The sequence below is a fragment of the Zea mays genome, chromosome 3 (assembly GCF_902167145.1).
Source record: "Zea mays cultivar B73 chromosome 3, Zm-B73-REFERENCE-NAM-5.0, whole genome shotgun sequence".
In the NCBI taxonomy this organism is placed as follows: domain Eukaryota; kingdom Viridiplantae; phylum Streptophyta; class Magnoliopsida; order Poales; family Poaceae; genus Zea; species Zea mays.
The window spans coordinates 159652312-159723627 of record NC_050098.1 but is presented as its reverse complement, the minus strand read 5'-3'; the positions used below and the strand labels follow the sequence as shown (position 1 = coordinate 159723627).

At 45.8% G+C, this 71316-nt stretch overlaps 3 protein-coding genes across 3 annotated transcripts; 1 reads left to right on the top strand and 2 right to left on the bottom strand.

Annotated features, from left to right (window-relative positions):
* Positions 1-20898: 20898 nt before the first annotated feature.
* Positions 20899-24015, bottom strand: LOC118476814 (zinc finger BED domain-containing protein RICESLEEPER 2). Its single transcript, XM_035966587.1, has 2 exons — positions 21105-24015; positions 20899-21017 (listed from the first exon to the last, which is right to left on the bottom strand). Exons 1-2 carry the CDS (start codon positions 23272-23274, stop codon positions 20899-20901), a joined length of 2289 nt encoding a protein of 762 aa, XP_035822480.1. The 5' UTR covers positions 23275-24015.
* A 40550-nt stretch (positions 24016-64565) lies between these two features.
* On the top strand, positions 64566-65636 carry LOC103650821 (uncharacterized). Its single transcript, NM_001346756.1, has 3 exons — positions 64566-64905; positions 65032-65096; positions 65250-65636. Exons 1-3 carry the CDS (start codon positions 64575-64577, stop codon positions 65400-65402), a joined length of 549 nt encoding a protein of 182 aa, NP_001333685.1. The 5' UTR covers positions 64566-64574; the 3' UTR covers positions 65403-65636.
* Positions 65637-65859: 223 nt separating this feature from the next.
* Positions 65860-70509, bottom strand: LOC103650822 (probable serine/threonine-protein kinase). The gene is made up of 7 exons (NM_001346757.1): positions 70156-70509; positions 68930-69235; positions 67507-67824; positions 67200-67415; positions 66841-66941; positions 66642-66759; positions 65860-66444 (listed from the first exon to the last, which is right to left on the bottom strand). The coding sequence occupies exons 1-7, from the start codon at positions 70390-70392 to the stop codon at positions 66079-66081; spliced, it is 1662 nt and encodes a 553-aa protein (NP_001333686.1). The 5' UTR covers positions 70393-70509; the 3' UTR covers positions 65860-66078.
* Between the last annotated feature and the right edge of the window lie 807 nt (positions 70510-71316).

Genomic DNA, 71316 nt, shown 5'->3' with positions numbered 1-71316 from the left:
ACTTCCTCCTATGCTTAGGTAGGCGATGGGTCCAAAGAGGTCCATATGAAGTAACTCCAGAGGTCTTGATGTGGTCATTACATTCTTGCTGTGATGAGCACTTCCCACCTGTTTACCTGCTTGACAAGCTGCACAAGGTCTATCTTTTTCGAAAGTTACATTTGTTAGTCCTAACACATGTTCTCCCTTTAGAAGTTTGTGAAGGTTCTTCATCCCCACATGTGCTAGACAGCGATGCCACAGCCAGCCCATGCTAGTCTTAACAATTAAACATGCATCTAGACCGACCTCCTCCTTTGCAAAATCAACTAAATAGAGTTTGTTGTCTAGTACACCCTTAAAAGCTAATGAACCATCACTCCTTCTAAAGACAGACACATCTACATTTGTAAATAAGCAATTATACCCCATATTACATAATTGACTAATGGACAACAAGTTATATCCGAGCGATTCTACTAAAAACACATTAGAAATAGAATGCTCGGATGAAATTGCTATTTTTCCTAGTCCTTTAACCTTGCCTTGGTTCCCATCACCGAATATGATTGAATCTTGGGAGTCCTTATTCTTGACGTAGGAGGTGACCATCTTCTTCTCCCCCGTCATGTGGTTTGTGCATCCGCTGTCGATAATCTAGCTTGAGCCCCCGGATGCATAAACCTGCAAGGCAAATTTAGGCTTGGGTCTTAGGTACCCAACTCTTGTTGGGTCCTACAAGGTTAGTGACAATAGCCTTAGGGACCCAAATGCAAGTTTTATCTCCCTTGCATTTTGCCCCTAATTTCCTAGCAATCACTTTCTTATCCTTTCTACAAATTGCAAAGGAAGCATTGCAAGCATGATAAATTGTAGAAGGTTCATTACTTGCTTTCCTAGGTACATGAACAACATTTCTCCTAGGCATATGATGAATAACATTTTTCCTAGGCATATCATGCACAATAGAAGAACTAGAAGCAGACATAGCATATGAATCATAAGAATAATTCCTATAAGCATTTCTAGAGAATTTTCTATCACTATAAATGAAAGCATGATTCTTTTGAACACTATTAGCCATAGGGGCCTTCCCTTTCTCCTTGGCGGAGATGGGAGCCTTATGACTTGTTAAGTTCTTGGCTTCCCTCTTAAAGCCAAGCCCATCCTTAATTGAGGGGTGTCTACCAACAGTGTAGGCATCCCTTGCAAATTTTAGTTTATCAAATTCATTTTTGCTAGTCTTAAGTTGGGCATTAAGACTAGCCACTTCACCATTTAGTTTTGCAATAGAGGTAAGGTGCTCAACACATGTATCAACATTAAAGTCCTTACACCTGTTGCAAATCGCTACATGTTCTACACAAGAACTAGATCTATTTGCTACTTCTAGCTTAGCATTTAAATCATCATTAACACTTTTTAAACTAGAAATAGTCTCATGGCAAGTAGATAATTCACAAGAAAGCATTTCATTCCTTTTAACTTCTAAAGCAAGAGATTTTTGGACATCTACAAATTTATCATGCTCTTCATACAAAATATCATCTTGCTTTTCTAACAATCTATTATTGTCATTCAAAGCATCAATCAATTCATTGATTTTATCAGTTTTAGTTCTATCTAAACCTTTGAATAAACTTGCATAGTCTATTTCATCATCGCTAGATTCATCATCACTTGAAGAAGCATATGTAATAGCATTCCTAGTGCATACCTTCTTTTCCTTTGCCATGAGGCAGGTGTGATGCTCGTTGGAGAAGAGGGATGATTTGTTGAAGGCCGAGGCAGCAAGTCCTTCATCGTCGGATGAAGAGCAATTCGAGTCCCACTCTTTGCCAAGGTGTGCCTCGCCCTTCGCTTTCTTGTAAGTCTTCTTCTTTTCCCTCTTCTTTTCTTGATCCTGGTCACTATCATTATCAGGACAGTTAGCAATAAAGTGACCAATCTTACCACACTTGAAGCAGGAGCGCTTTCCCTTCGTCTTGCTCTTGTTGGGATGCTCCTTGCGACCTTTGAGCGCCGTCTTGAAGCGCTTGATGATGAGGGCCATTTCATCTTCATTTAGCCCGGCCGCCTCAACTTGCGCCACCTTGCTAGGTAGCGCCTCCCTGCTACTTGTTGCTTTTAGAGCAATGGTTTGAGGCTCGTGGATTGGGCCATTTAACGCCTCATCAACATATCTCGCCTCCTTGATCATCATTCGCCCGCTTATGAACTTTCCAAGTATCTCCTCGGGCGTCATCTTGTTGTACCTAGGATTTTCACGAATAGAGTTTACAAGATGCGGATCAAGGATGGTGAAGGACCTTAGCATAAGCCTGATGACGTCGTGGTCCGTCCATCTCGTGCTTCCATAGCTCCTTATTTTGTTGACCAGGGTCTTGAGCATGTTGTAAGTTTGAGTTGGCTCCTCCCCCCTGATCATCGCGAACCTTCCTAGTTCGCCTTCCACCAACTCCATCTTGGTGAGCATGGTGACGTCGTTCCCCTCATGCGAGATCTTGAGGGTGTCCCAAATCTGCTTGGCGTTATCTAAGCCGCTCACCTTATGATATTCTTCCCTGCACAATGATGCTAACAAAACAGTAGTAATTTGTGCATTTTTGTGAATTTGTTCATTGATAAATATGGGACTATCTGTACTATCAAATTGCATTCCATTTTCTACTATCTCCTATATACTTGGATGGAGAGAGAACAAGTGACTACGCATTTTGTGACTCCAAAATCCGTAGTCCTCTCCATCAAAGTGAGGAGGTTTACCAAGTGGAATGGAAAGCAAATGAGCATTGGAACTTTGCAGAATACGAGAATAATCGAAAGAAAAGTTCGAGTTAACCGTTTTCTTTTTCTCCTTGTATTCGTCGTCCTTTTGGGAAGAGGAAGACTCGTCGCTGTCGTAGTAGACTATCTTCTTGATCCGCCTCTTCTTCTTCCCGTCCTTCTTCTTTTGACTCGAGCCAGAGTCAGTGGCTTTGTCGTCCCTCGGCTCGTTGAAGATGGACTCCTTCTCCTTATCGTTGACCACCATCCCCTTTCCCTTAGGATCCATCTCTTTGGGCGATTAGTCCCTTTCGTGAAGAGAACAGCTCCGATACCAATTGAGATCACCTAGAGGGGGGGGGGGTGAATAGGTGATCCTGTAAAAACTTGAAACTTAAAGCCACAAACTTGATTAAGTGTTAGCACAATGAAATCAAGTGGCTAAAGAGAGCTCTTGTGAACCACAATTGACACAATGAGAACAAGCACAAGAGACACAAGGATTTATCACGTGGTTCGGCCAAGTACAATACTTGCCTAGTCCACGTTGTGGCGTCCCAATGGACGAGAGTTGAACTCAACTCCTTTCAAGTGATCCAATGATCAACTTGAATACCACAGTGTTCTTCTTTCTTTACTCTTTCCTGTTTGCGAGGAATCTCCACAACTTGGAGCCTCTCGCCCTTACAATGAGATGATCACAAAGAAGCACAAATGTAAGAGTGGGAAGAGCAACACACACAAGCCTCAAAGCACGAGCACAAACACACACACAAGTCACAACTTGAGCTCTAAGATCACACACGGAGTTCTCAACTCAAGAGGAGCTCAAATTGCTATCACAACGAATCAAATGCTCTAGAGAGATGTCTTGGTGCTAAGAGATGATCAAAGAATGCTTGGTGTGCTCCTTCATGCGCCTAGGGGTCCCTTTTATAGCCCCAAGGCAGCTAGGAGCCGTTGAGAGCAATCCAGGAAGGCAATTCTTGCCTTCTGTCGACTGGTGCACCGGACAGTCCGGTGCACCACCGGACACTGTCCGGTGCAGATTTCTTTCCTATTCTGGCGCAGCCGACCATTGAAGATTTGGAGCCGTTGGCGCACCGAACACTGTCCGGTGCACACCGGACAGTCCGGTGCCCCCTTCTGACCGTTGGCTTGGCCACGCGTCACGCACAGATTGCGCAGTCGACTGTTGGCCCAGCCGACCGTTGGCTCACCGGACAGTCCGGTGCACCACCGGACAGTCCGGTGATTTATAGCCGTACGCCGCCGTCGAGACCCGAGAGCAGGCAGTTCACCAGACGCCAGCCTGGCGCACCGGATACTGTCTGGTGCACCACCGAACAGTCCGGTGCACCCAGATTGAGCAGAGTCTTGGCCGCTCGAGCCAAGTCTTTTCCATTTGTCTTTTCTCTCATTCTAGCACTTAGACAAATATGTTAGTACACAAAAACCAATGTACTAAGTCTAGAATCATACCTTTGTATTGATTTGCACTTTGTCCACCATTTGGCATAGTTTAACACATAACCATTTGTGTTGGACACTTAATCACCAAAATACTTAGAAATGGCCCAAGGGCACATTTCACTTTCACCTACCGGCGGATTGGACAGAACACATTAAATGTTGAGAGGGCGTGTCGCCTGTCAGCGTGGTGGCAGGCGGCGCGTCCTCTCCGCAATAAATGCAAAGACTGCACAGCCGCATGGGCCTTTCGTCAGGCTCGGCCCGTTGGCTTATGTTACGGGCCATAAGCCACGCGGCCGCGGCTGGTTTCTGCCTGAGCGGGGAGCGTAGGGCAAGGCCTGAACACGTGTCGGCACCGGACCCTTGCTTGTGCCGGGGTCCTCTCCGTCCCGGGACCCTGTCAAGGCTCGGACCTCACTCAGGGGGACCTGACATGTCTCCACGGGAGCTCCGGGCTCGTACTCATAGGGGTCCGGTGTTTCTCTGCGGAGGTTCGGACCCAACGGTGCTTTCTGGGACGTATTATCCTTCCTCTCCACGTGGTGCCCTTAGGCCTCCCCATGTGGTGGGGTCGGATGCCGCTCTCCGTGTGACCTGGAGGTGTCGTACGGGTGCAGCGCCTTCATACTGTGGAAGAGGGTACCCCTGATTCAGGGTATCGACAGTGGCCCCCGGGCCCGCCTCAGAGGAGGATGTGAGTCTGTAGGTGGGGCCAGAGTCCGATTGGTGGTTGGCTTGCTGCACCTATGCGCCTATTGATGTAATTACTGTCGGCCTGCCTATGGTCATGCCGTCTGCCACGCCTATTCCCACGGCTGACTGGCCCGTGACCTTCGTACTTAATGTCACTGTTGGGCCATGCGCGGGGTGCCTCGAGTCGCTGCACTAGTTCTGAAAAACTTATCTTTTTAGACTTCCGCGACGGCCCCGAGAAGACGTGGCATTGGCGCAAGCGGCGGTGCGATCTTTCCGCACCCGGTAAACGGCGCGTCGGCTGCATGACATGTGGGCCTGGGCCCCCGTATTGGACCACCGGTTGCAGCGAAGCTGAGGGGGCGCACAACCGCGGGGCGGTTGTACGCTTTTTGATGTGGCGGAACTGCCCGAATTATTCCAACTTAAGTGCCTAAGTCCCGCCTTAGAGGCTAGACCACACTTAAATGGGAATAACCCGTCAATCCCTCGGATCTAGTCCGACACGGCCACTGACAGGATCAAGTACCACAATCTCACTCGATGGTGAGTCACAGAGCAAATACAATAAAGCATAAAACCATGCATTAAAGAGTATTAAATTATTACATCATCATCGAAGTTTCGCAAAAGTAGTCATCATTATTCGAAGTGCATCGGAATAAAACTAACGGTAAATAAACAGAGAGATGGGGAAGCCTGTCCCATCACTCCTCATGCTCCTCCTCAGCCGAGGCAGGGTCCCACTCGACAGTCCAACCCGGTGGCAAGATGGACGACCAAGTCACTCCAGCAACCATGTCCTCCAGAGAACCTGTAAAAATTATGCCACAAACAAGGCTGAGTATACTAATACTCAGCTAGACTTACCCGGTGTGAGGAGTCTACTCCTCTACCTCTAGACATGCAGCTGTTTGGCTGTGGGGTTTGGTTGCCAAAAGCACTAGCTGAGTTTCTAAGTTAGTTTTAACTTGTCAAATTAAGTGTGACTCTCTTATGGCTAAATGTGTACTATCTACTCATACATGGTAGCAAACATTATTAGCAATCAACATCTTATATCAACTCATCATATTTCCACTTGTTACTCAATGCAGTACAATGGATCAAGCAGTCTCATTAGCTGCGAGAAGCAGACGATTCGAATCGAGTTTTTATCCTTGCAAGGTAAACCTAAACACACGACGTGGCGAGGCACTCCGTCTCCACACACATCAACTGTCCCCATCGATTCCCTGGCAACAGATCAGGGCTCACCGCCTTGGCGTACAATGCCTCACTGACCCCGACTGCCGTCGTGCAGTGACCGCACTTGTACCCACCATAACCGGAATGAGAGACCTCGTCTCAGATCGCGTGAGGGGATATGTCTGCGGGCAGGTTCACTCAGGTACTAGGCTTACCGATTTACCATATTTCTCGGTATGTGTTTAGTACGTTCAAACGCTTGACACAGGTATCCGCACGTTAATCCTTATTCCATTTTCCCATCTCGTAAACAACCAATCCCCATGGATTGTTGTCCACAACTAAAATCATGATAGTATGAAAGTGGGTACAACCAATTTCCTGATCTCGCGCGAGTGCTGGAAAAATCACTCGTCTTCTACCGAGATCCTAATTAAATAAGCAACTACTCGGCCTATCATACTAGTGTCCATTTCAAAAGGATTCCTGAGATCATGCAACTAGAGTTTCAAACAACTCCTACACCTAAGTGCACAATCAATCCTACAATCATTAAGTATAGTAAATTAGCATAAATAACAGGTTATGCATACACCGGGGCTTGCCTTCCAAAGCAGTGGCAGGCAGGTCCTCTGGTGCAGGCTCTGGTGCTGGATCTGGGGCTACCTCCTGAGCAGCTCCTTGCTCCGGCACGAGGATGTACTCTCCGTCAGCAAGGTTACAGTCTATCGAATGCAATGAACAGGTATGTCATGATTATGCAGGATTTAATAACATTATGCTAAGAAGAAAACTAAGTTAAGGAGTAACTTAGGGTTTCTTGGTCATGCGGGGCTTTTAGTGGGTTATGCTTATCACTTTTAGGTTTAGGTTTTTGTTGAGGATAAACATAGGGAATTGGTATTGCCTTTATATACTTCAGTGGACAAGTTATAAAGAGTTTTTAGGATGACACTAATTTCCTATTATTCACCTTTCCCTTCCTTTATTTCCTACTTATGGTTTCTAGTGTAGGTTTGAACTACGACAGTGGTTTAATATTTTCCAAAAATTCTGTAAAAATTACAGTGGGTTGCCATTTGCTATTCTAGCCTGTTTTAAGAATTTGAGGCTTGAAATATAAAGGCTATGCTTTAGACAAAAATAACAAGAGTGGTGTAAAATGGGCCACTTTACACTACATCTCTTAATTAGGGGTGAGTTCTGCCCTAAGGGTTATTTTTGTTGGCATCTAACAGTAATAATAGGCTTTTGTGTTAAAAATCACAGAAAGCTAAGGGATGGTCATTTAGTTATGATTTTCTAAAGTTAAATGCCAAAAAGGCACTTTCTACTACATTGTTATTTGAAAAATGTCAAACAGCAGATTTCATATTTTTCCTAAGTTCTTATTAACAAAACATTAGTTATCCCAAGGGTTGGGGTGTTTTCACCTTGGGGTTATTTTTGTAGGGTTTTTCTAAGTTTTCCTTGTTTTATTAGAATAAAAGGTATCTTACTTATTTTATACTAAACCAGGGTATGATAGATTTTTCCAGTGAACTAAACTGAATAAGTATCCTAACAAAAATAGAGGTGCCCTCTGGTTCATTATTTAAATCACATTTTCTATTTTTCTTAACCTTAAGCATATTGTAAAATAAGGGGTAAAAACTAACTTAATGGGGTGGACAGAGAGGTTTAACATTTTTAATTAGGTCAGTAGGTGGACATAAACTTGTCCAAATTTTTCTAACCCCACCCAAATAGCACAACTATTTTTCTTTCTATTATTGAGCTTTTGGCCAAAACTATAATTAAATCAGAACCTTAAAGTTTTCTATAGTACATAGGGGGTTTTATATTTTTCTTAAGTAGGTTACATTATTTAGAGTCTGACAAAATTTGTTTGACCAAATTTGGATGAACTAAACAGAAGTTATGGATTTTCAAAGTTTCTGTTCAAGTTTAAAAAGGTTTTCTGAAAAAGCAGTTTACACCGAGGTCCCTGGGTTAAAACTAAATCAACCCACTCAAATCTACCCCTGCGCCACTATTCCCCTGAGTCGCTGACAGTTCAAAAAGCCCCCTGACCTTCCCTTCTTCTTCCCCGAGGTCCTTCCCCTAATGTAAACAGTACCCGCGGGAAAGAAAAGGGCGGCGCGGCTTACCGGCGACGAGAGAGGTCCGGCGAGGGGTGGGGTTGGCTCGAGGAGGTTCTGGCGGTCATAGCGATGTACGGCTCGACGACGGGGATGGCCGAAATCGCTCGGTCCTCGTGCGCAGGCGGGTGTTCTTGTCGGCGGCGGGTGTGCCGACCAAATCACGGCGATCTGGTTCAATCCAAGGGCACGGTGAGCTTCACAGGGTGACGTAGAGACCGTGTGCACAAGGAATCGAAAAATGGTTCAGTGGATTACCCGATCCACGCACTCCGGCGGGGTTGTGAACTCCGGCGACCGTGGACTGGCCTCTCCGGCGAAGCAGGCTTCGATTCCTTGCTCGGGGAGCTTCACTGGGGCGTGCACACTCGCCTCAGAGGGTTGGACAGGGTTGGGAAGGGCTGGGCTGGCCGGTCTACGGCGGCAGTGGCTCGGGTGGCCGCGGACACGTCGCGCGCGGGCAAACGATGGTGAACTGAGCTCCGGTGAGGTTTGAGCGTGCGCGGAAGAGTGTAGTCGACGCCTGAGTGGGCTTTATAGGCGCGGGCGTGGGCCATGGCGTCGGCTGGCCGTTGGCGCGACGCGGGGCGCGCGCGGGCGTGCTCTAGCGCACACAGAGCGCGTCGAACACGTGGAGCTTTCCTTCTGCCCATGTTCCACAGCTCACCCAAGTCGCAAACGTGCGAATCTTGGCAAAAATCCGGCGCGAGTCTTTTCCTAGCACCTAGGGCTGTCTCTCATCTGTGAGCTGCCATGGCAGATATGGCCTAGGTAGGGAGATCTTCGGTCGCCAAATCGGGTGTGTCACACTGCCCACCTCGCGACAAAAACCATGCCAAGGCATGTCAAATGTCAGGGTCTCGGGCTCAGCTTTTTCCAGTGGGTGCCCTAGGTGGTATGCCACATTTTTGGTATAGAACATAGGTGGATTTGGTGCCATCTTCGAGGTGAACACGACTGATCTTTAGTGTAGGTGTAGTTTTTAACTTAGAGAGAATTAGAGAGCTCTAGCTCTCTCTCTACTTAGGGAATGGATTTGGGGTTTCTCTAGGGGCCTTTTTGCAATATTTCCATCCCCTAATTGCTGGTTATAAGGTTACTTAAGGTTTGGTTAAAGGTTACTCATGTTTTGCACAATTGCTCACCCTCTCCCCCCTCTTATCCATGGCTTTGGGAGATAGGGTTCAAGAGAGGTCTAGGGTTTTCTCCCCCCTTGTCCAAAGTGATAGTTGCACTCAAATAGGGTAATGCTTTTGGTCATTCACATCTCTTAGTTAAAACCTAGTTTCCAAAGCCCTTACACTTTTGCTCCTTAAGTTTCTTCCACATGTGATCATAGTCCTAAGCATCAAGGTGTGCTCTAGCCATGGTAACACCTGAGGTGTTACAGCCCTCCCCCCTTAAAGGAATCTCGTCCTGAGATTTTAGGTAGAGTCCCTTGGAGGGGTGCTTGAAGGTGTGTTGGTGCTACTCTTTCTTTATACTCAAGTTTCTCTTGTTAACTGCTCTTCGAATGTCGTTCTCTTTGCAACTTCAGAAGGAAGCCCTTTTTAAGTTAAATCCACAACTTAGACTATCCTTGCTATTTAAGCTTTTCTTATAATTGAATTCAAAGGGCAGGTGGGGGTGGGGTTTTGGGGTTACGTACCGACTCTTTTGGGTAGAAAGTCGGGGAAGCAGGAGCGTAGAAAATCCTCAGTCTCCCATGTAGCTTCTTCTGCTGAATGGTGACTCCACTGAACCTTATACATTCTGACTGATCTTGCCCGAGTTGATCTCTCCTTCTGATCTAATACCTTGACGGGGTACTCTTGATAGGACAAGTCTGGTTCTATCTCAATGTCTGGTTCTAGCAGCACTTCAGTGGGTAGGCGAACACATTTCCGCAGCTGAGATACATGGAACACATTGTGAACTGCTAACATGTGAGGTGGCAATTCCAATTGGTAGGCCACGGGTCCACAACTTGCTTTGATTTCATAGGGTCCAATGTAGCGAGGAGCTAACTTGCCCTTGATCCCGAATCTCTGGACACCCTTGGTGGGTGATACCTTAAGATAAACATGACCCCCCACCTAAAACTGTAGAGGCTTCCGCTTCTTGTCATGATAGCTCTTTTGCCTGGCCTGAGCAGCTTCTAGGTTCTTCTTGATAATTCTGACCTTTGCTTCTGCTTCAAGTACCAAATCTGGCCCAAAAATTTCCCTCTCTCCTGCTTGAGACCAGTTCAGCGGGGTTCTGCATCTTCTCCCATATAAAGCCTCAAAAGGTGCCATCTTTAGACTGGACTGGTAGCTGTTATTATAGGAAAACTCAGCCAAAGATAGACACTTATCCCAATCCTTTCCGTAGTGTAGTGCACATGCTCGCAGCATGTCTTCCAAAATCTGGTTTACCCTTTCTGTCTGGCCATCTGTTTGGGGATGGTATGCTGAGCTTCGTATGACATGGGTCCCAAGTGATTCTTGCAGCTGCTCCCAAAAACGTGCCACAAACAGTGCTCCTCTGTCAGATATAATGGTCTTTGGAATACCATGCAATCGCACTATTTGATCAACATAAATTTCTGCATACTTCTCTGTCTTGTGGGTGGTGTGCACTGGCAAGAAGTGAGCGGTCTTGGTCAACCTGTCCACAATAACCCAAATGGAATCATGGTGCCTGGAGGTATTGGGCAATCCTACAATAAAATCCATGCAAATGTCCTCCCATTTCCAAGATGGTATGGGAAGGGCCTGCAAAGGGCCTGCTGCCTTCAAGTGACTAGCTTTGATTCTCTGGCAAGTGTCACACTCAGATATGTACTTGGCAATTTCCCTCTTCATTCTGGTCCACCAATATAAAGATTTGAGATCATGGTACATCTTGTTGCTACCAGGGTGTATGGAGAATTTCGAAAGATGAGCTTCGCCCAGTATCTTCCTTCTGAGCTCCGGGTCCTTGGGAACAACCAATCGATCTTCAAACCATAGAATTCCCTTGCTGTCCTGACGGAAGCACTTGTATTTTTCTGCCTTTTGCTTGATCATTTCCTTGATCATCTGAACACCCTTATCTTCAATCTGTGCCCTGACTATTTGCTCTTGCAATGTGGGTTCCACCGAGATGTAGCCTAAGTCACCTGAAGAAACAACTTCCAGGTTCAGCTTGCACAGCTCATCACACAGGGTGGTAACTCTTGCATCCATGCTCATACAATTGCACTGGGCCTTTCTGCTCAAGGCATCTGCCACAACATTGGCTTTGCCGGGATGGTAATGCACCTCCAAATCATAGTCCTTGATTAACTCCAACCATCTCCTTTGCCTCATGTTCAGATCTGCCTGAGTGAAGATGTATTTGAGACTCTTGTGATCAGTGTAGATGTTACAGTGAGCTCCCATCAAGTAGTGTCTCCATATCTTAAGAGCATGAACCACAGCTGCCATTTCCAGATCATGTGTAGGGTAGTTCTGCTCATGGGGCCTGAGTGCTCGGGAAGCATAAGCAATGACTCTGTTCTCTTGCATCAAGACACATCCCAATCCCGTACCAGAAGCATCACAATAAACTTCAAATGGCTTGGTGTTGTCAGGTTGAGCCAGCACTGGGGCTGTTGTCAAATGCTGCCTCAAAGTATGAAAGGCATCTTCACACTTTTGGCTCCAATCATACTTGACTCCTTTCTTCAATAGTTCAGTCATTGGTTTGGCAATCCTGGAGAAATCCGGAATAAATCGTCGATAATACCCTGCCAAACCCAGAAAACTTCGAATTTACTTCACTGTAGTCGGGGGTTTCCAATCCATCACCTCTTGTACCTTCTCCGGATCAATTGATATCCCATCCTGAGAAATTGTGTGACCCAAGAATTTAATCTCCTTCAGCCAGAATTCACATTTAGACAACTTGGCATACAACCGATGGTCACGCAGTCTCTGAAGTACAGTATGCAAATGTTTGGTGTGCTCGGTTTCATTCTTGGAATAAACCAGAATATCATCAATGAAAACGACCACGAATTTATCCAACTCTGGCATAAATACTGAGTTCATCAGGTACATGAAATAAGCCGGGGCATTGGTCATCCCAAAAGACATTACCAAAAACTCATAAAGTCCATATCTGGTAGAGAAAGCCGTCTTGGGAATATCGCTGGCGCGGATCTTGATCTGATGGTAACCTGAGCGAAGGTCTATCTTGGAGAATACCTTGGCTCCTACCAACTGATCAAACAGAACATCAATGCGGTGCAGTGGGTATTTGTTCTTGATAGTCACCGCATTGAGAGGGCGGTAGTCAACACACATTCTCAAACTCTCATCCTTTTTCTTCACAAATAATGCTGGACATCCCCATGGTGAAGTACTTGGGCGAATAAACCCCTTGTCTAACAACTCTTGCAATTGCTTTTTCAGTTCTGCCAATTCCGCGGGAGGCATCCTATAGGGTCTCTTGGAGATAGGAGCAGTCCCAGGTTGTAACTCGATTGCGAACTCAATGTCTCGGTCAGGTGGCATCCCTGGCAATTCATCTGGGAAAACATCTGGGTAGTCACAAACCACTGGGATCTTTTCTACCGGGGATTCTAGCATGACGAAGGCACAGGAACGGGTACAACCTTGGTCAAGCAAATAGAGTGTGGTTTCACCACAAGTTGGTGAGTCCACCTCAATGGCCCTAGCTGCAATATCCATCACAGCCTGATTTCTGGTCAACCAGTCAGTTCCCAATATGATATCCACACTATCCAACCCCAAAATGAGGAGGTTGGTTTTAATTATCAGACTACCAGACTTTATAGGCACATTCTTGTTAATTTGGTAAGTGGCAACCCTGCCTCCTGGTGTTGAAATTGTGATACCCCCATTGGTGTGGTGAAAAGGTAGTTGGCACTTGGCACTAAATTTTTCACTGATAAAACTGTGCGATGCACCAGAATCAAAAAGAATAATGGCAGGATAATTCAAAACTGTAAAGATACCGGTCATGACGGGTGCTCCCTCTGGAATATCAGCCATGGTGGTGAAGTTTAGCCTGCCTTGCCTCACTTGCACCTTCTGCCTCTTGCCTTGGTTCTGATTAACATTCTGCCCCTGCCTCTGCTGGTTCCTGGGGCAATTTTTGGCATAATGTCCGGTGTTGCCACATGTGAAACACCTGTTATCATTTGCCTGGTGGTACTGCTGCTGCTGCTGGTTGTTCCTTTGAGCTGGAAACTGGGTACGGTTGGGTGCCTGCTGCTGCTGTTGTGGTCGGATCACCCACCTCCCTTGCTGCTGCTGGGGTCCCCTGCTCTGAGTGTCGGACACAATCCTGAAGCGCTGTGGCTGAGCTGAGGGTCCTGCCACAGGGGTCTTCCTCTTCTTTTCTACCTGTCGAGCTGTAATGCAGTCCTCCTGGGAGATAGCCATGTTGACCAACTCATTGTAACTATTGGCCCTGACGGTGTTGAGACGGTCACGGAGCTTAGTGCTGAGCCCCCTCTTGAACCTGACTCTCTTCTTCTCATCTGTATCTGCGTGATATCCAGCATACTGGCACAAGTGATTAAAAGCCTGGGCATACTGCAACACTGTCCTGTTGCCCTGAGTGAGTGCCAGAAACTCGTTGAGCTTTCGGTCCATAATCCCGGCTAGTATGTGATGTCCCCTGAAAGCTGCCTTGAACTCCCTCCATTCCACCTCTCGATCCTCTGGCTGCATGGCAAGAAAATGGTCCCACCAAGTCCTTGCGGGTCCGCGAAGCTGCTGGGTGGCGAACCTGACTTTAGTGACCTCTGAGAAAGCTCCATGGAGTAGCGGGAATTTGGATTCCACCACTCGCAACCACACATCTGCATCAAGTGGGTCCTCCGCCCTTGTGAACAATGGAGGCTGAGTACTGAGGAACTCCTGGTAGGTAGCTGCCACGGGGTGACACTGATGGTCTCCACCACCATAGTGCTGAGGTGGTGGCTGGCGCTGAGCTAGCTGCCTCAAGATCTCATTCTGCTGAGCCATTAGCTCCTGCAGAGTGGGAGGCGGTGGCGGCGGTGGAGGAACGCGCTCATTCTGGCCACGACGCTGCCTCCCGACCATCTGAAAAACCACATATATACTTAACACCATATCTCCAAGTTCAAGGTTTAATCGCGGCAAAAAGAGTCAAAAACAAAATGATAGATTCCAACTTAAACAAAAAGGATTTAAAAAGGCATAAATTTTTCCTTCCAAATTTAAAACTGATAACAACATCCATCAATCATGCTTCCAAGAGAGTTTATCACGGTTACATCATTTGTCCCAAAAAGACTCAACTCTATCTAGCCTAGTACCCCAAGGGTGCAAAAGCTAAGCTAGCTGCGAGGAGTCCTACCATCACCGACTTCTAACTCTGTCCCTGACACCTAGTGAGCGAACGAGGCAACACTCGACTCGGGGGAAGGTGGTCTCCCTGAGCCAGCAGTGTCCACACTAGAGGCAGGCTCCTCTCCTCCCTCGATGTCGACGTCCTCGTTGGCCTCCATATCCTGGATCTCCTGGTGATGCATATCCAAGTGCTCATTAGCCTCGGCAAGCTGCTGCTGGGTGTTAATGAGCTGATCCTCGAGAACCTCGATGGTGTTCTCCCTGGTGCCCACTAATTCCTCCAACTCTTGGATATCAGTGGATAGCTGCTCCACCTGCAAGTCCTTTTCCACCATTTCAGTGGACAAATCAACCACGAGCTCCTCCCTGTTGTCCAAAGTAATCTTTGTCGCCTCCAATAGTGCCATCAGATGGGACATCGCCTCACCGCGCATCACTTGCAGACGGTATAGAGCATTCATGCACCGTACGGTCAAGTGTGCAGTCTGTCCTGGGTAGATGGCCCAGATATCCTTGGCATGCTCCACCCGATCCGTCCACATTGGGTCGTCCTCCCTTTCAGCGGGGAACAAGCCAATGGGGTGGGTAGCCAGCTCCAAAGGATGGAATCCGCAGAAAGTGGTCAACCCGTGCAGAGCGATCGCCTCGATCGTGTCCTCAGCTCGGTATCCAAAAGACTCGGAGTCCAATGAGCGCTAGCCTGGCTGCAGGGGATGAGGCTCCAAGGTCATCCTCACCCTACAGCGGGGCACTCGGTGCTTCTCGAACTGTTGCACCGCGTACTGAGGGGGTGTCGTGTATCCGGCCCCCTGAAGTACCTCCCACAAAATGCGGGGAAAGCCCTCTCGTACAAGCCCGTCAGTGTGGGACAGTGCATTTCCGTCCTCTGAGGATCCGTGGGAAGTCATCTGTGTACGATTAAGCGTAAGTAAAAGAAAAAAGAATTTTAAAAAAAGAACAAGAAAAATAAAACTCAGCCTTTCTCTAGTTAAATAAAATGGTACTGGGGACTTAGTTAGTTATCATCTTGTTTTTAAGTCTTTACTCAATTATCCATTTATTTAATTTAGCAATCCATGCATGCTCGTCCTGAACGACCTCACCAATATAAGGGGATAGGGAAGAACTCCCATCCCAAGGTGGCCTATAGGGCCTAATTACGTAGCCACCTAGCTACCCTTTTATCACCCTAAGGCTTCACGTCCTAGGTCTATCCTGCTCGTCCTACTATCTATCCAACATTGTTTCTATCAAGTTTTATTTTGGAAAATGATGGTATTCACATTTTATTGATTCCTCTATGGTGGTACAAGCTCCGATACCAGCTCTGGCGGAATTGCCCGAATTATTCTAACTTAAGTGCCTAAGTCCCGCCTTAGAGGCTAGGCCACACTTAAATGAGAATAACCCGTCAATCCCTCGGATCTAATCCGACACGGCCACTGACAGGATCAAGTACCACAATCTCACTCGATGGTGAGTCACAGAGCAAATACAATAAAGCATAAAACCATGCATTAAAGAGTATTAAATTATTACATCATCATCGGAGTTTCGCAAAAGTAGTCATCATTGTTCGAAGTGCAGCGGAATAAAACTAACGGTAAATAAACAGAGAGATGGGGAAGCCTGTCCCATCACTCCTCATGCTCCTCCTCAGCCGAGGCAGGGTCCCACTCGACAGTCCAACCCGGTGGCAAGATGGACGACCAAGTCACTCCAGCAACCATGTCCTCCAGAGAACCTGTAAAAATTGTGCCACAAGCAAGGCTGAGTATACTAATACTCAGCTAGACTTACCCGGTGTGAGGAGTCTACTCCTCTACCTCTAGACATGTAGCTGTTTGGCTGTGGGGTTTGGTTGCCAAAAGCACTAGCTGAGTTTCTAAGTCAGTTTTAACTTGTCAAATTAAGTGTGACTCTCTTACGGCTAAATGTGTACTATCTACTCATACATGGTAGCAAACATTATTAGCAATCAACATCTTATATCAACTCATCATATTTCCACTTGTTACTCAATGCAGTACAATGGATCAAGCAGTCTCATTAGTTGTGAGAAGCAGACGATTCGAATCGAGTTTTTATCCTTGCAAGGTAAACCTAAACACACGACGTGGCGAGGCACTCCGTCCCCACACACATCAATCGCCCCCATCGATTCCCTGGCAACAGATCAGGGCTCACCGCCTTGGCGTACAATGTCTCACTGACCCCGACTGCCGTCGTGCAGTGACCGCACTTGTACCCACCATAACCGGAATGGGAGACCTCGTCTCAGGTCGCGTGAGGGGATATGTCTGCGGGCAGGTTCACTCAGGTACTAGGCTTACCGATTTACCATATTTCTCGATATGTGTTTAGTATGTTCAAACGCTTAACACAGGTATCCACACGTTAATCCTTATTCCATTTTCCCATCTCGTAAACAACCAATCCCCATGGATTGTTGTCCATAACTAAAATCATGATAGTATGAAAGTGGGTACAACCAATTTCCTGATCTCGCGCGAGTGCTGGAAAAATCACTCGTCTTCTACCGAGATCCTAATTAAATAAGCAACTACTCGGCCTATCATACTAGTGTCCATTTCAAAAGGATTCCTGAGATCATGCAACTAGAGTTTCAACCAACTCCTACACCTAAGTGCACAATCAATCCTACAATCATTAAGTATAGTAAATTAGCATAAATAACAGGTTATGCATAAACCGGGGCTTGCCTTCCAAAGCAGTGGCAGGCAGGTCCTCTGGTGCAGGCTCTGGTGCTGGATCTGGGGCTACCTCCTGAGCAGCTCCTTGCTCTGGCACGAGGATGTACTCTCCGTCAGCAAGGTTACAGTCTATCGAATGCAATGAACAGGTATGTCATGATTATGCAGGATTTAATAACATTATGCTAAGAAGAAAACTAAGTTAAGGAGTAACTTAGGGTTTCTTGGTCATGCGAGGCTTTTAGTGGGTTATGCTTATCACTTTTAGGTTTAGGTTTTTGTTGAGGATAAACATAGGGAATTGGTATTGCCTTTATATACTTCAGTGGACAAGTTATAAAGAGTTTTTAGGATGACACTAATTTCCTATTATTCACCTTTCCCTTCCTTTATTTCCTACTTATGGTTTCTAGTGTAGGTTTGAACTACGACAGTGGTTTAATATTTTCCAAAAATTCTGTAAAAATTACAGTGGGTTGCCATTTGCTATTCTAGCCTGTTTTAAGAATTTGAGGCTTGAAATATAAAGGCTATGCTTTAGACAAAAATAACAAGAGTGGTGTAAAATGGGCCACTTTACACTACATCTCTTAATTAGGGGTGAGTTCTGCCCTAAGGGTTATTTTTGTTGGCATCTAACAGTAATAATAGGCTTTTGTGTTAAAAATCACAGAAAGCTAAGGGATGGTCATTTAGTTATGATTTTCTAAAGTTAAATGCCAAAAAGGCACTTTCTACTACATTGTTATTTGAAAAATGTCAAACAACAGATTTCATATTTTTCCTAAGTTCTTATTAACAAAACATTAGTTATCCCAAGGGTTGGGGTGTTTTCACCTTGGGGTTATTTTTGTAGGGTTTTTCTAAGTTTTCCTTATTTTATTATAATAAAAAGTATCTTACTTATTTTATACTAAACTAGGGTATGATAGATTTTTCCAGTGAACTACATTGAATAAGTATCTTAACAAAAATAGAGGTGCTCTCTGGTTCATTATTTAAATCACATTTTCTATTTTTCTTAACCTTAGGCATATTGTAAAATAAGGGGTAAAAACTAACTTAATGGGGTGGACAGAGAGGTTTAGCATTTTTAATTAGGTCAGTAGGTAGACATAAACTTCTCCAAATTTTTCTAACCCCAGCCAAATAGCACAACTATTTTTCTTTCTATTATTGAGCTTTTGGCCAAAACTATAATTAAATCAGAACCTTAAAGTTTTCTATAGTACATAGGGGGTTTTATATTTTTCTTAAGTAGGTTACATTATTTAGAGTCTGACAAAATTTGTTTGACCAAATTTGGATGAACTAAACAGAAGTTATGGATTTTCAAAGTTTCTGTTCAAGTTTAAAATCAAGTTTAATAAGGTTTTCTGAAAAAGCAGTTTACACCGAGGTCCCTGGGTTAAAACTAAATCAACCCACTCAAATCTACCCCTGCGTCACTATTCCCCTGAGTCGCTGACAGTTCAAAAAGCCCCCTGACCTTCCCTTCTTCTTCCCCGAGGTCCTTCCCCTAATGTAAACAGTACCCGCGGGAAAGAAAAGGGCGGCGCGGCTTACCGGCGACGAGAGAGGTCCGACGAGGGGAGGGGTTGGCTCGGGGAGGTTCTGGCGGTCACAGCGATGTACGACTCGACGACGGGGATGGCTGAAATCGCTCGGTCCTCGTGCGCAGGCGGGTGTTCTTGTCGGCGGCGGGTGTGCCGGCCAAATCACGACGATCTGGTTCAATCCAAGGGCACGGTGAGCTTCATGGGGTGACGTAGAGACCGTGTGCACAAGGAATCAAAAAATGGTTCAGTGGATTACCCGGTCCACGCACTCCGGCGGGGTTGTGAACTCCGGCGACCGTGGACTGGCCTCTCCGGCGAAGCAGGCTTCGATTCCTTGCTCGGGGAGCTTCACTGGGGCGTGCACACTCGCCTCAGAGGGTTGGACAGGGTTGGGAAGGGCTGGGCTGGCCGGTCTACGGCGGCAGTGGCTCGGGTGGCCGCGGACACGTCGCGCACGGGCAAACGACGATGAACTGAGCTCCGGTGAGGTTTGAGCATGCGCGGAAGAGTGTAGTCGACGCCTGAGTGGGCTTTATAGGCGCGGGCGCGGGCCATGGCGTCGGCTGGCCGTTGGCGCGACGCGGGCGTGCTCTGGCGCACACAGAGCGCGTCGAACACGTGGAGCTTTCCTTCTGCCCGTGTTCCACAGCTCACCCAAGTCGCAAACGTGCGAATCTTGGCAAAAATCCGGCGCGAGTCTTTTCCTGGCACCTAGGGTTGTCTCTCATCTGTGAGCTGCCATGGCAGATATGGCCTAGGTAGGGAGATCTTCGGTCGCCAAATCGGGTGTGTCACACTGCCCACCTCGCAACAAAAACCATGCCAAGGCATGTCAAACGTCAGGGTCTCGGGCTCAGCTTTTTCTAGTGGGTGCCCTAGGTGGTATGCCACATTTTTGGTATAGAACATAGGTGGATTTGGTGCCAGCTTCGAGGTGAACACGACTGATCTTTAGTGTAGGTGTAGTTTTTAACTTAGAGAGAATTAGAGAGCTCTAGCTCTCTCTCTACTTAGGGAATGGATTTGGGGTTTCTCCAGGGGCCTTTTTGCAATATTTCCATCCCCTAATTGCTGGTTATAAGGTTACTTAAGGTTTGGTTAAAGGTTACTCATGTTTTGCACAATTGCTCACCCTCTCCCCCCTCTTATCCATGGCTTTGGGAGATAGGGTTCAAGAGAGGTCTAGGGTTTTCTCCCCCCTTGTCCAAAGTGATAGTTGCACTCAAATAGGGTAATGCTTTTGGTCATTCACATCTCTTGGTTAAAACCTAGTTTCCAAAGCCCTTACACTTAGGACTGGGCATTCGGGTATACCCGAAATTTCGGGTCGGGTTGTTCGGGTTTTAAATAATTCGGGTATTCAAGAGGCGAACCCGAACTCGACCCGATTTTTTCGGGTACCCGAAAATTCGGGTATCAAAAAAAACGGGTTCGGGTTCGGGTAGTTTATAGTTACCCGATTTACAGACAATTAGCAAACTGCATTACAGTACACGCAACTCGTTCACAATTACAGAACTGCATTAAAGTAAAACATCCACTGAACAAAATAAAAAAACATACAGAACTGCAACCGACAGCCATTATAGGTTACAATTACAAGGACAAATGGATAATATGCAAACTGCAAGTGCAAACAACATGTTACAGCCAAGAATAGGAAGCTGCAAGAGGAGTTTGTGGCAAGTGGCGAGCGTCCCTGCAGGAGGGATGCTTGTAAACGACACAGCAGCATGCCTACATGTAAGTTCTGCTTCCCCAGAAACTCTCTCAAATGAAAACAAACAACATTACAGGTTACAGCCCAGTGCAGCAGTGCTATAGCTACGGTAGTAGCTTGCATATCACAGATTTTGATCTTCTGTTTGGTTCTGTACGGTAGTAGCTTGCAGATCACAGATCACAGATTTTGTAGCCCTACAAGGCTACAAAGAACAAACAGCATTATAGGTTACAGCATCTGCAAATTCTGCATAAACAAAGGATACCTGTGGCTGTGAGGCAGTGACTACACAAAGAACTTAAGGATAAAGTAAAACATAAGTGCTTTCAAACCTTAAGTAGCAGGTCTTTCATCAGATTTAGAGGGAGGGCATCTACTGCTGCTTGGTGTAGCTTGAGACTTGGAAGTGGTAGGATTTTGTTTCCCTTTCCCACCAAATTCTTCAATTAAATCTATTATAAAATGAATTCAACTAGTCAAATATGTAGTTAATATAACAATTACATGGATTACACTACAATGGTGAATATTGACTATACCTGCTTCAATCATGGCTAATTCCTCCATATTCTCTTGGATGTTGATTGGAGTAGTCCTTCTCAACCAGTCTTGGGTACATACAAGTGCCTCCAGCATGAAAGGAGTTAGCGATGTACGAAAGTCATCTAAGATACGTCCACTCGTGCTAAAAGCGGACTCCGCAGCCACTGTTGAGATAGGAATAGCAAGCACATCACGGGACATGTGAGCTAAAATAGGAAACCTATGTGCATTTACCTTCCACCAAAAAAGTATGTCAATCTTTGTATCAGTGTCTTCAGTCTCTTCAGTTAGATACTTTTCAAGTTCTGACTTCATTGTGCTACTAGAATAGTTGGTCATCTTCATCCTCTTGGCAATTACTTCTCTAAGTTTGCCTCCTCTTCCACCCTTTGCTTCACTAGGATCAGTTACTTCAGTTGTTACTTCAGTTGGAGCATAAATATTTTTGTATTCTTCAAACAGCTCACGGACACAAGAGTTAATAGCTGCCCAAACTAACTGGCCCCTGTCCTCACCAAATATCTCCTCAACTATAATCTTCGTATACATAGATAATTTGTACCTTGGATCAAGGAAAGCTGCAACAAAAATGAGTAGATTAATGTTCTCTTTATCCTTCTCCTTTCCCTTTCCCCTCGCCTTTCCCCTCTCCTTCTCCGACTCCATCTCTTGCACATACTCATTCTCCTTATTGTTTGTGTGCCAAACCCCCCAATACTTGTCAAATTTTTCTTTCATTCTCATGCCCATTGATACTTGTAGATTGTCTTGACTACTCATCCAAGACTTAATAAGCAAGTGGACTTCACCAATCTCATGAAAGAAACTATTGCTAGTCACATGTAAACTAGATGAAACACGTACAGTAAGGTCATGGAAATGCTCAAGAAACTCTGCCATCTTTTTTGCATTCTCCCAATCACCTTCATCAGGGTAACCATCACCCTTCCTTTCTTCAGAAAGGTCTATACAATAGTTATTGTCCTCATCAATCAACCTTAAGAATACCTTTTCATATGCAATTGCAGCTTTAAGCATGAGATAGGTGTAGTTCCATCTAGTTGGGACATCAAGCTTTAGAAATGCCTTGGTGTTCAACCCCTCTTCCTCAGCAATTTCTTTGAACTTAACCAATCTTGAAGTCCCATCTTTGATATATCTAATAGCACCTCTAACACGCTTCACTGATGTGTCCACTTCTTTCAAACCATCTCGCACAATAAGGTTAATAATATGGGCAGCACACCTCATGTGCAGAAAGTTTCCTTTTGCTATGTGGGTTCTTCCTAGGTGCCTCCTCAAATAAGCAATACCAGTATCATTGGCTGATGCATTATCAACTGTTACTGTCATCACTCTCTCCAATCCCCATTCAGTCAGGCATTTCAATAAACTTTTTCCAATATCTTCTCCCTTGTGTCCCTTAACCTTAAAAAATCCAATGATTTTTTTATGCAAATTCCAACCCTCATCTATAAAAGTTGCAGTCACTGCCATATAACCATCTTGTTGTTGGGAAGTCCAACAATCTGTGGTTAAGCAAACTCTTTGACATGAGTCTTTAAAAAAAGACTTTAATTTGGTTTTCTCTCGAAAGAATTGGGATACTATGTCCCTAGTGCATGTTCTTCTAGATGGTGCTTGGAAACGTGGGCAAGCTTTAGACATGAATTTCTTGAAGCCAGGCTTTTCACCAAAAGCAAAAGGCAGCTCATCTTCAATAATCATCTCAGCGAAGGCCTCCCTAAGTGCATCTTGATCAAACCTCCAAGTAGAAACACCTTCCCCTTGAATTGCTTGTAAATATCCTTGCTTTCCATCTTTTTCAAACTTGTTAGGATTGTGCTTGCAACTTTGTAGGTGTCTCTTCAAGGCAGATGTACCATGTCCCTTAGAGTCTGCTTTCATGTTGCGATGGCAGTACTTGCATTTTGCAGCTGTCATAATGCCTTTATCATCTTTGATCTTGGTGAAATGGTTCCACACATCTGATCTTGGTGCCATCTTCTTCCTTTCATGTTGTGCACAATCCTTGTCAAGGTCAACCACATCTTGATCAGCAGCCCCTTGTGATTGTGATGGTTGTGTTTGTGTCCCATCATTTTCTAGAGTGCCAGTGCCCACTGATTCCATACCCTTATCCAATATGTCTTCAGGTTCAGGCATCTATTAAAAAGGAGGACACACATAGTAAGTCAATAAGGAAGATGAATACATGATGCAAGGAAAACATCTCATGTGCAAGAAGGAAACACGCAGTATTACCAATTCACATAAGAACACATTAGTACAAGAACACACTAGAATTAGTACTGTACGAGGACAAGCATGTACTACACTACTAGTTCTACTGATCCTAGCTATTAGTGTATTACCAATTCACCATTCGCACGAGTACTACACTATTATCTCTACTGATCAAATCTGCTAGAACAAAAAAAAATGAAACACTGAGCAGTGAGCACTTAACAATTAACACATACATTGCAAGATTCTTCCGATGTTGGTGCCGTTCTTCAATGTTGCCTTCACTACACCACGAGCCAAGCACCGGGCAGGCGAGCACAGGGCGTCGGCGTTCAGCTTGCAGCTTGCTGGCGCAACGCGCAAATCGGCTTGTGCAGTTGTGCTTGCCTGCTTGGACGACGGCGTGCAGCTTGCAGTTGCAGTTGTGCTGCTGCTTGCGGCTTGCCTGCTTGGACGACTGGACACTGCTGCTGGCTGCTGCTTGGTGGTCGGCTGGTCGGCTGGTCGCTCGACTCACTCGCTTGATCGGCACTCGGCAACGGCAAGGATGCACGGTCACCGGTCGGAAGGAACGGCGCCGTGTATTGGTGCTCGTCTGCTCGATGGACGACGACGCCGTGGACTGGTGCAGCGGTGGCGAGGTGCTCGATGGACGACGGCGGCAGCTGCTAGGGTTAGAGTCGGAGATGGAGTTGGAGAATGGAGAATGCAGAACTGGCTGGCGGCTGCCGAACTGGACCGCTGTGGCGCTGTTGCCTTGGGCAGTTGCTAGTTGGGCTGTTAACTGAGCTATGCTGTTGGGCTCGGAATTTGGAAGCATGGGCTGCGTTGTGCAAATTCGGGTACAGTTTATATTCGGGTACCGGATTACTGAACCCGATTTTTGCTATAAAATTTCGGGTACCGGAAGTTCCTACCCAAATTTCTTTTCGGGTTTTTCGAGTTCGGGTTTTTCGGGTTCGGGTTCGGGTTTTTCGGGTTCGGGATTCGGGTATCGGGTTTTCTGCCCAGTCCTGCTTACACTTTTGCTCCTTAAGTTTCTTCCACATGTGATCATAGTCCTAAGCACCAAGGAGTGCTCTAGCCATGGTAACACCTGAGGTGTTACATTTTGTGTGGTGGTTCGCCTTGATGACCGTTGGTTACGGCGAAGATGAAGGGGCACTTAACCGTGGGGCGGTTGCATGCCCCTTGTGCGGCGGTTTGCCTTCCTGACCGCTGGTTGCCCCGAAAATGGAGGGGCGCATAACCGCGGGGTAGTTGCACGCTCCTTCTTTGGGTCAGTCTGTATGACATGTGGGGCCTGGCCCTTGTGTCATAAGGTAGGAACCTTGGTGCACGTCGGGAGAGACTTCGCTCGTGACGCTTCTGTGGCGCGAGTGGGGAGATCTGCCTTTAAAAAGGGGTCAATCTCCCGGGTAGTAGCCATGCCTCGCTCCACTTGCATCCACCGTGCCTTCCACCTTCCGGGCCTCCAGATGGGGTGCGCAGGTCGGCCACACCCACAGCTTCTCTCGCGTCGCCGGCCGCCCCGGGGGGTCGTACAAGACGTCGTACGCCGTGGGGGCGGCGACGACGTTCTTGGATGGTCTTGTCCTCACTCCCGCAGTGAGGACGGGAGCAATGACCTCTTCACGCGCGCGCTGGGGCGGCCGTCATTCGCTGGTACGGCACTGGTGCGCAGGTGGCCGCTGTCGTCGGTGCTGAGGTGGTCGCTGCCGCTGGTGAGGCTCCCCACTGCAGAGGTGGTTGCCCCCGCTGGCGAGACCGTCAGTGCCACCTGCCGCTGGACCTCCGGCTCTTTGGCTTTAATGGCCTCGTTGTCGCCCCCCGTAGGAAGACGGGGGCGAGGACCCTTTCGCAATGGCGTACATGCTTAGATGATCGCCGCTGCTTGGCGAGTCGTTGATGCAGAGGTGGCCACCACCGTTGGTGCTGATGTGGTCGCCTCCGCTGGCGAGCCGCTCGGAGCCAGCTATCCCGCGGCCCTTACTGGTGTGGAGGTAGTTCATACCTGCAGAGTAGAAATGGAACTAGGGCTCCACTTGAAAACAGATGTAATATTTTCGCTTTTTGTAAGGTACTCAAGAGTACTATTTGTTAAGCAGTATTAGTGAAAGTCACCTAGAGGGGGGGGGGGTGGATAGGCGAAACCTGAAAATTTAAAACTTTATCCTCCAACTAGATCCCTTGATTAGTAGTTAGAACAAGATATATAATTATCGGAGTATAAAACTAAGTCTTTGCTTGTAAGGAGTATTGCTTTCAAATAGTGCGGAATTGATAAATCAAAACTACTAATAAGTCTATGAGAATAAAGCAAGAGGGCTTAGGCAAGAAGAGCAATAACACAAGTTTTCTCTTGCAATGAGTTGTTTCACTAAATGAGAATTTAACTTAAAGCAACACCAAATAGAATTAGCAAAGAGTAGTGCAAGAGAAACTTAGAAAGGGAAAGAACAAACAAATCACAAGCAATAAGCACACGAGACACGGGTGATTTGTTTTACCGAGGTTCGGCCCTCAAAGGCCTAGTCCCCGTTGAGGAGTCCACTTAAGGACGGGTCTTTTTCAACCCTTTCCCTCTCTCCACCGATCACACAAGGATCGGCGAGCTCTTCTTCTTTTCAAGGATCACTCTTGATCCCACAAGGACCACCACACTCTTTGGTGTCTCTTGCTAGCTTTTACAAGCCTCCAACACTTTGGAGGAAGTTCAATGGGAGTCAAAACTCCACGCACAAATGAACACAAAGATGTAGTACACACTATCTCTCAATGAATCTCACAAGGCACTAGTGCTAAACTCAAATGAGTAGCTCTCTTTTGCTTACTCTCTCTTTTGTGGCACTTGTGTTGGTTGTAGTGATCTAAATCTTGTGTATAGGATGGATCAATGAATATATTTGGTTGGGAGGGCTTGAGTATGTCAACTAGATGACTTGGAATGTTGCTTGGGCTCCCCCTCTTTGAAGTGGCCGGTTGGGGTGGTATTTATAGCCACCAACCAAAATCTAGCCGATGGTGAAGTGTGCTGGCGAGGGGCGCACCGGACAGTGTCCGGTGCGCCGCCACGTCATCCTGCCGTTAGGTCTTGGAGCTGGTCGACCGTTGGAGGCTCTGTCCTCATGTGGCACCAGACAGTCCGGTGTCGCACCGGACAGTCCGGTGCCCCTCTGACCGCTGCTCTGACTTCTGCGCAGTACTGTTCACTTTGCAGAGTCGACCGTTGCGCGCAGATAGCCGTTGCTCCGCTGGTGCACCAGACAGTCCGGTGAATTATAGCGGAGATGCGCCTGAGAAACCCGAAGGTGAAGAGTTCGAGCAGAAGCACCCTGGTGCACCGGATACTGCCCGGTGGCACACCGGACTGTCCGGTGCGCTAAGCCAGGGCAACCTTCGGTTCCCTTTTTGCTCCTTCCTTTTGAGACCTAACTTGTTCTTTTGATTGGTTTGTGTTGAACCTTTGGCACCTGTAGAATGTATAATCTTGAACAAATTAGTTAGTCCAATTATTTGTGTTGGGCAATTCAACCACCAAAATCAATTAGGAAAAGGTTTGACCCTATTTCCCTTTCAATCTCCCCCTTTTTGGTGATTGATGCCAACACAAACCAAAGCAAATATATAAGTGCATAATTGAACTAGTTTGCATAATATATGTGCAAAGATTGCTTGGAATTAAACCAATTTATCATTTTATAAGATTTGCATGAATGCATTCTTTATATTTAATGTTTTAGACCATGCTTGCACCAATTGTTTTGTTTTTGCAAACTCTTTTGGAAATTCTTTTCAAAGTGTTTTGCAAAATAGTCAAAGGTAAGTGAATAAGATTTTTGCGAAGCATTTTCAAAATTTGAAATTTTCTCCCCCTGTTTCAAATGCTTTTCCTTTGACTACACAAAACTCCCCCTAAATGAAATTCTCCTCTTAGTGTTCAAGAGGGTTTTGATATATCAATTTTTGAAATACTACTTTACTCCCCCTTTTGAACACAATAAGATACTAATTTGAAATTTATCATTTGAGAATACTACCAATTGAAAAACTCTCTTTAAAATTAGGTGGTGGTGCGGTCCTTTTGCTTTGGGCCTAATACTTTCTCCCCCTTTGGCATGAATCGCCAAAAACGGATACTTTGCGTGAAATATAAGCCCTTTTACTTTCTCTCCCCCTTTGGCAAATAATATATGAGTGAAGATTGTACCAAATTTGAAGAGACGGCGGAATACCGGCAGAGAGTGGATAATACCAATGGAGTTGAGTGGAAGCGATGTCTTTGCCGAATACGCCATTTCCCTTTCAATCTAAGACTTAATACATGAGATGCTCATGAAAACATATTAGTCTTAGCCTTGGCATAAATAGAGAGAAGAAATATGAAAATGTACCAAGGGAAAGAGACATGATTAAAAAGGATATGTCAATTAAGCTTAAACAATTCTATACAATATAGATTGCTCCCCCTAAATATGTGCATAGAGAGAAAAACAAATTTTTGGTCTAAAATGCCAAGTGCACATAATTAGGTTAATGAGATCATATCTATATCATAAAGAGTGTACAGTGCATTGTGCCAAGGTATAGGTGTGATGCTCATGACAGTTTATGCACATACGAAAGCATGCTGTGAATATCTCAAGTATTTTCCCTTAAGGATTTCAAAGAGGCTTAAGGACCATCCACCTTTGGAACAAAGGCAGCTTATCCTCGTTACAAAGTTAAGCTTTAAGCTCTTTGACAATAAAATCACTTCATCCAGTTTAAACAAAGATGCAAGAATGAATGTTTGAGAAGTTAAACTAGGTATGAAGCAGGGTTAATGCATGAACATGCTTTCTCTTCCTTTTAAACATGATATGCAAGTAATGTAGGAAGATTTAGGTACATGTATAAATAAGATTAAATAGATTTACCCTTTTGTACCTTGACATAGTGATGCTCTTCTTCATTGTGCTTTGTCCTTAGTCTTATTAAATTCGCCTAAGACTTATACTCAAGACAATGTATGAAAATATTTTGCACAAGAGAGGGTTCTACAACTAGTGATCCTTTTCTAAATCATGTTATTATATATCAAGTAGATCACAAATTGCATAAATATATCATGAATTCTCCTTTTAACTTAGTGCCTATCAAGATAGATATCGATTGAAATTACCAATTGAAATCAATTTGAGATTACATGAGGCACTAAGAAGCATAAGTGATAATTGAAGTTATTCAATGATCAAACAACAGATGCGATCAAAAGAACATCATAGGCATTATATTTTCAATCAAGCTCAAAAATAGGAGAATCCAATAAATATGCTACTTTAACATTGAAAGCTACAATCCTTGATAAAGATGACATTATTTTACCAAGATGGATTGAAATGTAGTAGCATGCCTTATGAGAAACTTGTTCTCATATAAGAGACTATATGAGATTACTAAGATAACGTGCTAGTCTCAATATAATCAAGATATAGAAATAGACTCCCCCTAAAGATATGCATTAAGAATGAAAGAAATGGGTGGATGCACTCTTTTTCAAAGGCAAAATATGGAGAAGCACTATTTATCTTGATCAAGGCTTAAAAGATTTGCAATAAACAATTTTTGCCTAGTTTTCTCATAATGAAAAGATTTAGAATGATTACAACCACACCGTTGAATGTTTTGAAGATCTCATTATCCAAGTAGGTGTTGTTGCTCTTGATGTCTTCCTTTTTCATTTGAGTGTCCTCCCTTAGGGCTGGGCATTTTAAACCCGTGAACCGAACCCGAACCGAACCCGAACCCGAATAGACCGATTTGGTCGGTTTTTCGGGTTTCGGTTTTCGGGTTCGGTCCAAAGATCGTTTCTATTCGGTTATCGGGTAAGGGTTCGGGTTTTATAGCGTGTAACCCGAATAGACTAAAAAAACCGAAATATACCTACGTAGGCTACACACAGCAATCAGCCCAATAAAAAATAGCTGACGGCCCAGTCCGCCCAGGCTTCCTGAGACTTGAGTCCACAGCCGCCACTCCGACCGGCGACCAGGCAACCCTAGAGCTAGACGCTCCCCGTCCGGCCGCCGCCTAGAGCTACTCGCTCGTCGCTCCTGCGTCCGGCTCGTCGCTCCTGCGTCCGGCGTCCACTGCTCCCCATCCGGTGTTCCACTCCATTTCTCCACTGCTCCCCGTCCGGACTCCAGAGTTCTGCTCCTGCGTCTAGCTTCGGTTCTCCACTGCTCCCCGGTCGGCCGGTGTTCTGCTCCTGCGTCCGCTGCAGCTCCGGCGTCCACTGCTCCCCGTCCAGGCTCCCCGTCCGATTCTCCACTGCTCACCGTCCAGGCTCCCAGTCCGCTGCAGCTCCGGCGTGCCACTCCCTCGCTGCAAGCTCCGGCCACATTTTTTAAGTTAATTTGTGCAGTATTGTGTGAATTTGTTTCTAAGTTAATTTGTTATGAACTTTGTATGGACCTATGTGCAGTATTGTATGGTATTAATTTGTGTGAATTTGCTGAGTATTTGTACCTGATTGTGTTATTCGGGTTCTGTAGGAACCGAATAGACCGAACCGAATTTTTCGGTCTATTTGGGTTCGGTTCCTGTAATTTTGGGTTCGGGTTCGGTTCCTATTTTATATAACCCGATTTTTGTAGAACCCTAATAAACCGAACCGAATTACCCATATTACCCGAATGCCCAGCCCTATCCTCCCTTTATAGTCGACCCTTTTTCCTTTCAAACTTATTGAAAATACTTAAGAGAGATGTTAATAGCACCAGGGAGTAAATGATGAATGATGGTTTCTTTAGATAGAAAATAAGAACAATTCATCATCCATATACATAAACATGAAGTAAACTTCTTAACATTAGTGCACATCAAAAGAAATATGCACTCTCTAAACATTTTGATCAATCACAGGAAATTTACTTCTTCATATTGAATTTATTAATCATTACTTGGAAGCAAATCAATATGAGAACAAATATAGCAAAGGTATGAAATATATTCTAATGGATAAGTGCATTAATGAGAATGAGATTGAATGCACATTTTAGCCAATTAAGTTCAATAAAGAATCTATTTCTTCACAAAGATATAATTAGAGTGAACAATCATTGATGGGAACTAAATTAAAGAGATGAGTTCTCATACCTTTGCTTTGACCTTTTCTTCCTTTTGGGTGAAGAGTACCCTTTGAGGCTTGTGGCTTTAACCTTGCACTTACTCTCTTGTAGATTTTCATAAGTAGGCTCAAGAGAAATGTTAATAGCAACACAAGCACTAGTTTCCCTTTTTGTAATCATTTTTGATAAGGAATGAAAAGTGAATTACTAAAGCATGGAAACTTTATAATATGAACTAGATTATCCCTTTAAGTATGCTTAGTTTTAACTTATGGAACAAGCATAGTTAGTTCTTTTAAGATTATGGGAAAAAATCTAATTCATAACATGAAGAGCGATAAATGTAGAAGAATCATATCTGTGGCAGAACCTCCCAAGTTATTGGGCCCACATGCACCTGTCCTTGTCTCAAAGACCTCAGACGACTATGCATGTGCACCAAATAACTTAACAGGATCCGTCCGATTGCCCCAAGGACATCGGATAAACCACTTACAACCAGAACCGCGGGATTAAGTAACACAAATCACACACACAACATTTTTGCAGCGGAAATCTTATTACCAAATTTTACAGGTTACAAAAATTTTACATTATTTTATCGGAGTGATTACAAAAGTATAAGTTTGAAATATATGCTAGCTCAAGTGATCATCCTCAATAAGAAGATAAAGACGGGGTATACTTATATAAGAAGGCCGAGCCCACCGGCACTTAACACCATCACAACAGCACAAGGTTAGAACCTGAAAAACAACAGGGAATAAAACCCTGAGTATGGAATTACTCAGCAAGTCTTACCCGACTAAGGAAAAGACTCTCAAGGGTATGCTGGATAAATAGGAATCAAGGAGAGGCTTTAGCAAGAATCAACTTAGATACTTTTGCAGAAATAGCTTACTAAAGTGAGTCCTTACTTTCAATCTTTTAACGCCATATTAAGTATTAATAGACTCTATTTGTATCTAGTCTAATTTCAACATCTCATCAATACAACATCATTTTTATCTATAGTGTTCACATCCTGACTTTAGGTTGTAGAAAAGTGACCAAGTCTTCATAACCGCGAAGGTACGTCGATCTGAATCGATTATACTCAGCTGAGGATCTCCAATCACACGACATATGTAGCACTTAACCCTTGCATATGTCAACCCGCCACCGGGGTTCTTAAGACCAGATCAGGTTCACGCAAACCGAGAGCACAGATACACCACCGACCGGCCTCTTGCCACGGAGGGTACATGCTACTCTCGCCACCGCTCCACGCCCATTTCATGTTATCTTATTCTGGCCTTAGTCTGCCCGAGGCAAGGCTTACCCATGACGAGGCATGTGACCAGTTAAAGGGTCCTCGGTCAGCATGCCTACATACACATTAATCCTTAACCAACCTGGGTAGAACATCACCTGTTCCTAACCCAAGTCTCAATTTAAGTCTTTCCATCCTTAGGATTGTGTCTGTTCCTTAGGATGAAAGAGCATCACAGGGAACTTTGCAGTAAGATCCCACTATTGCTCCAAATGAAAATATTCTTGCAGGTAGAAGCCATCCTCTCCCGGGTTAGACTGAGGACAACCTCTATCCACAAGATCTAAGCAAGGCTAAGCATTTTTGTAAATCATATTTTGATACTTCACAGAAGTATCTATAAAGGTATGGATATCAAGGAAAGCAATGCATCAAAGGGTTCCAAGCAATTCCTATGAACATAATGCACATTTCACTAGACTTAAAGTGTGCGAAAAGTATTTAAAAACACAAGGAAAGGGGTTGCATGCACCGGGGCTTGCCTGAGTAACACTAGGTTAGTGTTTGTTAGGCGACCACTTGGCGAGTATCCTTTGGCTTGGCACTCATTCAGATTATCCATCTTCCGGTTCATCCATCAGTGCGGAGTAGTCCGTGCTTAGGGTCAACTTGGCTTGTCTTCCGCATCGCGCGATTATTTATCGTACCTCATGAGATGCATGATGCACATGTATGAGCACGAGTATAATATATATAATCTACACTAAAAAGGATGAAACACTTAAAACCAAACATTAAGCACCATGGATATCACAACAGGGCATCGACTACATCCATTGACATAATAACACTAGAATATCTATTTTTATTCCTAGCTTTTTATTAACTCTTTAAACTGTGTATCTTAATTACTTGATTTACCTATTTATCTAAATCGAACATCACAATATGCGTATACTAAATTAATAACAATCATCGCGACTAATAATTCTATTAATCTATTTATAGATCTAGTTGACAGAAAAACGAATCAACTTACCCTGACTAATTCGACGCGATAGTCGCAAGCACGACTACGGGTTCCGGTTGACGTCACCCAGGGGCTTTCTTTTCTTCGATAATCAATTGCTGAAGATCTTTTCCTCGACTGAATAATTTTGACGAATCGAACTTGAGTCGCAGAGGATGTCCGAGCTTTTTGTCGCGCACTTGGTGAACACCATGCTGCTGGCTCCGTCTTCACCCGATTCTTGGGGTTTCTTGGTGACTTGCGGACGACGAGATCGTGTTTAGAGCGAGCTGGCGAGGTGGGGGTTGAGCAAGGGATGACGGGTTCGACGACTCGACGGCAAACGACAAGCACACGCGAAGCCCGATGGATGAGGAGCGAACGCACGGATGGGTCGAACCGGGACTAGAGGACAACGAACGACGGCGAATGACGAAGTCGACGACGCAATTGAGAATTAAAGCCGAGCGAGCCGAGAGGGCGCACTGGTATGGCAAGCAGGAAACAGGACGCGACAACAGAGCTGGGCGAGCTCAACCACCAGAGAACAAGACGCGACGGCGGATTCGCGCGCGCAGAAAGCGGAAGACCAATTCGAGCTGGGGCCGAACAGAAGAACTCCGGCGTTCATGGCAGACAGAGGAAAATTAGAGCAGGGAGTTGGCCGGGCACCATAGGAGCAGCTGAGAGCAGGCGCGCCATGGCGAACTGCACGGCCGCGAGCTCGGCTGAAGAGTTGGGAGGTCGCGTGCGTGCAGCAGAGAAGCCAGGGGCGAGCAGTAAGGCGACGGCGCGGTGAGCATCAGGGAAACGGACGAGCGGCTACCATGGGAGGGACTCCGAGTAGGGGACCAGAGACCTTCACGGCGCGCGGCCAGGATCCCGGCACGCGACCCGCAGAAGAACTCGCGCGCGTGACAGGGGAGAGAGGAGCGGCTGCGCGCGGCTGGAAGAAGAGCGCGGCTGCGCGCTACTGGAAAGACGGCGCGCGCAGGGAAGATAAGCACGACGCGCGGCTGAAAAAAATCAGGAGCAGCGGCAGATAAGGCCAGGCCTGTGATTGAGCGAGCATAGACAAATCGATGGCCGGAGAAAATCAAGCAGAAGCTACGTACGAAGAGATAAGAAGAGGAGCCTAGACGGTGGAGGATAAAGATCCGAGCGGCTTCAAGAAAATCTCAGGGAGACGGTACCATGGGAGATTTATAGGCACGAGCTAGGAGGGACACGGTGGAGCAGGGAACTGGGGAAGATGCAGCCCGGCGAGGATGAAGACGAGGAGGTGAACTGCACCAGCGCGGCGAGAAAAGATCAGGACGGCAACAAAAATCTGTGCGCGAGAGAAATCAGTCCGGGGTAGCGGCAGAAATATCAGTAGAGAGAATTTTACAAAGAAAAGTGAATTCAGGATAAGGAACGAGATACATGCCGACAACCATCCATCCATCTCAGGTTACAACATTTGATAGGATAGGATAATGTCGAGCCATAGATTTGCCACGTAGCAATTGTGTTTGGATAAAAGAGAAAAAGAACAACCGTATAGAAAATAGAATTTTTCTTCTCTTCTTTTTTTTTTTATAAAACATATGGATAAATATGTCTTAGAAATTGGTTCAGGTGAGGTGTTTATAGACCATACTAAACGACATTGCCTTCAATATTTTAGTCTGTGGTTGATTTCAGTTGAAACCAAATTGATTAAGAATTATTCGATTTCGGCTCTGATTATCTCGGTCCAATTTAATTTTGTATTAATACTTTTGTCGTCGAGTCCTAATTAATTTATTTGGGATGAACTTAGAGGGCTGAACTAAATTTTTAAATTCGTCTTTGCGCGATCGATGAATTTTAAATAATTACCAGACTCACCAATTTTTGGAATAATTACATTCCGAACTTAGCAAAAACTTTAGGAAGAGTCCGGATAGATAAAAAAAATAAAATGATGTCAAACTCGTGACAGACGAAACAGATGCGATATTAAAATCGCGAAAGGCGAGGATGTTTAAAATTTAGCCATATGTTTTATCCACTGATCTTACGTGCTTAACTCCATACTCGTTGTCAAGCAGACGATAAACACCTGGGGTGTTACAATATCCATTATAAGCAAGAGTCATAACAACATAAGTCATGGGATTGACTTTTCTTTTTATGTTAAATTACACATCTCCAAAGAGGAACATATTCTCTATTAGTGAGACTACATGGGTTACTTAGATAAAAGCATTAGTCTTACTATTCTAGTTATAGAGAGAATCTTCCTTTTGTAGGTGTCGTAGGGATTTGAATTCCTATCGTGACACCCTATTCTTTTAAGAACTTGGAATATCTCTCTATATCTAGAATCATGGCAATAATAAGATAATAAGTGTACGACATGCCATGGGTTTCTTAATAATTTAAAACATGTAGATTGCCATAGTATAGAAATGATGAATGTACAATCTACCATATGAGAGGAATTTCTTCAAGGAAGGGTGACATAATTTTAAGAGCATTTTAAGTGCTTACGTTTTCTATGTGACTACACAAGACACATAAGAAATGATATTCTAAAATACTTGCACTTTAAAAGCATAAATGTTACCATTCTTTGACTTTCCTCCAAGTTGTAGGCCTTGACTTTTTGGCATAGGATGATTTTTTATTTCCTACAACATCAACACTTTCCTCGAGATGATATGAGTTTAAGATATAACAATTCAAAGTAACCTTGGGTCAATCTTGGATATAGATCATTAAAGATTGATAGCTTGAGTTAATAAAAATTGAATTAACTCTCTCAAGCATCTCAAAGCTTCATACCATCTCCTCCTCCTGCAAAGCTTGTCAAGCATGTTTTGGTACCCATCGCTTGATGGGTCCATTATGGTTAGTTAACAAAGATCTAGGAACCCAAATGTCCTTTGCGCTAGCGTTTGGCAAATTCATTGCCTTTCTAGCACAAGTTGCAATTTTGGGTTGCCTAGTTATATATGAATCAAATGACAAGCTATGAGTGGAGGAGTTACCAATGGGACAATCATTGCATTGATGTCCCTTTTCCCGGCATGTGTAGCATAGGCGTTTTCCAAGTTTTGAAGATTTCTTCTTTCCTTGTTTGTTGCTTGCTACATGGTTAGTAAAAACTTTCTTTTCTAACCCTATGCCCTTTTGTTTTAAATGGGGACAAGATTTAATAAAGTGTCCCTTCTTTGAACATTTAAAACAGAGTTTATCATCCTTGTTAATAATCAAGCTATTTTTAATATAGGGACATGATCTAATCAAGTGCCCTTCTTCAAAGCATTCACTACACTTCTTGATTCTATGAAGTGTAACTTGATTATTACCTTGGATGTTACCTTTTATGGAGGCATGGTTGAGGCTTTTGGAAGAGGTATTGATTTTCTTCTTTTGCTTTCTCCTCTTGGTAATCCTTAAGTCCTTGACATTTTCTTCAAGGGATTTAGTGCATGCCTCGGTTGTTCCCGTCTCAAGCTTCTTCACCATGTGATCACGGTTATCTTGAGAAGGTTGAGCAATGCATTTCCCTTTTAGTTGAGTCAAGCTCATTTTTAGCCTCTCATTTTCTTCTTTGAGCTTTTAATATGTATCATCGTTTGCTCCTGCAGATTCTAGCTCAAAGGAAGATTTGCTTGTCGATGGACAACAAGCATTAGCACATGGTAATATAGTTTTAATTTGAATACATGTGCAAGAGTGAGGTTGTTGGGATTTTAAGTTTTCTATCACAACCTCATGAGCAATATTTAATATGATATGATCATCCATAAGATTTTCATGAGAGCATATGAGCATATCATATTTTTCTTGAAAAGCTAGATTTTCAACTTTTAGCTTTTCTACTTGGTCTTTAAGCAAGGTATTCCTATTTACTAATTGAGCGATACATTGTAAAGCGTTATCTTGCTCAATTGAAATAGTTTCGTACCTTTGGACCAAATCAACATGAGAGCACTTTAGCTCCTCATGTTCTTTAGTCAACTCGTCAAAGCATTGCATTTTGATGGAGAGAATATCTTCTAGCATTTGACAAGCTTTGCTTTCCTCTTTCGCTCTTTCTAGAAGTTTGAGCATGACCGCTTTATCTTCTTGGCTTAGGTGAGCGTAGAGTTGCACGGAGCTTCCTTCTTCCTCCTCATCCTCGTTTGTGCTTCCGCTATCAATTTCATTAGCCACACAACACATGTGGGAATCGAGATGGGAAGACAAACCTTTTGGAGAGGTGGATTCATCGTTTGGTCCCCATCGGTCATTTTCTTCTTCTTCCTTGCAAGGGTTAGTATCACAAATACCAAAGGAAGTAGAAGCACAAAATGAACTAATATGTTTGGACTCATCAAACTTGATTTTAATTCTAGTCCAAATATCATGCGCATCGGGAATATGTTCATATCGATTCATTATGAGGGCATGATAATCTTCCTTGCTAAGAGAATTAACTAATATGTCAAAAGCTAGATAGTTTAAGCGTATACATCTTTGATCTTCCTCGGAAACATTTTTCCTATCATAACTAGGAGGAATAATACTCTTGTCTATAATTTGTTCTAATCGAGGATCTAGAGTTCTAAGAGCATTTAGTACACTAGATGACCATGAATCATAGTTAGAACAATCGGAAAATAATATCTCAAGAGTTACCTCCTTCCGAGTTGTGTTCTTGTTCTTTTGGGATCTTCTTTGAGCCATCACTTCGAGTTGTTGGACTCAATATGAAGTGCCTAGCTCTGATACCAATTGAAAGTCGCCTAGAGGGGGGTGGATAGGCGAAACCTGAAAATTTAAAACTTTATCCCCCAACTAGATCCCTTGATTAGTGGTTAGAACAAGATATATAATTATCGGAGTATAAAACTAAGTCTTTGCTTGTAAGGAGTATTGCTTTCAAATAGTGCGGAATTGATAAATCAAAACTACTAATAAGTCTATGAGAATAAAGCAAGAGGGCTTAGGCAAGAAGAGCAATAACACAAGTTTTCTCTTGCAATGAGTTGCTTCACTAAATGAGAATTTAACTTAAAGCAACACCAAATAGAATTAGCAAAGAGTAGTGCAAGAGAAACTTAGAAAGGAAAAGAACAAACAAATCACAAGCAATAAGCACACGAGACACGGGTGATTTGTTTTACCGAGGTTCGGCCCTCGAAGGCCTAGTCCCCGTTGAGGAGTCCACTTAAGGACAGGTCATTTTCAACCCTTTCCCTCTCTCCACCGATCACACAAGGATCGACGAGCTCTTCTTCTTTTCAAGGATCACTCTTGATCCCACAAGGACCACCACACTCTTTGGTGTCTCTTGCTAGCTTTTACAAGCCTCCAACACTTTGGAGGAAGTTCAATGGGAGTCAAAACTCCACGCACAAATGAACACAAAGATGTAGTACACACTATCTCTCAATGAATCTCACAAGGCACTAGTGCTAAACTCAAATGAGTAGCTCTCTTTTGCTTACTCTCTCTTTTGTGGCACTTATGTTGGTTGTAGTGGTCTAAATCTTGTGTATAGGATGGATCAATGAATATATGTGGTTGGGAGGGCTTGAGTATGTCAACTAGATGACTTGGAATGTTGCTTGGGCTCCCCCTCTTTGAAGTGGCCGGTTGGGGTGGTATTTATAGCCACCAACCAAAATCTAGCCGATGGTGAAGTGTGCTGGCGAGGGGCGCACCGGACAGTCCGGTGCGCCACCGGACAGTGTCCGGTGCGCCGCCACGTCATCCTGTCGTTAGGTCTTGGAGCTGATCGACCGTTGGAGGCTCTGTCCTCATGTGGCACCGGACAGTCCGGTGTCACACCGGACAGTCCGGTGCCCCTCTGACCGCTGCTCTGACTTCTGCCGCAGTACTGTTCACTTTGCAGAGTCGACCGTTGCGCGCAGATAGCCGTTGCTCCGCTGGTGCACCGGACAGTCCGGTGGTGCACCGGACAGTTCGGTGAATTATAGCGGAGATGCGCCTGGGAAACCCGAAGGTGAAGAGTTCGAGCAGAAGCACCCTGGTGCACCGGACAATGTCCGGTGGCACACCGGACTGTCCGGTGCGCCAAGCCAGGGCAGCCTTCGGTTCCCTTTTTGCTCCTTCCTTTTGAGACCTAACTTGTTCTTTTGATTGGTTTGTGTTGAACCTTTGGCACCTGTAGAATGTATAATCTTGAACAAACTAGTTAGTCCAATTATTTGTGTTGGGCAATTCAACCACCAAAATCAATTAGGAAAAGGTTTGACCCTATTTCCCTTTCAATTAGCACTTATCTATTTTCAACTTGTTCCTGCTGTGTGCGATATTGTTGACTCCTCCTTGGTACCTGGCCCCCCGCCTGGGATGCATGCTTGATGTGTTGAGGTTGGATACCAGCGTTTCTGAAAAGGTTGTCAACAATCCCCGGGAGGCAAACTCGTCGGGATCTGGATCTGTACACAACTTTTAGCTAGGAAGCATTAGTAGTACACCTCATAGGGGTCTTCGTCTGACATTAGTCGTCCTTTGATACATGCTCGAAACTCGCAGGTTTTAGTCCGGGTGGCCAAGTGGCGTGTTCGGACCCCCTTGGATCGCGGTTCTAGATACTAGGACACTTGTCGCAGGGCGTTGGAGCGTGTAGGCCCATGGTACGGGACCAGGTTGAGCGGCTGCACGGGCTCTGGACCACCCCAGGAGACTAATGTCCATTCTCTAGCTCCGGTCCCGAGGTTGTCGGACCCGCGGTACTTATAACTCCAGATACTAAGTTCCCGTCACGGGGTGGCGGAGCATGCAGGCCCATGGTACGGGACCAGGCTGAGCGGCTACACGGGCTCCGGACCACCCCATGGAACGGGGTCCCATTCTCTAGAGCCGGCCCCCATGCTGTCGGACCTCCCTACTTTCGTATCAGGGGCCCTAAACTGCAAGCCTGGCTGCTCAATTCGGATGTCGTCATGTCAGACAGATGGAAACCGTACGGGTGGGTTAGCTAAAAAGTACTATCTGAAAGACTGCAAGGTAGGACCATGGAGCAGCAAGATGGAACTATCACAAGAGCACAACTGAGGGGGTAGTTTCTCTTTATAACTCGTCGTGCATGTGTGCAGAACAATAGGCCGGGTTTATGGGGACAGACCCCACCGGGTTGTCGTACATAGGACTGGGCATAAAACCCGATACCCGAATCCCGAACCCGAAAAACCCGAACCCGAACCCGAAATACCCGAACACGAAAAACCCGAAATCTAATTTGGGTATAACCTCCCGGTACCCAAAATTTTATAGAGAATTTCGGGTTCAATTACCCGGTACCCGAATAGGAAACTAGTACCCAAATACAACACAAGGAACAAGGCCCAATGGGCAATGGCCCATTACGGACAAGCAAAAGCAAGGCGCATGCAATCAGTCCAGACTCCAGAGGCCTCTCGGCTCCAGCGGTCCAGCGGTCCAGGGCGAGTAGCTAGGCGACCTCCGACATGTCCATCCAATCCAACCCTAGCTAGCAGCAGCCGCCGCCGTCGAGCAAGGAGCACCAGTCCACGGTCCGCCACCGCACCGTCCTGCCACTGCCGACCATCCTGCACCGAGCCGTGCCGACCGCGTGACTATCAGGCGCGGAGGCGCCCAGGCTGATTTTGCACGAGCCCAGCACGGTGCCACGGTGCACGCCCGCGACCTGCGCTCGACTGCCCGGTGCCGAGCTCGTGGTGTAGTGAAGCCAACATTGAAGAACGACACCAACATCGGAGGAATCTTGCAACGTATGTGCTAACTGCTAAGTGCTTAGTGCTTGGTTTTTTTGTTATAGCAGATTTGATCTAGCAGATTTTTGTTCTAGTAAATTTGTTCTAGCAGATTTGATCAGTAGAAATAGTAGTTCTTAATAATTTAATATGATTTGATCTAGCAGATTTTTGTTCTAAGTCTAACACATTTGTTCTAGTAGATTTGATCAGTAGAAATAGTAGTTCTTAATATGATTTGATCTAGCAGATTTTTGTTCTAACACATTTGCTCTAGCAGATTTGATCAGTAGAAATAGTAGTTCTTAATATGATTTGATCTAGCAGATTTTTGTTCTAACACATTTGTTCTAGCAAATTTGATCAGTAGAAATATTATTTCTTTAATTCCTTACTATGTGTTTCCTTTTTAATAGATGCCTGAACCTGAAGACATATTGGACAAGGGCATGGAATCAGTGGGCACTGGCACTCTAGACAATGATGGGACACAAACACAACCATCACAATCACAAGGGGCTGCTGATCAAGAGGTGGTTGACCTTGACAAGGATTGTGCACAACATGAAAGGAAGAAGATGGCACCAAGATCAGATGTGTGGAACCATTTTAGCAAGATCAAAGATGATAAAGGCATTATGATAGCTGCAAAATGCAAGTATTGCCATCGCAACATGAAAGCAGACTCCAAGGGACATGGTATATCTGCCTTGAAGAGACACCTTCAAAGTTGCAAGCACAATCCTAACAAGTTTGAAAAAGATGGAAAGCAAGGATATTTACAAGCAATACAAGGGGAAGGTGTTTCTACTTGGAAGTTTGATCAAGATGCGCTTAGGGAGGCCTTCGCTGAGATGATTATTGAAGATGAGCTGCCTTTTGCTTTTGGTGAAAAGCCTGGCTTCAAGAAATTCATGTCTAAAGCTTGCCCACGTTTCCAAGCACCATCTAGAAGAACATGCACTAGGGACATAGTGTCCCAATTCTTTCGAGAGAAAGCCAAAGTAAAGTCTTTTTTTAGAGACTCATGTCAAAGAGTTTGCTTGACCACAGATTGTTGGACTTCCCAACAACAAGATGGTTATATGGCAGTGACTGCAACTTTTATAGATGAGAATTGGAATTTGCATAAGAAAATCATTGGATTTTTTAAGGTTAAGGGACACAAGGGAGAAGATATTGGAAAAAGTTTATTGAAATGCCTGACTGAATGGGGATTGGAGAGAGTGATGACAATAACAGTTGATAATGCATCAGCCAATGATACCGGTATTGCTTATTTGAGGAGGCACCTAGGAAGAACCCACATAGCAAAAGGCAACTTTTTGCACATGAGGTGTGCTACCCATATTATTAACCTTATTGTGCGAGATGGTTTGAAAGAAGTGGACATCTCAGTGAAGCGTGTTAGAGATGCTATTAGATATATCAAAGATGGGACTTCAAGATTGGTTAAGTTCAAAGAAATTGCTGAGGAAGAGGGGTTGAACACAAAGGCATTTCTAAAGCTTGATGTCCCAACTAGATGGAACTACACCTATCTCATGCTTAAAGCTGCAATTGCATATGAAAAGGTATTCTTAAGGTTGATTGACGAGGACAATAACTATTGTATATACCTTTCTGAAGAAAGGAAGGGTGATGGTTATCCTGATGAAGGTGATTGGGAGAATGCAAAGAAGATGGTAGAGTTTCTTGAGCATTTCCATGACCTTACAGTACGTGTTTCATCTAATCTACATGTGACTAGCAATAGTTTCTTTCATGAGATTGGTGAAGTCCACTTGCTTATTAAGTCTTGGATGAGTAGTCAATACAATCTACAAGTATCAATGGGCATGAGAATGAAGGAAAAATTTGACAAGTATTGGGGGGTTTGGCACACAAACAATAAGGAGAATGAGTATGTGCAAGAGATGGAGTTGGAGAAGGAGAGGGGAAAGGCGAGGGGAAGGGAAAGAAGGATAAAGAGAACATTAATCTACTCATTTTTGTTGCAGCTTTTCTTGATCCAAGATACAAATTATCTATGTATACGATTGAGAACTTGAGACTGTATGTCTGTATGTGTGATTTGCCTGTAGCTGTCTGTCTCACTGTCTGTAGCATTTTATTGCCTGTAGGCTGTAGCTGTGGACCTGTGGTTTTTTATTGCTGCTGATGTGCTGTCTGTAGCTGTGTTAAATGGATTTATTGTCTGGATTTATTGCCTGGAAAGACATGTTATTGCTATCGTTTCTTTCCTGTGTAGGCGTGTCGCATGTCTGCATTTTATTGCTGTCTATAGCTGTCCAGATTTATTGGCTGAAAGTACATTTTATTGTTGTCTACAATTTCGGGTACCCGATTTTTATTGCCTGTTAAACCGGCAGATTTATTGCCTGTACATTTTATTGCCTGTTAAATCGGGTAACTGTAAATTACCCGAACCCGAACCCATTTTTTTGAGTACCCGAATTTTCGGGTACCCGACAAAATCGGGTCGAGTTCGGGTTCGACTGTTCAATACCCGAATTTTTTAAAACCCGAAAAACCCGACCCGAATTTTCGGGTATACCCGAATGCCCAGTCCTAGTCGTACACGTATGCGTTACCTAGTTACAAAAAACAGATTCGACCCCTCAGACTTGCTTTATGGATAGAACTTACAAAGATGTTTCGGCATCGAGGTAAGGCACTCCTCCGGTCATAGCTAGATGCCTGCCCCTGGGTCGGTGTATTCTGAAAGGGAAATGTGCCTTTGGGCCATTTCTAAGTATTTTGGTGATTGAGTGCAAACACAAGTGCTTAAATGTGAAAATGTGCCCATGGTTGAACAAAGTGCAAATCACAAGTAAAGGTATGTTTCTAAGCCTTAGTACATTGGTTTTGTGTACTAATATCTTGTCTAAGTGTTAGAAACAGGAAGAAGCAGAAAAGAAAAGAAGTGGAGAATGGCTGTGTACAGCCAAAGGCTGTTTCGGGCTGGGGCACCGGACTGTCCGGTGTGCACCGGACAGTGTCCGGTGCGCCAGACCAGCGCGGAGCAAACCAGCCGCTCTCGGGTGTTTCTCCGGCGACTTTGGCTAAAATTCACCGGACTGTCCGGTGTGCACCGGACTGTCCGGTGAGCCAACGGTCGGCCGGGCCAACGGTCGGCCGCGCGATCGGCGCGCGACACGTGGCCGAGCCAACGGTCGGAAAGGTACACCGGACTGTCCGGTGTGCACCGGACATGTCCGGTGCGCCAACTGTGCGCAGATCTGCATCAGAAAGCAACAGTCGGATGAGCTTTTTATGGAAACAAATCGGGCACCGGACAGTGTCCGGTGTGCACCGGACTGTCCGGTGCGCCACGAGACAGAAGGCAAAGATGGCCTTCCAGATTTGTTCCCAACGGCTCCTAGCTGCCTTGGGGGTATAAAAGGGACCCCTTGGCGCATGGAGGAGTACACCAAGCAACCTTAGAGCAATCTTGATCATCCACACTCAGTCTTTGCGCATTTGTTTGTCATTCTAAGTGATTCGAGCTCCGTTCTAGTGAGAATTTGGAGATAGTCTTTTGAGCTCGATTCTTGGCCGTGTGTGTGCAATTTGCTGTGGATTTGTGTGTGTTGCTAATCCCTCCCTTGCTCCGTGATTCTCTGTGAACATCTTTTGTAAGGGCGAGAGGCTCCAAGTTGTGGAGATTCCTCGCAAACGGGATTGAGAAAAGAAAAGCAAGAACACCGTGGTATTCAAGTTGATCATTGGATCACTTGAGAGGAGTTGAGTGCAACTCTCGTCCGTTGGGACGCCACAACGTGGAGTAGGCAAGTTTTGTACTTGGCCGAACCACGAGATAACCACCGTGTCATCTCTGTGATTGATTTCTTGTGGTTATTGTGTTTTGACTCCACTCTAGCCACTTGGCCATAATTGTGCTAACATATAACAAGTTTTTGTGGCTTAAGTTTTGAAGTTTCCCAGGATCACCTATTCACCCCCCCCTCTAGGTGCTCTCAATTGGTATCGGAGCCGTTCTCTTCAAGAAAGGGACTAACCGCCCGAAGAGATGGATCCTAAGGGGAAGGGAATTGTGATCAACGACAAGGAGAAGGAGTCCTTCGTCAACGAGCCAAGGGATGACAAGTCCAACGACTCGGGCTCGGGCCATAGGCGCAAAGATGGGAAGAAGAAGAAGACAAGGCGCATCAAGGAGATCGTCTACTACGACAGCGACGAATCCTCTTCTTCCCAAAAGGACGACGACCACGACAAACAAAAGACGGTTAACTCAAACTTTTCTTTTGATTATTCACGCATTCCACATAGCTCAAATGCTCATTTGCTCCCCATTCCACTTGGCAAGCCTCCTCACTTTGATGGAGAGGACTACGGATTTTGGAGTCACAAAATGCGTACTCACCTATTTTCTCTCCATCCAAGCATTTGGGAGATTGTTGAAAGTGGAATGAAATTTGATAGCTCGGATAGCCCTTCATTCATTAATGAGCAAATCCATAAGAATGCACAAGCTACTACTGTTCTTCTAGCTTCATTGTGCAGGGATGAATATAACAAAGTTAGTGGCTTGGATAATGCCAAGCAAATCTGGGACACCCTCAAGATCTCTCACGAGGGCAACGACGTCACCATGCTCACCAAGATGGAGTTGGTGGAAGGCAAACTTGGGAGATTCGCTATGATAAGGGGGGAGGAGCCAACCCAAACATACAACCGGCTTAAAACCCTTGTCAACAAGATAAGAAGCTATGGAAGCACGCGATGGACGGACCACGACGTCGTCCGCCTAATGCTAAGGTCATTTACCGTTCTTGATCCTCATTTGGTGAATAATATTCGTGAGAATCCCAGGTACACCAGAATGTCGCCCGAAGAAGTTCTTGGGAAGTTCGTAAGCGGGCGAATGATGATCAAGGAGGCAAGATACGTGGACGACGCGTTGAACGGTCCTATCCATGAGCCTCAATCCATTGCTCTCAAGGCAACAAGGAGCAAGGAGGCGCTACCAAGCAAGGTGGCGCAAGTTGAGGCGGCCGGGCTAAATAATGAGGAGATGGCCCTCATCATTAAGCGCTTCAAGACGGTGCTAAAGGGTCACAAGGGGCAGCCAAGCAAGACCAAGACGAAGGGGAAGCGCTCATGCTTCAAGTGCGGTAAGATTGGTCATTTTATTGCTAACTGCCCCGATAATGACAGTGACCAGGAAAAGGGAGACAAGAGGGAAAAGAAGAAGCATTACAAGAAGGCCAAGGGCGAGGCACATATCGGAAAGGAGTGGGACTCGGATTGCTCCTCTTCCGACTCCGACAATGAAGGACTCGCCGCCACTGCCTTCAACAAATCGGCCCTCTTCCCCAACGAGCATCACACTTGCCTCATGGCAAGGGAAAAGAAGGTAATCACTCGTAATGCTAATACTTATGATTCTTCTAGTGATGATGAATCTAGTGAGGATGAAATTGATTACTCTAGTTTATTCAAGGGATTGGATAGAACTAAGATAGCTAAGATTAATGAGTTGATTGATGCCTTAAATGAAAAGGATAGAATCTTAGAGAAACAGGAAGACCTTTTATATGAAGAACATGATAAATTTGTTAGTGCACAAAATTCACTTGCTCTAGAAGTTAAGAGAAATGGAATACTTTCTTGTGAACTTTCTACTTGTAATGAAACCATTTCTTCTTTAAAAGGTGAAATTAATGTTTTAACTGCTAAACTAGAAGTAGCAAGTAACTCTTGTGTTGAAAATATTACAATTTGCACTAGGTGTGAGGATTTTGATGTTAATGCTTGTAGTGAACACTTAGTTTCAATTTCAAAACTAAATGATGAAGTGGCTAGTCTTAATGCTCAACTTAAGACTAGCAAGAGTGATTTTAAAAAACTAAAATTTGCTAGGGATGCCTACACGGTTGGTAGACACCCCTCAATTAAGGATGGGCTTGGCTTCAAGAGGGAAGCCAAGAACTTAACAAGCCATAAGGCTCCCATTCCCGCCAAGGAGAAAGGGAAGGCCCCTATGGATAGTAGTGCAAAAAGGAACCATGCCTTTATGTACCATGATAGGAGACATGCTAGAAATGCTTGTAATGATTCTGATTCATATGTTTATGATTCTCATGCCATGTTTGCTCCTAGTTCTTCATATGTGTATGATAGAAATGTTACTAGGAGAAATGTTGTTCCTAAAAGAAATGTTGCTCATGTTCCTAGAAAAGTTGTGAACAAACCTTCTACCATTTATTATGCTTGCAATGCTCCCTTTGCTATTTGTAGAAAGGGTAAAAAGGTAATTGCTAGGAAGTTAGGGGCAAGATGCAAGGGAGATAAAACTTGCATTTGGGTCCCTAAGAATATATGTGCTAACCTTGTAGGACCCAACATGAGTTGGGTACCTAAGACCCAAGCCTAAACTTGCCTTGCAGGTTTATGCATCCGGGGGTTCAAGCTGGATTATCGACAGCGGATGCACAAACCATATGACAGGGGAGAAGAAGATGTTCACCTCCTACGTCAAGAATAAGGATTCCCAAGATTCAATCATATTCGGTGATGGGAATCAAGGCAAGGTAAAAGGGTTAGGTAAAATTGCAATTTCCAATGAGCATTCTATTTCTAATGTGTTTTTAGTAGAGTCTCTTGGTTATAATTTACTATCTGTTAGTCAATTATGCAACATGGGGTATAACTGTCTATTTACTAATATAGATGTGTCTGTCTTTAGAAGAAGTGATGGTTCACTTGCTTTTAAGGGTGTATTAGACGGCAAACTTTATTTAGTTGATTTTGCAAAAGAAGAGGCCGGTCTAGATGCATGCTTAATAGCAAAGACTAGCATGGGCTGGTTGTGGCATCGCCGCTTAGCACATGTGGGGATGAAGAACCTTCACAAGCTTCTAAAGGGAGAACACGTGATAGGATTGACTAACGTTCAATTCGAAAAAGATAGACCTTGTGCAGCTTGTCAAGCAGGTAAACAGGTGGGAGGAGCGCATCACAGCAAGAATGTGATGACCACCTCAAGACCTCTGGAGCTGCTGCATATGGACCTCTTCGGACCCGTCGCCTATCTGAGCATAGGAGGGAGTAAGTATGGTCTAGTTATTGTAGATGATTTTTCCCGCTTCACTTGGGTGTTCTTTTTGCAGGATAAGTCTGAAACCCAAGGGACCCTCAAGCGCTTCCTCAGGAGAGCTCAAAATGAGTTTGAGCTCAAGGTGAAGAAGATAAGGAGCGACAACGGGTCCGAGTTCAAGAACCTTCAAGTGGAGGAGTTCCTTGAAGAGGAAGGGATCAAGCACGAGTTCTCCGCTCCCTACACACCACAACAAAATGGTGTGGTAGAGAGGAAGAACAGGACGCTCATCGACATGGCGAGGACGATGCTAGGAGAGTTCAAGATCCCCGAGTGCTTTTGGACGGAAGCCGTGAACACGGCTTGCCACGCCATCAACAGGGTCTACCTTCATCGCCTCCTCAAGAAGACGTCGTATGAGCTACTAACCGGTAACAAACCCAATGTATCTTACTTTCGTGTATTTGGGAGCAAATGCTACATTCTAGTGAAGAAGGGTAGAAATTCTAAGTTTGCTCCCAAAGCTGTAGAAGGGTTTTTGTTAGGTTATGACTCAAATACAAAGGCGTATAGAGTCTTCAACAAATCATCGGGTTTGGTTGAAGTCTCTAGCGACGTTGTATTTGATGAGACTAATGGCTCTCCAAGAGAGCAAGTTGTTGATCTTGATGATGTAGATGAAGAAGATGTTCCGACGACCGCTATACGAACCATGGCGATTGGTGATGTGCGACCACAGGAACAAGATGAGCAAGATCAACCTTCTTCCTCAACTATGGTGCATTCCCCAACTCAAGACGATGAACAAGGTCATCAACAGGAGGCGTGTGATCAAGGGGGAGCACAAGATGATCACGTGGTGGAGGAAGAAGCGCAACCTGCACCTCCAACCCAAGTTCGAGCGATGATTCAAAGGGATCATCCCGTCGACCAGATTCTGGGTGACATCAGCAAGGGAGTAACTACTCGATCTCGATTAGTTAATTTTTGTGAGCATTACTCCTTTGTCTCTTCTATTGAGCCTTTCAGGGTAGAAGAGGCCTTGCTAGATCCGGACTGGGTGTTGGCCATGCAAGAGGAGCTCAACAACTTCAAGAGGAATGAAGTTTGGACACTGGTACCTCGTCCGAAGCAAAATGTTGTGGGAACCAAGTGGGTGTTCCGCAACAAACAGGACGAGCACGGGGTGGTGACGAGAAACAAGGCTCGACTTGTGGCAAAAGGTTATGCCCAAGTCGCAGGTTTGGATTTCGAGGAGACTTTTGCTCCTGTGGCTAGGCTAGAATCAATTCGTATCTTGCTAGCATATGCCGCTCACCATTCTTTCAGGTTGTACCAAATGGATGTGAAGAGCGCTTTCCTCAACGGGCCTATAAAGGAGGAGGTGTACGTGGAGCAACCCCCTGGCTTCGAGGATGAACGGTACCCCGACCACGTGTGTAAGCTCTCTAAGGCGCTCTATGGACTTAAGCAAGCCCCAAGAGCATGGTATGAATGCCTTAGAGACTTTCTAATTGTTAATGCTTTCAAGGTTGGGAAAGCCGATCCAACTCTTTTTACAAAGACATGTGATGGTGATTTGTTTGTGTGCCAAATTTATGTCGATGACATAATATTTGGTTCCACTAACCAAAAGTCTTGTGAAGAGTTTAGCAGGGTGATGACGCAGAAATTCGAGATGTCGATGATGGGCGAGTTGAACTACTTCCTTGGGTTCCAAGTGAAGCAACTCAAGGACGGCACTTTCATCTCCCAAACGAAGTACACGCAAGATCTGCTAAAGCGGTTTGGGATGAAGGACGCCAAGCCCGCAAAGACTCCGATAGGAACCGACGGGCACACCGACCTCAACAAAGGAGGTAAGTCCGTTGATCAAAAAGCATACCGGTCAATGATAGGGTCATTACTTTATTTATGTGCTAGTAGACCGGATATTATGCTTAGCGTATGCATGTGTGCTAGATTTCAATCTGATCCTAAGGAGTGTCACTTAGTGGCAGTGAAGCGAATTCTTAGATATTTAGTTGCTACGCCTTGCTTCGGGCTCTGGTATCCAAAGGGGTCTACCTTTGACTTGGTTGGATACTCAGATTCCGACTATGCTGGATGTAAGGTCGATAGGAAGAGTACATCGGGGACGTGCCAATTCTTAGGAAGGTCCCTAGTGTCATGGAACTCTAAGAAACAAACTTCTGTTGCCCTATCCACCGCTGAGGCCGAGTATGTTGCCGCAGGACAGTGTTGCGCGCAACTACTTTGGATGAGGCAAACCCTCAGGGACTTTGGATACAATCTGAGCAAAGTCCCACTCCTATGTGATAATGAGAGTGCTATCCGCATGGCGGAAAATCCTGTTGAGCACAGCCGCACAAAGCACATTGACATCCGGCATCACTTTTTGAGAGACCACCAGCAAAAGGGGGATATCGAAGTGTTTCATGTTAGCACCGAGAACCAGCTAGCCGATATCTTTACCAAGCCTCTAGATGAGAAGACCTTTTGCAGGCTGCGTAGTGAGCTAAATGTCTTAGATTCGCGGAACTTGGATTGAATTGTAGCATACCTGTGTTTATGCCTTTGATCATGTTCATTCTGCATTTTGTTGCTTATTGTGGTGCTCAAGTTGTACAAACACTCCCTGGACTTCACAAGTCCGTTGCAAAGTGATGCACATGTTTAGGGGGAGATGTGTTACAACTTGACCCTTTGAGACTAACCATATGCTTGAGTGTGCTTGCTTTAGTCTCGAAGGAGAATTGAAAGGGAAAAGGTGGACTTGGACCATGAAAGACTTCCACTGCACTCCGATGAGAGGGTAACTAATTCCAAGTTCATCTCATGAACTCTTATTGCCATTTGCTCTTAATTGGAGATTTTTGGTGAGGCAATGGGGTTAAAGGGCCAAGATTGATCCCGTTTTGGTGCTTGATGCCAAAGGGGGAGAAAATAAAGGCCAAAGCAATAAATGGATCAGCTACCACTTGAGAGATTTTGAAAATAATAGAGTAGAGCCTTTGTTTTGTCAAAACTCTCTTTGTCTCTTTTTTGTAAAAAGTTGGCTTCTTGTGGGGAGAAGTGTTGATTATGGAAAAAGGGGGGAGTTTTTGAAATCTTTGATCAATCTCTTTTGAAATGACTCTCTTTATGCTTCAACATGTGTGTTTGACTTAGAGATAGAGATTTGAGTTTGATTTGCAAAAACAAACCAAGTGGTGGCAAAAGATGATGCATATATGCCAAAATTGGATAAAACTCAAAGTTAGTTTTTATTTGAAGTGATTTTGCACTTGTTCTAGTTGCTTTATGTTGTGTTGGCATAAATCACCAAAAAGGGGGAGATTGAAAGGGAAATGTGCCTTTGGGCCATTTCTAAGTATTTTGGTGATTGAGTGCAAACACAAGTGCTTAAATGTGAAAATGTGCCCATGGTTGAACAAAGTGCAAATCACAAGTAAAGGTATGTTTCTAAGCCTTAGTACATTGGTTTTGTGTACTAATATCTTGTCTAAGTGTTAGAAACAGGAAGAAGCAGAAAAGAAAAGAAGTGGAGAATGGCTGTGTACAGCCAAAGGCTGTTTCGGGCTGGGGCACCGGACTGTCCGGTGTGCACCGGACAGTGTCCGGTGCGCCAGACCAGCGCGGAGCAAACCAGCCGCTCTCGGGTGTTTCTCCGGCGACTTCGGCTAAAATTCACCGGACTGTCCGGTGTGCACCGGACTGTCCGGTGAGCCAACGGTCGGCCGGGCCAACGGTCGGCCGCGCGATCGGCGCGCGACACGTGGCCGAGCCAACGGTCGGAAAGGTACACCGGACTGTCCGGTGTGCACCGGACATGTCCGGTGCGCCAACTGTGCGCAGATCTGCATCAGAAAGCAACAGTCGGATGAGCTTTTTATGGAAACAAATCGGGCACCGGACAGTGTCCGGTGTGCACCGGACTGTCCGGTGCGCCACGAGACAGAAGGCAAAGATGGCCTTCCAGATTTGTTCCCAACGGCTCCTAGCTGCCTTGGGGGTATAAAAGGGACCCCTTGGCGCATGGAGGAGTACACCAAGCAACCTTAGAGCAATCTTGATCATCCACACTCAGTCTTTGCGCATTTGTTTGTCATTCTAAGTGATTCGAGCTCCGTTCTAGTGAGAATTTGGAGATAGTCTTTTGAGCTCGATTCTTGGCCGTGTGTGTGCAATTTGCTGTGGATTTGTGTGTGTTGCTAATCCCTCCCTTGCTCCGTGATTCTCTGTGAACATCTTTTGTAAGGGCGAGAGGCTCCAAGTTGTGGAGATTCCTCGCAAACGGGATTGAGAAAAGAAAAGCAAGAACACCGTGGTATTCAAGTTGATCATTGGATCACTTGAGAGGAGTTGAGTGCAACTCTCGTCCGTTGGGACGCCACAACGTGGAGTAGGCAAGTTTTGTACTTGGCCGAACCACGGGATAACCACCGTGTCATCTCTGTGATTGATTTCTTGTGGTTATTGTGTTTTGACTCCACTCTAGCCACTTGGCCATAATTGTGCTAACATATAACAAGTTTTTGTGGCTTAAGTTTTGAAGTTTCCCAGGATCACCTATTCACCCCCCTCCCTCTAGGTGCTCTCATATTCCCGTTACCTTGAAGGGTCCTTCCCAGCTGGGGGAGAGTTACGGAGCCCTTCTTGGTTTGGTACTTGCCGTAGGGCTAGGTCCCGACCCTGGGTCCCCACCTGCATTTGACATGGGAGCCCTTGTCTTTGGTTGTGGTCACTTCTGCGTGTACCTGTTGGCTGTCTGACTGCGGGGGATCCAGAAGGGTTTCTGGAGGAAGGCATGCTTCAGCTCCGTAGACTGGGGAGCACGGGGTCCCCCTGGGGTCCGCCTAGTTGTCTTCACCGGAGTAGGAGCCTCCGGCGAAAACATCCTTCAGGTCCCCTTTGGGTGACTGATACCCGAGATCTCGCTCAGCCGCGACCACCTCACCATCGTCCACTTTTTCTTTGCCAGGTCGGCGGCGAGGTGGGGAGTCGTCTTTGGAAAACCGCTCGCGCCGCTCACTGACGCGATTCGCGAGGTCAATGATCTTGCGACACTCCGCGGGGCTGTGGCGACCGTTGGGGTGCACTGGGCATGAGCCGCTGTTACCCCTCTACGGCCGTGGGCATTTGTTGCGGTCGCCCTGGCCCCCGGTCGCGGCTGCGACCACTAGAGCGGTGGACCGCGGCTTCTGGTAGTCGCGGTCCTTCTTCTTTTTCTTCTTTCCGTCCCAGGGGACGGCGCCTGAGCCACCCGACTGGGCAGCTCCGGTTTGTGGGGCCGAGTGCCATGCACGACCCTCGGCGGCTCTGGCGCATTTATCGGCCAGGGCGAAGAGTGTGGGGACAGTTTCCACGTCATGTGTAGCCAATTTCTCCAGCATCTTCTCATCACGTACTCCCTGTCGGAAGGCTGTGATGATGGAAGCATCAGAAATACGAGGTATAGTACCTCGCACCTTGGTGAAGCGGGAGATGAACTTCCGGAGAGTCTCCCTGGGCTCCTGCCTCACCGCATGGAGGTGGGCCTCTACACCGTGTTGCTGGTAAGCACTGACGAAGTTCACAACGAACCGTGCATAGAGCTCTTCCCAGGAGTAGACTGACCCCGGGGTGAGGTTCATGAGCCAGGTCCAGGCAGGTCCAGACGAGGCCACATGAAAGTATGTTGCCATCACAACGGTGTTTCCACCTGCTGCCGTGATGGCGGTAACGTACACCTGCAAGAATTCCGACGGGTTCGACGTTCCGTCGTATTTTTTCGGCAGGTGCGGCCGGAACTTGGGTGGCCATGACGTCGCGCGGAGATGATCCGCAAGAGCGACGCAGCCCACCCCGGCCAAGGGGACACCCGTTTGAGACCGGGTTCCCATTGGCGTCTGCGGTGTAAACATAGTGAAGTCTTGATCGAGGTTGCGACCATCAATGTTTTGGCGGCGCTCGCACGCCCTTTCCAAAGAGACCCAGGCATCCTCTCCCGCACGCCTGCGGTTGAGTTCTGCCCGGAGGTCGTTGGTTTGTACACCCCTTATTGAGGGCGAGCGCACAGATGCTGACACCTCGTGTTGGCGCCGGGATGACCGCGTCCTCGACCTAGTCGAGGTAGAATATGCCAACTGAGTAGTCGGTCGACATCGTCCCGCCATTGCTTCATGGCCCCTGGTGAGGCCATGGAGCTTGGAGGGTGTCGCAACAACTCCCTGGTTGCCGACAACGCCCCTGGTGATGCCCTTGACGGAGTCCGGGACGCTTGCGATGCCGTGTGCTGCCGTGCGGCATGCACAGCAGCAGTGCCTGGCACTGGGAGATTGGGAACCTGCGGTGTGGAGGAAGTAGCTTCTCCCTCCACCGCAAAATCCACCGAAGTCTCGACGCGTTGCTCAATGATCTGCACCATCATGCTTGGACAAGGAAAACAAGCAAAAACCTAATGCCTAGCCCCTACCTGGCGCGCCAAATGTCGGAGAGCAAATCTCTGGCCGGGTGGCGGAGTGCACCCGCCCTAAATCCTAAGATGAGGAGGGGCCTAAGCGTTTTGCTTGTTAGTTGTAAAAGTGGGAAGAACACAAGAACACACAAGGATTTAGAGTGGTTCGGACCGCCGGAGCGTAACACCCTACTCCACTGTGAGATGTATTGCTTGAGAGCTTGTATGAACTTGTGAGTGTCTGAGTGAGCCTAAGATTGGATGTCATGGCCTCCCCGTGTAACGTCGCATGCCTCCCCTTTTATAGTTGAAGGGGGGCATGCACAAAGGTGTTGGGCCCCGACATGTGGGCCCAGGGACATAAAGAATATAGCGCTTAGAGCCACCAATGTTTGCTGCTGGGGTAATCTTCTTGTGCCCTGACGCCCGAGATCTTTGTATCCTTGGCGTGCAGGGGAAGCTTCTTATAGAAGGGGTGATGGGTACTGTGCGCCGCTTGGCACGGGCGCACTGTTTGCCAACAGAATGGTCAGGCGCGCTGTCTGCTGGGTGACCCTGACGCCGCCTGCCGGCGGATTGGACAGGACGCATTAAATGCTGAGAGGGCGCGTCGCCTGTCGGCGTGGTGGCAGGCGGCGCGTCCTCTCCGCAATAAATGCAAAGACTGCACAGCCGCATGGGCCTTTCGTCAGGCTCGGCCCGTTGGCTTACGTTACGGGCCACAAGCCACGCGGCCGCGGCGGGTTTCTGCCTGAGCGGGGAGCGTAGGGTAAGGCCTGGACACGTGTCGGCACCGGACCCTTGCTTGTGCCGGGGTCCTCTCCGTCCTGGAACCCTGCCAAGGCTCGGACCTCACTCAGGGGGACCTGGTGAAAGGGAAATAGGCTTACACATTTTCCTAAATGATTTTGGTGGTTGAATTGCCCAACACAAATAATTGGACTAACTTGTTTGCTCTAGATTATAAGTTTTACAGGTGCCAAAGGTTCAACACAAACCAATAAAAAGTCCAAGAAATGGTTCAAATAAAAAGAGCAAAAGACAACCCAAAGGCAGCCCTGGTCTGGCGCACCGGACTGTCTGGTGCCCCACCGGACCGTGTTCGGTGCACCACCGGAAAGTGTCCGGTGCACCAGGGAGTTCCACTCCAAACTTGCCACCTTCGGGAATTCGGGGAGGCCGCTCCGCTATAATTCACCGGACTGTCCGGTGTAGCACCGGACTGTCCGGTGTGCCAAGCGGAGCAACGGTCGTCCGCGCCAACGGTCGTCTGCAACACTACAGTGAATAGTGCAACTGCGCGCGCAGAAGTCAGAGCAGGCGCCAAAAGGCGCACAGGACAGTGAACAGTGACTGTTCGGTGCCCCCGTTGTCAGAAGCTCCAACGGTCGGAACCCAATGGCCTGGTGACGTGGCTGGCGCACCGGACAGTGTCCGGTGCACCATACGACAGAAGCCTTCACCAACGGTCATTTTGGTGGTTGGGGCTATAAATACCCCCAACCACCACACTTCAACGCATCCAAGTTTTCAGCCATCAAACCTCATACAAGAGCTCTAGACTTCATTCCAAGACACAAACAAAGAGATCAAATCCTCTCCCAAGTCTGGAATCACTCCAAACAAATTAGTGACTAGAGAGAGAGACTTTTGTGTTCTTTCGAGCTCTTGCGCTTGGATTGCTTTTCTTCTTCCTCTATTCTCGTTTTTAACTCACTTGTAATCAAAGCAAGAGACACCAATTGTGTGGTGATCCTTGTGGGGACTTAGTGTCCCGTTTGATTGAGAAGAGAAGCTCACTCGGTCTAGGTGACCATTTGAGAGAGGGAAAGGGTTGAAAGAGACCCGGTCTTTGTGACCACCTCAACGGGGAGTAGGTTTGCAAGAACCGAACCTCGGTAAAACAAATCACCGTGTCATTCGCCTTATTCGCTTGTGATTTGTTTTTCCCCTCTCTTTCAGACTCAACTTTATTTCTAACGCTAACCTCGGATTGTAGTTATGCTTAAACTTTATAAATTTAAGATTTGCCTATTCACCCCCCTCTAGGCGACTTTCAATTGGTATCAGATCCCGGTTCTTCATTAGAGCCTAACCGCTCGAAGTGATGTCGGGAGCATCCGCCATGAGGGAGATCGGGACCGGCGACAAGTCCGCAAGCTCGGGGAGAACACACTCAAGGGAGTCCGCCCACAAGCACAAGGAGGAATCCTCTTCCTCCATTAAGTCCCAACGGAAGGGTGACAAGAAGAAGAAGATGAAGAAGGTGGTCTACTACGAGACCGACTCTTCGTCACCCTCCACCTCCGGCTCGGAATCGGCATCCGCCACTTCTAAGCGCCATGAGCACAAGAAGTATAGTAAGATGCCCCTTCGCTACCTTCGTATTTCAAAATGCACTCCATTACTTTCCGTCCCATTAGGCAAACCACCTATGTTTGAAGGTGAAGATTATTCTATGTGGAGTGATAAATGAGACATCACCTAACCTCACTCCACAAAAGCATATGGGATATTGTTGAGTATGGAGCGCAGGTACCAAAGAAGGGAGACAAGGATTATGATTCGGAGGAGGTCGAACAAATCCAACACTTCAACTCCCAGGCCACCACTATACTCCTCGCCTCTCTAAGTCGAGAGGAGTATAATAAGGTGCAAGGATTGAAGAGTGCAAAGAAGATTTGGGACGTGCTCAAGACCGCACATGAAGGAGACGAGGTGACCAAGATCACCAAGAGGGAAACGATCGAGGGGGAGCTCGGTCGCTTCATGCTTCATCAAGGGGAGGAGCCACAAGCAATGTACAACCGGCTCAAGACCTTGGTGAACCAAGTACGCAACCTCGGGAGCACCAAATGGGATGACCATGAAATGGTCAAGGTTATTCTTAGATCACTCGTTTTCCTTAACCCTACTCAAGTTCAATTAATTCGTGGTGATCCAAGATATAAACTAATGTCTCCCGAGGAAGTGATAGGAAAATTTGTGAGCTTTGAATTGATGATCAAAGGCTCCAAGAAAATCATTGAGTAAGGCGCCACCTCAACACCCGAGGTGCAACCCGTCGCATTCAAGGCAACGGAAGAAGAAAAGAAGGACTCTACACCAAGTAGGATCCCCATCGACGCCTCCAAGCTCGACAACGAGGAAATGGCGCTCATCATCAAGAGCTTTCGCCAAATCCTCAAGCAAAGGAAGGGAAGAGATTACAAGCCCTGTTCCAAGAAGGTTTGCTACAAGTGTGGTAAGCCTGGTCACTTTATAGCAAAATGTCCTATTTCTAGTGACAGGGGCGACGACAAAAAGGGAAGAAGGAAGGAGAAGAAGAAATATTACAAAAAGAAGGGCGACGATGCCCATGTTTGCCGGAAATGGGACTCCGATGAGAGCTCCACCGACTCCTCCTCCGACGAGGACGCCGCAAACATCGTCGTCAACAAGGACCTTCTCTTCCCCAACATCGGCCACAAGTGCCTCATGGCAAAGGACGGTAAGAATAAGAAGGTAAAATCTAAATCCTCCACTAAGTATGCAACTTATAGTGATGAGGAAAATTCTAGTGATGATGAGGATAACTTGCTCACCCTTTTTCCCAACTTAAACATGCAACAAAAGGAAAAACTAAATGAATTGATTAGTGCCATTCATGAGAAGGATGAACTCTTGGATAGCCAAGAGGACTTCCTTATTAAAGAAAATAAGAAGCATGTTAAAGTTAAAAATGCTTATGCTCAGGAGATAGAAAAATGTGATAAATTAACTAGTGAGCTAAGCACTTGTCATGATATCATTTCCAACCTTAGAAATGAGAACGCTAAATTAATTGCTAAGGTTGAGAAGTTAGATAGTTGTGATGATTCAATTGTTAGCCTTAGAAATGATAATGCTAATTTGATTGCTAAGATTGACAATTTGAATGCATATCTCTCTAGCCTTAAAATTGAGAATGAAAAATTAATTACTAAGGCTAAAGATTTGAATGTTTGCAATATTTCTATTTCCAATCTTAGAGATGAGTATGCTATTTTACATGCTAAGATTGTTGAATTAAATACTTGCAAACCCTCTACATCTATCCTTGAGCATGTTACTATTTGCACAAGATGTAGGGATATTAATGTTGATGCTATTCATGATCACCTTGCTTTAATTAAACAACAAAATGATCATATAGCTCAACTTAGTGCTAAGATTAATGAGCATGACTTAGAAAATGAAAATTTTAAATTTGCTAGAAGCATGCTCTATAGTGGAAGACGCCCTGGGATTAAGGATGGCATTGGCTTCCAAAAGGAGACAATGTCAAGCTTAATGCCCCTAAGCAATTGTCTAACTTTGTGAAGGGCAAGGCTCCCATGGTTGAGGATAACGAGGGTTACATTTTATACCCTGTCGGTTATCCCGAACACAAAATTAGGAGAATTCATTCTAGGAAGTCTCACTCTGGCTCTCATCATGCTTTTATGTATAAGAGTGAGGCATCTAGTTCTAGGCAATCCACGCATGTTAAATTGCCTAAGAAGAAAACTCCTATTGCATCAAATGAACCTAACATTTCATTTAAGACTTTTAATGCATCATATGTTTTAACTAATAAGTCAGGCAAAATAGTTGCCAAATATGTTTGGGGCAAACACAAGGGGTCAAAGACTTGTGTTTGGGTACCCAAGGTGCTTGTTTCTAATGTCAAAGGACCCAAGACCGTTTGGGTACCTAAGAACAAGGCCTAAATTTGTTTTGTAGGTTTATGCATCTGGGGGCTCAAGTTGGATCATTGATAGCGGGTGCACAAACCACATGACAGGGGAGAAAAGGATGTTCTCCTCCTATGAGAAAAACCAAGATCCCCAAAGAGCTATCACATTCGGGGATGGAAATCAAGGTTTGGTCAAAGGACTTGGTAAAATTTCTATATCTCCTGACCATTCTATTTCCAATGTTTTTCTTGTAGATTCTTTAGATTACAATTTACTTTCTGTTTCTTAATTATGCAAAATGGGCTACAATTGTCTTTTTACGGATATAGGTGTTACTGTCTTTAGAAGAAGTGATGATTCAGTAGCATTTAAAGGAGTGCTAGAGGGTCAGCTATACTTAGTTGATTTTAATAGGGCTGAAGTCGACACTTGCTTAATTGCTAAGACTAACATGGGTTGGCTCTGGAATCGCCGACTAGCCCACGTTGGGATGAAGAATCTTCACAAGCTTCTAAAGGGAGAGCACATTTTGGGACTAACAAATGTTCATTTTGAGAAAGACAGAGTTTGTAGCGCATGTCAAGCAGGGAAGCAAGTTGGTGTTCATCATCCACACAAGAACATCATGACGACCGATAGGCCGCTAGAGCTACTCCACATGGACCTATTCGGCCCGATAGCTTACATAAGCATCGGCGGGAGTAAGTATTGTCTAGTTATTGTGGATGATTATTCTCGCTTCACTTGGGTGTTCTTTTTACAGGAAAAATAACAAACCCAAGAGACCTTAAAGGGATTCTTGAGACGGGCTCAAAATGAGTTCGGATTGAGAATCAAGAAGATAAGAAGCGACAACGGGACGGAGTTCAAAAACTCACAAATAGAAGGCTTCCTTGAGGATGAGGGCATCAAGCATGAGTTCTCTTCTCCCTACACGCCACAACAAAATGGTGTAGTGGAGAGGAAGAATAGAACTCTAATTGACATGGCGAGGACCATGCTTGATGAGTACAAGACTTCGGACCGGTTTTGGGCGGAAGCAATCAACACCGCTTGCTACGCCATCAACCGTCTCTACCTTCACCGAATCCTCAAGAAGACATCGTATGAACTCCTAACCGGTAAAAAGCCAAATGTTTCATATTTTAGAGTCTTTGGTAGCAAATGTTTTATTCTCATTAACAGAGGTAGAAAATCTAAATTTGCTCCCAAGGTTGTAGAAGGCTTTTTACTAGGATATGACTCAAACACAAGGGCATATAGAGTCTTTAACAAGTCCACTGGATTAGTTGAAGTTTCTTGTGACATTGTGTTTGATGAGACTAACGGCTCTCAAGTAGAGCAAGTTAATCTTGATGAGCTAGATGATGAAGAGGCTTCGTGCGTCGCGCTAAGGAACATGTCCATTGAGGACGTGTGTCCTAAGGAATTCGAAGAGCCTCCACAAGCACAAGATCAACCATCTTCCTCCATGCAAGCATCTCCACCAACTCAAGATGAGGATCAAGCTCAAGAGGATGAAAATGAAGATCAAGAAGATGAGCCACCTCAAGAAGGGGACAATGATCAAGGGGGAGATGCCCATGATCAAGACAAGGAAGATGGTGGTGGTCCAAGACCGCCGCACCCAAGAGTCCACCAAGCAATACAACGAGATCACCCCGTGAACACCATCCTCGGCGATATTAAAAAGGGGGTAACCACTCGATCTCGTGTTGCTCATTTTTGTGAACATTACTCCTTTGTGTCTTCTATTGAGCCATACAGGGTGGAAGACGCATTAAGGGATTCAGATTGGGTGTTGGCGATGCAAGAGGAACTCAACAACTTCACGAGGAATGAGGTATGACATTTAGTTCCACGTCCTAATCAAAATGTTGTAGGAACCAAGTGGGTCTTCCACAACAAGCAAGATGAGCATGGTGTGGTGACAAGAAACAAAGCCCGACTTGTGGCCAAGGGGTATTCACAAGTCGAAGGTTTGGATTTCGGTGAAACCTATGCACTCGTAGCTAGGCTTGAGTCAATTCGTATATTACTTGCCTATGCTACTTACCATGGCTTTAAGCTCTATCAAATGGACGTGAACAGTGCCTTCCTCAATGGACCAATCAAGGAGGAGGTCTATGTTGAGCAACCTCCCAGCTTTGAAGATAGTGAGTACCCTAACCATGTTTATAAACTCTCTAAGGCGCTTTATGGGCTCAAGTAAGCCCCAAGAGCATGGTATGAATGCCTAAGAGATTTTCTTATCGCTAATGGCTTCAAAGTCGGAAAAGCCGATCCTACTCTCTTTACTAAAACCATTGCAAATGATTTGTTTGTATGCAAATTTATGTTGATGATATTATATTTGGGTCTACTAACAAATCTACTTGTGAAGAGTTTAGTAGGATAATGGTTCAAAAATTCGAGATGTCTATGATGGGGGAGTTGAAGTATTTCTTAGGATTTCAAGTGAAGCAACTCCAAGAGGGCACCTTCATTAGCCAAACGAAGTACATTCAAGACATACTCACCAAGTTTGGGATGAAGGATGCCAAACCCATCAAGACACCCATGGGAACCAATGGGCATCTCGACCTTGACACGGGAGGTAAATCCGTAGATCAAAAGGTATACAGGTCGATGATAGGATCTTTACTCTATTTATGTGCATCTCGACCGGATATTATGCTTTCTGTATGCATGTGTGCAAGATTCCAAGCCGATCCTAAGGAAGTTCACCTTAGGGCCGTAAAACGAATCTTGAGATATTTAGTCTATACTCCTAAGTTTGGCCTTTGGTACCCCAAGGGATCCACATTTGATTTAGTTGGTTATTCAGATGCTGATTGGGCAGGGTGTAAAATTGATAGAAAGAGTACATCAGGGACTTGCCAGTTCTTTGGAAGATCTCTGGTGTATTGGGCTTCAAAGAAACAAAATTCCGTAGCTCTTTCTACCGCCGAAGCCGAGTATATTGCCGCAGGACATTGTTGCGCGCAATTGCTTTGGATGAGGCAAACCCTTAGGGACTATGGTTACAAATTAACCAAAGCTCCTCTCCTATGTGATAATGAGAGTGCAATCCGCATGTCGGATAATCCCGTTGAGCACAGCCGCACTAAACACATAGCCATTCGATATCACTTTTTGAGGGATCACCAACAACGGGGGGATATCGAGATTGCATATATTAACACCAAAGAACAATTAGCCGATATCTTTACCAAGCCACTAGATGAAAAAACCTTTACCAAACTTAGGCATGAGCTAAATATTCTTGATTCTAGGAATTTTGATTGATATTTTGCACACATAGCTCATTTATATACCTTTGATCATATCTCTTTCACTTGCTATGACTAATGTGTTTTGTCAAGTAAATTTCCTACCAAGTTAGAGATTGAAAGGGGAAATGGAGTCCTCGGCGAAGACAAGACTTCCACTCCACTCCATCGACTTATTCATCCTTCGTCGTCACTCCACACCGCTCTTCACTTTGGTATAATCTTCACTCATTTGCCAAAGGGTAGAGAAAGTAAAGGGCTTATATTTCACTCACAAGTATCCGTTTTTAGCGATTCATGCCAAAGGGGGAGAAAGTATTAGCCCAAAGCAAAAGGACCGCACCACCACCAATTTAAAAAATGTAGTCTTTCAAAATTATATTAAAAGAAGATTTTCTATTGGTATCTTATTTTTGATAGTATTTTCAAATTGGTATAACCTCTTCAAAAATATTATCTAAAACCCTCTTGAACACTAAGAGGAGAATTTCTTTGAGGGGGAGTTTTGTTTAGTCAAAGGAAAACATTTGAAACAGGGAGAGAAAATTTCAAAACGTGAAAATGCTTCTCAAAATATTATTCATACACCTTTGACTATTTGCAAAAAGACTTTGAAAAGAATTTCCAAAAGAATTTGCAAAAACAAAACAAGTGGTGCAAGCGTGGTCCAAAATGTTAAATATGAAGAAAGTATCCATGCAAATCCTATGAGAATATATATTGGTTTAATTCCAAGTAACCTTTGCACTTACCTTATGCAAACTAGTTCAATTCTGCACTTATATATTTGCTTTGGTTTGTGTTGGCATCAATCACCAAAAAGGGGGAGATTGAAAGGGAAATAGGCTTACACCTTTTCCTAAATAATTTTGGTGGTTGAATTGCCCAACACAAATAATTGGACTAACTAGTTTGCTCTAGATTATAAGTTTTACAGGTGCCAAAGGTTCAACACAAACCAATAAAAAGTCCAAGAAAGGGTTCAAACAAAAAGAGCAAAAGACAACCCAAAGACAGCCCTGGTCTGGCGCACCGGACAGTGTCCGGTGCACCAGGGAGTTCCACTCCAAACTTGCCACCTTCGGGAATTCTAGGAGACCGCTCCGCTATAATTCACCGGACTGTCTGGTGTAGCACCGGACTGTCCAGTGTGCCAAGCGGAGCAACGGTCGTCCGCGCCAACGGTCGTCTGCAACGCTACGGTGAACAGTGCAACTGCGCGCGCAGAAGTCAGAGCAGACGCCAGAAGACGCACCGGACAGTGAACAATGTCTATCCGGTGCACCACCGGACTGTCCGGTGCCCCCGTTGTCAGAAGCTCCAACGGTCGGAACCCAACGACCTAATGACGTGGCTGGCGCACCAGATAGTGTCCGGTGTGCCATACGACAGAAGCCTTCACCAACGGTTATTTTGGTGGTTGGGGCTATAAATACCCCCAACCACCACACTTCAATGCATCCAATTTTCAGTCATCAAACCTCATACAAGAGCTCTAGACTTCATTCAAAGACACAAACAAAGAGATCAAATCCTCTCCCAAGTCCGGAATCACACCAAATAAATTAGTGACTAGAGAGAGACTTTTATGTTCTTTCAAGCTCTTGCGCTTGGATCGCTTTTCTTCTTCCTCTATTCTTGTTTTCAACTCACTTGTAATCAAAGCAAGAGACACCAATTATGTGGTGGTCCTTGTGGGGACTTAGTGTCCCGTTTGATTGAGAAGAGAAGCTCACTTGGTCTAGGTGACCGTTTGAGAGAGGGAAAGGGTTGAAAGAGACCCGGTCTTTGTGACCACCTCAACTGGGAGTAGGTTTGCAAGAACTGAATCTCGGTAAAACAAATCACCGTGTCATTCGCCTTATTCGCTTGTGATTTGTTTCCCCTCTCTTTCGGACTCAACTTTATTTCTAACGCTAACCCCGGCTTGTAGTTGTGCTTAAACTTTATAAATTTCAGATTTGCTTATTCACCCCCCTCTAGGCGACTTTCATCTGGCATGTCTCCACGGGAGCTCCGGGCTCGTACTCACAGGGGTCCGGTGTTCCTCTATGAAGATCCGGACCCAACGGTGCTTACTGGGACGTATTATCCTTCCTCGCCATGTGGTGCCCTTAGGCCTGCCCATGTGGTGGGGTCGGGTGCCGCTCTCTGTGTGACCTGAAGGTGTCGTACGGGTGCAGCGTCTTCATACTGTTAAAGAGGGTATCCCTGATTCAGGATACCGACAGCTGTCAAACATATCTAAGAGAGAGCTCGAGTCATACTGGTGTGTGTCGTGTGAATCTCTAAATCATCGAAGCCTTCGTCTACGTCTCCGTTTCGTTGAAACCGAATGTGTCGCGTTTTATAACGTCAAAAATCTCGTCCCACGAGGAGCACCGAGGACGACGCTGCTGGCATGGCATCATTAGCCATGAGGCCGCCAGATTTGGGCCACGCGCCGAGAAGCCCGCGCCGCCGCTGGCCGGCCACAACGGTCGAAACCGCCTCCCGCGCCGCGCGTGCCTCCTTACTAAGGCTGGCCGGCGCCGCGCGGCATGGGAGGCCATCCTTTCCGATCACCCCTCGCTCCGCCCCTCGACCGCGCTCCTGCTCACGCACGCCCACGCACTCACCGGCGGCCCCCCTCCCCCACGCTGGCCGCGGCCGCGATGGGGTGCGCGGCGTCGGCCGCCGACGGGGCCGAGCTCCGGCGGCGGGGGTGGGCGCGGGCGGGGGAGCCGGGGCACAGCGAGGCGTCCACCTCGGGTCTGCTGGCGCCGCCGCACCAGCAGGAAGGGCAGGAGGCCGAGTCGTCGTCCGGGGGCAGGAGGCGAGGGTGCAAGGTGGCGCCGGAGCCCAAGGAGCTGGAGGAGGGGACCGCCGCGCTCCCGTCGATGCCCGGCTCGCCGAGCTTCAGGTACTACTGCCAGAAGAAGACGGCGGCCGTCGATAGGATCGTGGCTGATGCCATCGACGCCGATGACACCGTCAGGATCAGAGGTACTTCAACTTAATTCGCACACCGCGACGCGCGACTTGCTCTTCACTTCCATGCTTGCCGTCTCGTGAGCTCCATTGACGCTGACACTTCCCGAACCATCCTTCTCCCCATCTCCTCCTCTGCAGCGACGGCGCGACAGCTGAGCAATAGGAGCGAAATCACGGCAAACAAGGCACAGGACTCCAACGAGGTACATGATCCATATCCTTCATGGCATCGTGCATGAGCTCTCCTATTGACATCTGAACATTAAACGTTGCTTATGCTTATGCACTTGCATTGCAGCTGTGGTATACAGAATATACTACATCTGCTAATTTCTGATACCTTAATTGATATGCAGGTCTCTCAACCTAAAGGGGGGACCAAATGGCTTAGGTTCAGTGGCTTGTCGATCGTCGCTGCCGCTTGGCACAAGCACAACTTGTTCAGCCGCCAAAGAAGCAAGCCTTCGCCGCCTCCTGCTGCCGCTTCAGATGCAAGCTCCCAACCCTGATCAGGCAGCGCTATATGGGATCTTCTACATTTTACTACGTCTCAGCTTATAAAAACACACACGCATGGCTCATTCAGTCATCGTTTATGATGCATCGATGCTGGCTTTGCATCATTCGCTGATATTTTTTCAGCCTTGGTTAGTCCCTGTAAGCTAAAGCTGATTCTGTAAATGGTGCAAATTAGTGTTAAGAAAGGAGGGCAATCTGGAAATCCATCCAAGCTTTGCGTCATTTGGTTATGTGTACTGTTGAATTCTGCGTGGTCATGTAGCAGAAATGTTTCCGCAAGATGCATGTTTGTTTTAGGGACTAATTTTTAGTCCCTTTTTAGTTCCTAAACTACCAAACATGCCCTAAGATCACGTGCAAGTATTTTAGCAATCCCCTTAACCCCTTCCTTTTCTTTTCTCTCTGATCTTCCTCTGATGCAGAGGTTGAAGATACAAATTTGTCAGGGAGTTCTCAGACCTTCCTTTGTGTTAAAGATGAAACTCTGTGATCCATTATACAGAATAAATGCAGTATACGCAACTCTAATGTATAGTACTCTCTAACTATACAAGGTAAAACCTATCAACTGTGGTTGAAATTCACCGGCTATTATCTATCTGGCATCTATAATAAAAAAGTGAAGGGCAAAAAAAAGGGGGGTAACATGAATACATGATTAGGTTGTCACTTGACTGCACCTACTGCATTTCTTCCTTTGCTTCTGAATTGCTCTCTATTCTTTCTTCTCACCTCCATTGGCTGCCCAAAGGAGTAAGGCCGGAATGCGCCAATGAGAACGGTGGGAGGCGCCATGTTGAGGCTTGGCCTTGCCTTGCTGTGCATGCCCTTCTTTGGGCTATTCAGGTAAGATTTCACGTGACCAAATATGAGGCTTGGCATTTTCTTTAGCTCAACGACCGACGACGAGAAGAACTCTTCTGTGGCTCCATCCACTGATGAATCTAGACTATAACCAATCGACGCGTCCAGATGAGGCGGCGGAAATCTCTCAAGTTTGGTTGTGCTTGTGCTTGTCACCAACCTTGGTACCTGAAGATTGAAATAACACATTTTATTTCACCATTTTCTTGTGTTCACAGTGTCTACATAGTTGCTTCAATGTAGCTTTTGATGTAAAAGCGATGCAAACATTGCCAGGAGGAGTGGTGGAAATTTTAAGCATGATGATGGTGTTGAGGTTTAAACCAAATTCTTGCAGGCAAAAATTTGGGGGAAAACATACGCACCTTTAGATTTGCTTGCGGCTTATTACTGGCGTCTGGAGTAAAAACTCTACGCCCAGGATTTTGCGACGCGTGCTGTCGGTTCCTGTGACGCTCTACTGACCCATTAACCCTGGACTTCCTGGAAAAGAACCACACGGATGAAGCCTTCCATGAACAAAAGCAAATAAATAGTTGCAATAAGTGCAAAGAGCACCAAAACCTTTTATGCTTCTCATACTTCAGCTTCACGTCTCTTTCTTTGCATGGTGGGTAGCGTGGGAGGCTGGATGGTTCACAGGCGTATGGTTCCGTCCTGAAGAACTGGATCCATAGAGAAATCATAACTTGATATAAGCACAGTTGAACAAAGAACCACTTGTCTGTTTCCAACTAAAAAACTGATATCTACGGCACACACGAAATGCGAACTACCCTAATCCGTGCAATCATGACCAGATGCAGATTTCTCTTTGCATGATGTCTGGTCATGATTTATCTTGTTTTTCCTTTTGTTTTTTGTATTTTTTTTGATGCAACAGTTAATTTCAGACGACTTGAGGGAGATGAGGTAATATTGACCTCGCTGTTCAGAGCATCGGTTGCCGTGCCTCTCATATCTGGGTCAATCGACAGGAGAGTCTCGAGAAGCGATAGGGTAGACGGTGGCACGTCTTTAAACTTTTCAGCTAGGCACCGTTCATATGGCTTGAATAAAGGATGAGCAAGCTTCATCTTCTCCCAGTAATCCTCCGATGGAGTACCACATAGCTTGAAAACCTTGTGCAGCTGTTCCACCTGATCAAAACCGCTAGTTAATAAACAAATAAAACCAAACGATACCCAGCAATGCATTTGAACTAGACCAAAGCCCAAACACCACAAGTACCTCTGTTCTTCCGGGGAACATCGGCTCGCCGAGAAGCAGTTCTGCCAGTATGCAACCCACGCTCCAGAGGTCCACACCGACGCCGTAGTGAGTCGCCCCTAGCAAGAGTTCAGGTGGACGATACCAAAGAGTGATCACTTGGCTAGTCATGGGCCGCACGTTCTCAGGATCGTAAGAGGTGGCGAGTCCAAAGTCGGCTATTTTGAGAACTCCGTCGCTGCTGACGAGTAAGTTGGAGGTCTTGATGTCACGGTGCAGAACGCCGTTGTTGTGGCAGTGTTCGATCCCGGAGAGTAGCTGTTTCATGTAGCACTTCACCTGCAAACGAGGAAACGGGCTTCATATTATTCTTTTTAAATAAAATAATAAGGCATGCATTTGTCAGTAACCGCGGCGTACGTAGCTGGAAAACTTCTCGTAGTTGGACCCTTCGTATTCAGAAAAGAAATTAATTGACAACCTTTCACAATTACAAATGCTAGTGAGTCAAATTATGCTGAACCAGGTCGTCCCATTTCCATTTAGTCCAAACGGCAGTACATTATATATAGCTTTTTATATAGGACAAAGAGATTCAGAGACAGATTCCAGTCAGTTAACTGCAGCCAATGTTGACGGTTGATTTCCGGGAAGCAGTGTGGGAACAAAAAAAGCACACGGCACCTGTCTCTGTCAATTGGACTGGAGCCTGTGTTCAAACTTCAAACCCAGGAATACTCTGGTTAGTCTAACAGATTTACAGGTCCACATCATTGTGCTGTGTCCAGTCTGATGGGTTTGTTTGCTTCTTGCAAAAAGGCTAAAGCAGAATTCTACTGCTAATAATCAGTCAATGATGCTTCTTCCAGGACTAATGAAAGAAGTTACAGCAACGACAAGGCATTCGGTCTCCCAAATAGAAGACTTGTCTGAAAAATATACCCGGACAGCCCTACAGATGTCTCAGTCTCACCCTTTTTTTTCTTCCTCCAACGCATGAGACCTGCTTGGGTATTGCTAGCTCTCTTCCATTTTATGCTCCCTCGAAATGAGGGGTCATATCTCGAGCAAAAATAAAGTTTAGAATGGCGCGTTTTACGCCATTAGTAAATATATACTCCAATTCAGTTTCAGCGAAGAAACTCCATGTTCAATCAGAGTCCATTCCTTTACCGCACTATCCTAAGCAGTAAGCAATCCAACTGTAAGACGCCAATTTTTTTTTAATTTTGTGTTAAGTTTCGTATACTAATCGCAGACTACCAGAAAACCAGAAGACTGGTTGAACCCTCCACATCTCACCAAATCAGAAGTCTAGAATCCTAGGTAGCCAAGTTATCAATCCTATCACGCATCACCAGTGATTATAATTCGTATTACTGCTCGTTTCACACGCTGATCAAATTACAATTTCCATGCACGGTGACAGTGACGGCGACCGTACCTGAGGCAAGGACAAGCGGCGGCCGGAGGCAGTTGCGCAGGCGGTGAGGCCAGTCAGGTCGTGCTCCATGTACTCGAAGACGAGGTAGAGGGACGGCGCCGTGTTGAGGCGGGAGGTGACGAGGCCGTTGAGGCGGACGACGTTGGGGTGGTCGCCGAGGCGGCGGAGCAGGGCGATCTCCCGCGCCATGAACCGCGCGCTCTCGGCCTCGCCGACGCCATCCACCCGCACCTTCTTCAGCGCCACCACGCGGCCGCTCTCCACCTCAATCGCCTTGTACACGTTGCTGTACGTGCCCGAACCAATCTGCGCGCGCGTAACAACAAAAGAAAAGATCGTAAATTCTAATCTCTCTTTTTTTAAAAAAAACGTCCAATTGGGCGAGGCGAGCAATGGATATTAGTTGATTTCTTTCTATTCATCACTGGTCCAATCCAATCCATTGACTTGCTTCTTATAAAAAAAAACTAGAATGAAAAGAAAAATCCGCAGCAAGTCGTTTCTTTGAAAAGACCGGAGAAGATAACATTGGCAGGTATTCCAATTTCCAAGTCTCCAGTTCAATACGAACGCGTGCAAGTTGACTTTTCCATTCGTCCTTACGGATTACGAATTCATGTGGCACGGACAACATATAAAGTATGGACGTAAATGATGGAGCTGTGGGGCTTTTAAAATCCCAGAAGAAAAGCTGGGGAGTGGTTTTTCATCTCTGCTTTTCTTTAAGCGCCCAACCAATTCTAGGAACTCGAAGCTTGTTTATGTGTTGCGATCATCGTTTGCTTTATTTTCTCCCTTCGATGCAAACGACGACTGGTAAGTGGTAACAGAAGATAAAAGAATCCATTGTCTTCTTCGACTCAGAGAAAGAAACAGAAAGGAGTAGTTGTTTTCTCTCTCGCTCTCTCTCTCTCTCTCTCCTGCGAGTAGGTGATATGATACGTTAACAAGTCAATTACGACAACCAGAAAAGGCAAGAGCTCAAATCACTCGCCGAATTGCGCAACCGACGATCGCGTACGACAAGCACGAACTAACAAAGTAACAAATCGGAGCAGCGGAGAAGAAAGGCAAGCTAAGATCTTTTCCCCCACAACCCCCGGTTCCCATGAAAAGGCCAAGCTTTTTTTTACCGGTAATGAACTACTAAACCAAGGAAACAAACAAGCAAGCAGAAGCAGGCACGGGCGCGCGCCGCGCGCGGCGGGAAGGATGATCGCCCTCACCTTCTCGAGCTTCTGGAAGGCGTCGGCGCCGCGGGGCGCCCAGCCGCGGAGCGCGTCGCCGGCGGCCTCGGAGAGCCAGAGAGGCCACCCGGACGCGTCCTTCTTCACCGCAGCGATGTGCTCCGGTTGCGGCGCCTGCAGCTGCGGCTCCTTGTTGGCGTCGCCTCCTCCCGCGGCGGCGGGGAAGAAGAGGGAGGACCCGGGCGCGGGGGCGAGCTTACCGAGGATGCAGCCCATCGCGGGGCCGCGTCATGTGCCGCGGGCGCGGGCGCGGGCGCGCGGCAGGTCGCCCACGGCGGCGGAGGCGGTTGCTGGGAAACGTAGGGAGGACGCGGGAAGGTGAGGGGGAGAGCGAAATGGGAGACCGTCTCGAGTCTCTGCTGCGTGCTGTGCTTTTTGTGACAACGGTTTGGCACTCTGCATTTTTTGACTGCCTGGCAGAATACAATACATACAGCACTTCTTCTTTCCTCCTTTCAAATTACGCAGACACCTGCCTGTTTGGTTCAGCTTTTTTCTAACAAGCTTTTCTAAAAATCTGGCTGCGGGGAAAATCTGGCTGTGGGGAAAATCTAAATATCATTACGATTACGTGTGGAGAAAGATAAAGTTGTTCATAGGGCTCAGGATCTAGAAAGTGACGGATTCCTACTATTACAACGAGTCAACCAATTATGTGTTTATGTTGATTTTGGATGGTTTTTGCCCCAATGAATTTTATAGAAGTTGGCTGAAAAGCTGAGCGTTTGGCAGTCCGCAACAGCTTTTGGTGGCCAGAAGCTGCTAGAAGCCGAAACAAACGGCCCCTATGTATTGTGAACGCAGATATTTTTAAAAGGCTGAGACAACAAACTTTAAAATTAAAGTTGCCAGTGATGTCTCGTCGTTGACGAGCGCTTCACTTAAATCATAGAACTGATGATATCATGTGTACATCAAGAGTTGATGCACATGTGTACGTGGTATGAAATTTTGGCCTTTAAAATCAGCATTAATCATGCACAATATCAAGAAGATTTCTTCTATAAAACGAACCAGCCATAAATAGAAGGGGTTTTTAAAACAATCGCATTGGCGTTAGATCTAATTTTAAAGGTCGGCATTCTATATGTGCACATATGCATGCAGCAGCACTTCTTATATACGGGATATCAAATAATA

Excerpts from the sequence above, each read along its gene's own strand:
- LOC103650821 (NM_001346756.1), top strand. The coding sequence starts at position 64,575 with ATGGGGTGCGCGGCGTCGGCCGCCGACGGGGCCGAGCTCCGGCGGCGG. Across the intron at positions 64,906-65,031 it reads TGACACCGTCAGGATCAGAG|CGACGGCGCGACAGCTGAGC; the intron begins GTACTTCAACTT and ends CCTCCTCTGCAG. Across the intron at positions 65,097-65,249 it reads AGGCACAGGACTCCAACGAG|GTCTCTCAACCTAAAGGGGG; the intron begins GTACATGATCCA and ends ATTGATATGCAG.
- LOC118476814 (XM_035966587.1), bottom strand. The coding sequence starts at position 23,274 with ATGCCTGAACCTGAAGACATATTGGATAAGGGTATGGAATCAGTGGGC. Across the intron at positions 21,018-21,104 it reads ATTAGCCATGATTGAAGCAG|ATTTAATTGAAGAATTTGGT; the intron begins GTATAGTCAATA and ends ATTTTATAATAG.
- LOC103650822 (NM_001346757.1), bottom strand. The coding sequence starts at position 70,392 with ATGGGCTGCATCCTCGGTAAGCTCGCCCCCGCGCCCGGGTCCTCCCTC. Across the intron at positions 69,236-70,155 it reads CCTTCCAGAAGCTCGAGAAG|ATTGGTTCGGGCACGTACAG; the intron begins GTGAGGGCGATC and ends ACGCGCGCGCAG. Across the intron at positions 67,825-68,929 it reads GCCGCTTGTCCTTGCCTCAG|GTGAAGTGCTACATGAAACA; the intron begins GTACGGTCGCCG and ends CCTCGTTTGCAG.